Raw genomic sequence first — 72089 nt, 5'->3', positions numbered from 1 at the left:
ATGTAAGTGTGGGGTGAATGTTAAGTGCGAGTAATCCATAGGGAAGGGATACAATGATCTGATCAAATGGATTGGTAAAGGATTTTAAGGAATACCTCCTTAACGAAGTGGAAATGCGGGGGGGGGAGGGGTGTCAGGGCTCCTATGACTGGTACACAGAGAACTAACCCTGCCTTATTTATGACCCCCCTCCAACCTTTATTCAAGGGGTGAGGGAGGTAAGGTCCCAGCAGCAGATTGGTGTGGGATCAGGATGGGTAAAGTGGGGAGGGCTGACAGCAGCCTCCAGAGCCAATGTATTACCATGGAATTACCTGCATTGTACACTTTTAGCTGCCAGGTACTCCCAGACATCTAGGAATATAGTGGCAGCCTGATTAAACCACATCTGGGGTCTCCTGTCATTTTTCTGGCATAGCCGGACAAAGGCTCTTAAGTGAAGTAAGCAGTCGTGGGATAGGATGGAAGGTTCTCTCATGCATCAGTAACTGGTTAAAAGATAGAAAACAAAAGGTAGGAATAATTGGCCAGCTCTCACAATGGAGAGAAGTAAATAGTAGGAATCCTCAAGGATCTGTACTGGGTCTGTGATGCTCAACGTATTCATAAATGACCTAGGAAAGGGTTTAAACAGTGAGGGCACAATTTGCAGATGATACAAAATTTCTCACAATAGATGAGTCCAAGCTGACTATGAAGAGTTCAAAAGGATCTTACTAAACTATGTGATTGGACAACAAATAGCAGATGAAATTCAATGTTGATAAATGTAAACTACATTAGAAAAAAATTAGGGCTGTCAAGAGATTAAAAAAATGAATAGTGTTCTATTATTATTTAACAGTGCGATTAAAAGTGCGATTAATCGTGATTTTTTTAGTTAATCACGTGAGTTAACTGCAATTAATCGACAGGCCTAAAAAAAATCACAACACTCTGAACAATATGATGGGTTTTAAATTAACTATTACTGTAGTACTGAAGAAAGATATTGGCGTCATCATGGATAGTTTTCTGAAAACATCCACTCAGTGTGCAGCAGTGATCAAAAAAGCTAACAATGTTAGCAGCCATTAGGAAAAGGATAGATAATAAAACAAAAAATAACGTAATGCCACTACGTAAATCCATGGTACATCCTCACCTTAAATACTGAGTCCAGTTCTGGTCACCCCATCTCAAAATAGATATATTCGAATTGGAAAAGGCACAGAGAAGGGCAATGAAAATGATAAGGAGCACAGAACAGTTTCCAAAGCAAGAGACTAAAAAGCTTGGAACTATTCATTTTAGAAAAGAGATGACTAAGGGGGGTTATGATAGAGGTCTCTACAGTCATGAATGGTGGAGAGAAACTGAAATAGGGTGACTAATACTTCCTTTTCATGTAATACAGGAACCAGAGGTCACCCAATTAAATCAATAGGCCGTTTGAAACAAATAAAATAAAGTATTTCTTCACACAACACATAGTCATTGTCAGGGAATGTTGAGAAAGCCCTGAAGCTCTGATCTTGGCCATTGTAGGAGAAAGGATACTGGGGTAGATGGATCGTTGATCTGATGCAGTATTGCTGTTCTTATAAGTCTTAGATTTGTTACAGACTAACCTTTTACATTCATGAATCTCCAAACATTCATGTTTTGAAATGAAAAAGTTAGCCTAGACATAGGTAGGTAAATAGATTTTTAGAGACCTATTAATTACACACTGAAGTTTTTCTAGAGGTGCACATATTTAGGGTGTGGTTAAGGAGAACCATTCACCTGGCACAGGGGTGGGCAAACTTTTTGGCCTGAGGGCGACATCGGGGTTCCAAAACTGTATGGAGGTCCAGGTAGGGAAGGCTGTGCCTCCCCAAACAGCCTGGCCCCCGCCGCCTGCCACTTCCAGCCCCCTGACTGCCCCCCTGAGAACTCCCCACCCAACCAACCCGCCCTGCTCCTTGTCCCCTGACTGCCCCCTCCCATGACCCCCGCCCCTAACCTCCCCCCAGGACCCCACCCCCTATTGGAATGCAGCCCTGAGAACATGGGCAGAGGACTCAGGAGGAGCAGGGGCAGCCGCACAGCTGGAGAGAAGTGGCGATTTCCCCTTCAAAGCGCAACTTCTCTCACGCCGGCTGCGCGGCCGCCCGGTGCTCCTCCTGAGTCATTTGCCACTCTCCTGCCTCCTGTACTGCTTGCCTGCTTCCCTGCCTCCACAATGCAGCCCCTCCCCTCCACAGGGTGTGTGCCAGTGCTGAGCTGCCCAAGAGCTCGGCCCTGGGGCCCCCTGTTGTTGGGGGGCCCCATGCCAGGGCATCCTGTGTTCACTGGTAAATCTGCCCCTGAGTCGTGCTGCCCGGCTGGAGCCAACCACGCCACCGCTCTGCTGGCATGGCGAGCTGAGGTTGCAGGGGAGGGGGAACAGCAAGGGAGGGGCCTGGGGCCAGTTTCCCTGGCTGGGAGCTCAAGGGCCGGGCAGGACGGACCCGCAGGCCGGATGTGCCTGCTAAACCAAGGATGGTGAGTTCAATCCTTGAGGGGGCCATTTAGGGATCTGGGGCAAAAGCCTATCTGGGGATTGGTCCTGCTTTGAGCAGGGGATTGGACTAGATGACCTCCTGAGGTCCCTTCCAACCCTGATATTCTATGATTTTATGTGGCCCGCGGGCCATAGTTTGTCCACCTCTGACCTAGCATAAACTTTCATCAATTACCCTAAAATATCTTTCATGGGAATCCAGGTACACCCAAATATATGTGTGTGTGTGTGTGTATATATATATATGGTACATGGACTTTATAACATGCCTTGCCTATGAGAATTTTCTTACCTCTAAATAATGTAACTTGAGCAACCATTAATGGTAACTGAATACCATTTTATTTAATGTGTTTAGGACACAGATGTAAAATTAAGTATGAAAATAGTTCCATGAGCATATCCTATCCTGTTACACTGTCTCATATCAAATAATTACCACCAATAAAACCATTTGAAACATAGAGGAACAAATGAAATCTTGTTTTATACTTGGCTGTAATAACTCCCTCTGTTTTGTGTTCCATAATACAAGTATCTCTCTTGAGCAGACAAGATCTATCAGCATTTTAAATTATATAATTTACTTATCCTGTGGGAAAAATGCTAATTAAAATATGACCATTCTGTGCAAGAAATTTTAAGAAAATGCTCAAATAGTAAAAATAGCTTCCTGATGGGAACCCATTAAACACTGAATTTAAAGGCTGGTTGGCAGTATCCACTGCCAGCTGCAAAAACATGCAGTATTAAGTTGGGAAACATACCAGTAAGAAACAAGAAGCTGGCATAGAGGAAGAATATATTAGTAATGCATCCTATTTGTACTTTAAAGTGCATCTAGCCAAAATTCTTCTTTCAGTGTTTGTTAATGAATGAGGCAACATGATGGTGAGGTAACATTATTGACTTTAGTGGGATTACAGCCACAATGTTGTTGTTCCATTATGTTAAGCATTATTCTTGTTGAGACAAACTCTGTAAATGTTAGCTCTTCTTCTTCAACTGTCTATGGTATCTCAGAGATGACTACTGCCTCTAGAGAGGATGGAAGGCTGTGTTTCTCTCTGAAAATTAAATTGTCAAAACTTTCTGGAAAACATTATAGAGGGAAATTACAAGCACAAGGATAAGATTTTGTGTTTTAAAAGTTATTAAAGGGAAATATTTGCCAAGTCATCATCAGCATGAAAATAGATTATTTCCAGACGCTGGACCAACTCCATCCCTAATGTAACTTAGGAGATTTAAAGTAAGCTATAGGTACCAGGAATGGGTATGGTCCTCCATTCAAGACCACCTGCATAGGATCATAAGAGCATGGTTTTGTATCCCTGTTCATCCTGGCTAATAGCCATTGATGGACCTATCCTCCATGAATTTATCTTGCTCTTTTTTGAACCCTGTTATAATCTTGGCCTTCACAACAATCTCTGGCAAAGAGTTCCACAGGTTGTTTGTGCATTGTTATAGAATCATAGAATATTAGGGTTGGAAGAGACCTCAGTAGGTCATCTAATCCAATCCCCTGCTCAAAGCAGGACCAACACCAACTAAGTCATCCCAGCCAAGGCTTTGTCAAGCCAGGCCTTAAAAACCTCTAAGGATGGAGATTCCACCACCTCCCTAGGTAACCCATTCCAGTGCTTCACCATCATCCTAGTGAAAGATATGAAGATATGTGTGAAGATATACTTCCTTTTGTTCATTTTAAACCTGCCTAATAGGTTTGGAGGATGTGAGGGAGATTCCCAAACCTGAGCCATTCCTTTTAGGTGACAAATCTGAGGAACTGTCCCAGATTGAGGTGTCATTAGAAGAGGTTTCTGGAAGAAATTGATAAACTAAACAGTAATAAGTCACCAGGACCAGATGGTATTCACCCAGGAGTTCTGAAGGAACTCAAATGTGAAATTGCAGGACTGCTAACTGTAGTCTGTAACCTATCATTTAAATCAGCTTCTGTACCAGATGACTGGAGGATAGCTAATGTGACGCCAATTTTTAAAAAGGGCTCCAGAGGTGATCCTGGCAATTACAGGCTGGTAAGCCTGACTTCAGTACCAGGCAAATTGGTTGAAACTAGAGTAAAGAACAAAATTGTCAGACACATGGATGAACATAATTTGTTGGGGAATAGTCAACATATTTTTTGTAAAAGGATGATATCATATCTCACCAATCTACTAGAATTCTTTGAGGGGATCAACACGCATGTGGACAAGGGGGATCCAGTGGATATAGTGTAATTAGATTTTCAGAAAGCCTTTGACAAAGTTCCTCACCAAAGGCTATTAAGTAAAATAAGCAGTCATGGGATGAGAGGGAAGGTCCGCTCATGGATTGGTAACTGGTTAAAAGATAGGAGACAAAGGGTAGGAATAAATGGTCAGTTTTCAGAATGGAGAGAGGTAAATAGTGGTGTCCCCCAGGGGTCTGTTCTCGGACCAGTCCTATTCAACATATTCATAAATGATCTGAAAAAAGGGGTAAAAAGTGAGGTGGCAAAATTTGCAGATGATACAAAACTGCTAAAGATAGTAAAATCCCAGGCAGACTGTGAGGAGCTACAAAAGGATCTCTCAAAACTGAGTGACTGGTCAACAAAATGGCAGATGAAATTAAATGTTGATAAATGCAAAGTAATATACATTGGAAAACATAATCCCAACTATACATATAAAATGATGGGGTCTAAATTAGCTGTTACCACTTAAGAAAGAGATCTTGGAGTCATTGTGGATAGTTCTCTGAAAACATCCACTCAATGTGCAGCGGCAGTCAAAAAAGCAAACAAAATGCTGGGAATCATTAAGAAAGGGCCCTAGATAATAAAAGAGAAAATATCATATTGCCTCTATATAAACCTATGGTACGCCCACATCTTGAATATTGCATGCAGATGTGGTTGCCCCATCTCAAAAAAGATATATTGGAATTGGAAAAAGTTCAGAAAAGGGCGAGGAATGAGGTAATGCAGGTCTAGTTCTCCCCTGCTACCCCACCCAAGATGACTACTGGGAACAACTAAGACTGAATAGGGGGAAAGAACGGGGCTCAGGTTGGAAGGCTGTCTGGCCTATGAAGAAGATTATTAGAACCACGTTTAGGGTGAAAACTCACATGCAACCAGTTTCTTTGGTGTATTAAGCTTAGTTTGTGTGCTCTGTTTTATTTTCTTAGCGATTGTCTACACTGGCACTTTACAGCACTGTAACTTATTCAAGGATGTGAAAAAATACCCTCCTGAGCGCTGCAAGTTTCAGTGCTGTAAAGTGCCAGCGTAGACAGTGCCCCAGGGCTAGGAGCCGCACTCCCAGCGCTGGGAACTATTTCCCTTGTGGAAGTAGGGTTTTTATTGCACTGGGAGAGCTCTCTGCTGTGACGACACAAGCCACATTAAAGCGTTCGTGGCAGAGCTTTAATGTTGCTAGTGAGGACGTGCCCTTAGCAATCAGCCTTGTTCTGTCTGCTACCTCCTTAACTACTTAAAATACACGTGTTATAGTTAATACATTTATTTCTGGTTTATAATACAACCCAGTTTATGTGATTTGTGAGTGTGAGTGTGTGTGTGTGTGTGTGTGAGAGAGAGAGAGAGAGAGAGAAATTGTGCATACCCTCTTCCACATTAAGGGAAGGGTCAAATATAGTATCTTTGGGTCTGTACTCCAAAAGAGGTGGATATCTGAGTGCTGGAGCAAGTCCTTTAAGGTGAGCCTTCCCACAGCTGATCTGCCGCTGGATGTGATCCTGCCTGTATGTATGTTAGAGAAGGTTTTCAGAGCCTGGGTCAGCAAGACAGGTAAAAGGTGGCCCATGCTGGCAGAACAGGTAGACTCAGTGGTATCTCAGCACATCAGGTGACTTCCCAAAGGATACGAACTGCCACAGTTGGGTTTTTAATGTTTAACCATTTTTTAAATTGTTTTATTATGGTTTTGATTATGTTGTTGTATAACTTTTTTGTGTGTTGTAGGTTGGGCCCTTTTTATAAATGAAAGTATTTGGGGCAACTTTTTAAAACTGTGATTTAAAATGCATGTAGAACAGGAGTACTTGTGGCACCTTAGAGACTAACCAATTTATTTAAGCATAAGCTTTTGTAGGCTATGATTCCTGATGTGAGATTTGTGTCCATTAATTCTTTTGCTTAGAGACTCTCCGGTTTGGCCAATGTACATGGCAGAGGGGCATTGCTGGCACATGATGGCATATATCACATTGGTAGATGTGCAGGTGAATGAGCCCCTGATGGTGTGGCTGATGTGATTAGGTTCTATGATGATGTCATTTGAATAGATATGTGGACAGAGTTGGCATCAGGCTTTGTTGCAAGGATAGATTCTTGAGTTAGTGTTTTTGTTCAGTGCTGTGTGGTTGCTGGTGAGTATGTACTTCAGGTTGGGGGGTTGTCTGTAAGCGAGGACAGGTCTGTCTCCCAAGATCTGTGAGAGTGAGGGATCATCTTTCAGGATAGGTTGTAGCTCTTTGATGGTGCGCTGGAGAGGTTTTAGTTGGGGGCTGAAAGTGACAACTAGTGGTGTTCTGTTAGTTTCTTTGTTGGGCCTGTCTTGTAGGAAGTGACTTCTGGGTACTCATCTGGCTCTGTCAATCTGTTTTTCACTTCAGCAGGTGAGTATTGTAGTTTTAAGAATGCTTAATAGAGATCAGGAATCATAACACTCAAAAACCAGTAGGAGAACACCTTAACCTGTCTGGTCATTCAATGACAGACCTACGGGTGGCAATTTTGCAACAGAAAAGCTTCAGAAACAGACTCCAACGAGAAATTGCTGAGCTGGAATTGATATGCAAACTAGATACAATCAACTTAGGCTTGAACAGGGACTGGGAATGGCTGAGCCATTACAAACATTGAATCTATCTCCCCTTGTAAGCATTTCTCACACTTCTTATCAAACTGTCTGTACTGGGCTATCTTGATTATCATTTCAAAACAAATTTTTTTCTCTTACTTAATTGGCCTCTCAAAGTTGGTAAGACAACTCCCACCTTTTCAAGCTCTCTGTATATGTATATATATCTCCTCAATATATGTTCCATTCTATACATCCAAAGAAGTGGGTTATAGCCCACGAAAGCTTATGCTCAAATAAATTTGTTAGTCTCGAAGGTGCCACAAGTACTCCTGTTCTTTTTGCGGATACAGACTAACACGGCTACTACTCTGAAACCTGTTAAAATGCATGTGTAGTTTTGCACACATACAAACTCTGATCCATGTGCCCAGATCCGGACTTGTGTGCATATGTGTGTGCATGTATAAATCTGGGTTATCTGCATGCAGTCTCCAGTGCATGTACACTAAGCTGGGTATATGCAAAAGTGCACGTACAGTTTGTCACATGCTCGTCTGAAAATTCAGCTTTGAGTAATTATTAAACATGGACAGAAAGGAGCTTTTACATTGAGATCTGCTTATTTCTGTTTATTTATGGTAATGCTGGGCATCGCATTAAGGATAGCTTGCATTTGGTTACTAAACTCTGTCTGTTTACATCAGCTTCTCCACACTGGTATGCCAATGTGTCTGACCCCTAGCCCTGATGGACCACTTCTAGGTATCAAAAGGGAGGCAAGGTTTATTCCCTTTAATTCCTTGGCTTTTCTAATGAGACTAGTAACAAGGATTGTAGTTAGTGTTGGGTGTGGTGTTTATTACACTGTGGACTTTGGTTGATTAGGAATTGGCATGAGATGACTAATTCAGTTTACAGAGGCCACATAGTAGCCAATGAAAAATAACACTTTTCAGTCACTCCTAACCTTGTCTAAATTTCAAATTGGTACTCAGAGGGTGAAAGACTCCATTCCCATTGCCTTTCTTTGACTTTTCTAGTCCTCAATAACAGTAAATGATGTTTTGAATTGAAAGTTTAATTTGGAAAGTGGTCCTGTATTTTATGCCATGACAAGTGGTCTGGTGCTCACACCATTCCGTGTTGTGTTTCTGCTGCATTACTTTAGGCCTCAGTGAAGACTGCAAAGGTTCACTAACCTGCATCCACTCCACTGTGGGCTGTAATCTTTTCAGATCTCATGTGTAAAAAGAGTTGGACCTCATCATTATTTTGATTAAAGATTTCTAAGAAAAAGTAGGAGTTGGTGGAACGCACAACTTTTCTATACTAAAGTGCTATTTTAGCTCCTACAGAACCTTTCTCTGCAGGTCTGGCTTTACTTGTCTCCTCACCAACCCTTTCATACAAACATTTCTGATTTATTGATGAATTTACTTTACATGTGTTGATTTCCTTTAAAAATTAAAGAACATTACATGCAATTATTACATTAATGAAAAACTGAGAGTAAGATTTTAACTGCAGAAAATTAGGAAGTCTAAATTTCAGTTTCCCACAGCACCCTTAACCCAACTCATTGCATGTACAGTATCATCTCAAAAGTGTCTTTCATTACAAACTCCAGAATTCTGGGCAAGGTGGTGTGGTACACTGTGAAGCAAATAATACAGTACAGTAGTACATAGGAACCACAAATGTTTTCTGTAATCATAAAGGCACATGTAATATAATCCTTAAGTGAAAAGTCCTATTGTGGACACATGCACAAGGGAATAGAATTAAGGATTCTGTGGAAATCATAATATTTTCTAATTGTGGTGCAATAACACTGCAACCTCATATTAATGTTTATGAACTTAGAAGGAAAATACAAACAAAGTTGCTCTACATAGTTATTTTTTTCTTGGCACAAGTTGCAAAGTTATCTGCCTCCGAAGGACAATGTATTTTTATTGTATAAAAAGGAACATCCTATGGATATGCTCAATGTCTTCGATATATTTTAAAACATTCTGAACTATTTCTGTAAGTACCTGGAACTTCGCCATAAGAATGTGAATCAATGCATCACTTAGAAGTTGTTAATGTTCTCATTCTATCTCCATATTCCCAGTTCTCACCCTGAACTTTATCAGCTCATTTCCTTTAATTTCCTGTTCTTCAGTTTGGACATGTGCTTTTGTGAAAGTTTACTGAACAGTTGAATATGTTGATGTTGGACTCTGCAAATCCACTGGCTGCTGCAGGTTGCTGATGGAACTATTAATTTTGACAGTGAATGGATTGTTTTAAACAAATTTATCTCCAAGAAGTCTCTAGGCAGAAAGATGGGATGGTTTAGTGGCTTATCCTGACAGCTTTGCTGTCACAAGGCAATAAACAGAAATGTACACCTTTTTGGTAATCCACTTATGCTTAGGCCTGATCTATACTACGAGGTTAGGTCAAATTTAGCCACGTTAGGTCGATCTTATAATGAATGCGTCTACACAACCAATCCCATTCCACTGACCTAAAGGGCTCTTAAAATCGACGGCAGTACTCCTCCCCAATGAGGAGAATAGTGCTAAAATCGACCTTCTTGGGTCGAATTTGGGGTAGTGTAGAAGCAGCGCTGTTCAATTCAATGGTATTGGCCTCTGGGAGCTATCCCAGAGTGCTCCAATGTGACCGGTCTGGACAGCACTTTCAACTCCAATGCACTAGCCAGATACACAGGAAAAGCACCAGGAACTTTTGAATTTCATTTCCTGTTTGATCAGTGTGGTGAGCTCAGCAGGACAGGTGACCATGCAGTCCCAGAATTGCAAGCGGGCTCCAGCATGGAGCGCATGGGAGACACTGGATCTGATTACAGTGTGGGGAGAAGAATCTGTGCAAGTAGAACTCTGATCCAGCAGAAGAAATGCTGATATATATTCCAAAATTGCACAGGGCATGGTGGAGAGAGGTTACACCAGGGATGCACAGCAGAGCCATGTGAAAATTAAAGAGCTCAGGCAAGCCTACCAAAAGACAAAGGAGGCAAATGGTCGCTCCAGCTCAGGGCACCAGACATGCCGTTTCTATGATCAGCTGCATGGCATTCTAGGAGGGGACTCTATCAGTACCCCAACACTCTCTGTGGACACCTGCAAGGTGGCAGCCTCATGCAGCATAGAGGAGGATTTTGTGGAGGAGGAGGACAATGTGCAGCAGGCAAGTGGAGAATTCATTCTCCCCAGCAGCCAGGAGCCAATACCCTCCCAGGATGTATTGTTCCCAGGCCCTGGAGGCAGAGAAGGCACCTCTGTTAAGTGCATATTTGTAACAACACTACTGGGGTTAAAAGTAATTGTGTTTAATGTTTGATTTGCCCTGAACAATTGGGATGCATTCCCGGCCAGTACAACTAATGGAAAAGTCTGTTAATGTGTCTGAGGATGGAGCGGGAATCCTTCAGGGACATCTCCATGACCTCTCCTGGAGGTTTCTGGGGAGGGCTGCCTTATTTCATCCTCCAGGGTAGGAAACTTTACCACACCAAGTCAGTACCAAGTGGTCTGGAATCACTGCAGCACAAAGCATGGCAGCAAATGGTCCTGGGTTCAACATTCGGTCTTTATCTTTCTGTGTCAGCCTCAAGAGAGTGATAGCATTTATGGTCACCTGGTTGAAATAGGGGAAGTTTTGTAAGGGAACAGTAATTCCTTCTGTTTGGTGATCCCCAACACATTAGATCCCAGGCATGCTGGGCTGTTTGCACTTGGCTAAAAGGATCATCCCAGAAAATAGCCATGTAGGGGAGGGAGGTGTGGGTGTGCTGCACATCCATCCCAAAACCGCAGCCCCTCCTTTTGAAAGCCAAACACAACCAGCATTGGTTGCTATGGGAAAGAACGGTGCTGCAGTTTGAAACCATTCCCATGTGTTATGAATGTGGAAGAAGTCAACCCTACATACCCTTTGACTTACCATTGCTGCCTGCAAACCAAATTCTGTTGCCCAGCTGTGTGTGATGTGTCGTCATATTGGCAAGTACTCAATATAAAAGGAAAAATGTGACCTTGTACCTAAAACACGTTTTGTCTGCTGTGAATTGCTTGATTCACTGTGAAAAAGTCTCCCTTTAGTTCTCAGAAATGTCTCTTTTTAAAAGTCTACTTTCCCTTTCTCCCTCACCCCCACAGCTGCAAATGCTTCTATGCTCCCCACAACTACTCCGTCCCTGAGGTTATCGCAGATTAGAAGGTGAAAAAAACGCACTCGTGATGACATGTTTTCAGAGTTTATGTAGTCCTCCCACACTGATGGGGCACAGCTGAATGCATGGAGGCATACAGTGGCAGAGGCCAGGAAAGCATTCAGTGAGCATGATTGGAACATGCAGGAGGGGATGCTGAGGCTAATAGGGGAGCAAACGGACATGATGAGCAGGGCCGGTGCTACCATTTAGGCTACCTAGGCAATGGCCTAGGGTGCCAGAATTTTTTGGGGGGTGTTATTTTGCCGGGGGGTGGCACGCGGGTCCGGTGGACCTACCGCAGTCATGCCGGTGGGCGGTGCGCTGGTCTAAAGGCTCCAGCGGACCTACCACAGTCATGCCTGTGGCAGGTCCACCGGAGCCTTTAGACCAGCGGACCGCCCGCCGAAATGACTGCGGCAGCTCCACCGGAGCCTTTCCAGCAGTGGACCGTCCGCCGGCATGACTGCGGTAGGTCCACCGGACCTGCGGGGGGTGGTGAAATGGCCATCCGCCTAGGGCGTCAGAAACCCTGGCGCTGCTCCTGATGATGAGGTACCTGGTGGAGCTGCAGGAAAGATAACTAGAATACAGACCACCGCTGCAGCCATTGTGTAACCACCTGCCCTCATCGCCAAGTTCCATATCCTCCTCACCCAGATGCCCAAGAATGCGGGGAGAGGGGAGGAAGAGGATAGAGGCTCCTGGCACCCAGCCACTCAGCTCCAGGGGATGGCCCAAGCAACAGAAGGCTGTCATTCAAACAGCTTTGGGATTTGTAGTGTGGCTACAATAAGCAATCTGGCCTTGTCCTTCCCTCCTCACCCACCCCACCCCGTTATCAACCCTTTTGTACACCTGGTCTTCCTTTTACTAGTGAGCATTGTCAGTGATCTCAAGTTTTTTTAATAAATAAAGAATGAATGGATTCAGAACAATGGAGACTTTATTTCCTGTGCCAGCTGTGGTCAAAGGGGCTGCAGGGGGGTGGGGGGGGGCAGAATTAGTTTACAGGGAAGTACATTCACCAAAGGGAGCAGCTTTGCATCAAGGACAACTGTCACACTGTAGCCTGGTCAGTCATGAAACTGTTTTTCAAAGCCTCTCTGATGCACAGCATGCCTCAGTATCCTCTTATAATTGCCCTGGTGTCTGTCAGTTCAAAATTGGCCACCAGGTGATCTACCTCAATCTCCCACCCCACCATAAATGTCTCCCGTTACTCTCACAGATATTATGGAACACACAGCAAGCAGCAATAACAATGGGAATATTGATTGTGTTGAGGTCTAACCTAGTCAGCAAACTGCACCAGTGCCCTTTTAAACGTCCACAGGAACGTATTATAATTGTTTCCTTAGAAGGAATCTATGGTATGTATTTTTTGTAGTCCACCTATTTATTTAGATATTTCCTTACCAAATCCACTGATAAATACAATTTGTTTCTGTAGGTTACCCCTCTTCAGACATATCTGTGGCACTAATTCTTATGCTTAACAACCAGTAAGACTTGCACAGTCTTTAAAAAGATACATTAAAATTCTGCACACCAAAGAGTTTAATTACAGCAAAGATGCCTATCAGCATGGTAGCATTTTAACAGAAGCCCAGCTGGCAGCACATTTTAAAAGTAAGAAAGGTGGTGGTGTTTTTCCCTTCCATTTTGTTATATTTTTTGTATTTTGTGGATGTACATGAACGTGAGCCACAGCTGTAATGCATCCATTGAAATGACTTTGTTCAATGTGGCACATATTTCATGGAATATAGTGCAAAGTCCACATTAAATTCCTGCATTGAAGATGTCAGCACATGCATCTGACGAAGTGGGTATCCACCCACGAAAGCTCATGCTCCAAAACGTCTGTTAGTCTATAAGGTGCCACAGGATTCTCTGCTGCTTTAGCACATCACAGCTTTACTAAGTGTTTGCAATATTGTGCTGCCATTTTCAGCTGTTACACATAAGTCGAATATCCAGATCATTTAGCTTTGTTAACTGGTTAGGTGAGAGTGTTAAACCCTAAATAAACTAACAATTTTATATCAGTGAAAATGCCCCAAACCCTACCCTGGATCTGACTGTCAGAAAGAGAATTAACCACCAGCTCAGGGGCCTAATTGTGCAAAGTGCTCTTTGGAAGCTGAGGATGCTCAGCACCTTTTCAGAGTCACTCAGAATCTTGCAGGTTTAGGCCTTTAAGGCCCAGTTTTCCTTTTATTGAAGCCGCTAGCATAATTCCAATTGATTTCATAGTGGGTGGCAGATTCAAGCCCCAATTCTCCAGCAAGCCAATTACACCAGTTTACAAGCCCTAAACAGCTGGGTTCTGTGTACTCACCAATGTTTTATGTGACTGTAGGTGATGGTGGGCTTAAAATGACCTATTATTAGCATTTAATTTTCCACATTGAACAATTTCTTTGGGTCTTCTGCTCTGACAAGGATTTAATTCCCTTTATAGTGACACTTCTAAAGTTAGCAGTGCACTCTGTCAATCATTTACAAAAGTTATGACCATCTGATTTAGTTGTTTCTATTTTTCCTCTGATTATTCAGTAAACATTACATGACAGGACTGTCCGATCTTTTCTAGTGTGCCAAAACCACTCCTGTGCACTACTCTTTCACTGCCTGCTTGTTTCTGCTGAGGGAAGTAACATATGTTTTAAATATAATGCAACAGTTACCTTGAGCAAAATAAAAAATAGCAGAACAGTACCAGAGAAAGGTTCAGATAAAAGCTGAGTTCCTGGAATCATGGATAAGGCTACAATTTTGTCATGGTTATTATTAGTAAAAGTTGTGCATAGATTGGGCAATAAACAAAAAATCACGAAGCAGTGACCTGTCCCTGACTTTTACTAAAAACATCCCTGACAAAATGGAGAGGGAGGAGGGTTGAGCACCCTGCGCCCCCCCCCCCCCGCCTCAGTGGCTTGGAATTGCAGGGACCTTGGTGACTGGGAGGGGTCCCCCTGCTGCCCTGCAGGGCTGGAGCCCCTGCCGCCTGTGGTGGCAGGGGACCTGTGGTGGAGCCCTTGCCAGCAGCGGAGGCTGGGGAGCTGTGGTCCCACCCACCACCTGCGGCTGCTGAGCCGCTCTGGTGTCTGCCAGTAGTGGCAGCTGAGCAGCTGCAGGGGGGATCCCTGCCGACAGCAGTTGGACAGCTCATGGGTTGCCACTGGTGACAGTGGCCAGTCAGTTGCAGGGGGTCCCACAGAGGCTGGGCTGCTTGTGGGGTCTCCAATGTCATGGAGGTTGCTGGAAGTCACGGATTCCGTGACCTCTGTAACACAATCTTAGCCTTAATCATGGAATAGGAAGGGGGGCAAAATTCAAATAAAGTTGGGAACAGAATTAATTAGATTCTACCTCTCTAGGAGGCTGCTTGTAATATCATACAAAGAGACCAAAACCATTTTTTTACAAATTTTGCCACTGGTTGCAGAGACAATCCATTCATTTTATAATATAAATCTCAAGCACATGGTGAAGGTCATTTCAGATGTCTTACCCTTTCATTTTTTTTAATTTTCCTTCCGTTAGCTGAGTGTAGGTGGTAATCACGGATGTGTCAAAAAATCCCTGATGGGACAACATAATCATTTGGTGATAGCATACAAAAGTCAGGTTTCAGCAAATTAATCCCAGGATAGACACCCGGATGTGTGTATACCCAATAATCTAAACTAAAAAATAACACTTTAATCTGCATAACGATGACTCAGTAACAGATGCCAGATAAATCCTCCTTTAACCCCAGGACAATCAGTGTCTATTACACAGAAAACTGAAAAATGCTAAAGACGTTGAATATTTCTAAATCAGTGCTCTAATTTATTTTTATAATCATAATCACACATTACAAAATACTAGATATTCCTTTGAAATACTGATATAGTTCAGGACAGAAACAAAGAAGCAAACAAACTCAGGAACAAGCAACTTTGGATACTGTGAGAGCAAGCTGGTAAGGTTGGTGAGCCTGACGGTGCTTAGCTCCTTGCAGGATTAGTGCCTCAATGAGTCAATCCATAATGTTCTCAGTATTTTATTCAGATGCGGTTTCAGGTAAAAGAGAAGGAAATGGTCTGAACAATATTATACATGTGGATGTTGCAAAGATACCAAATTAAGATGTAGATACTTGGTACTTGACGGTAGGTCACTGGTATTTTTTAAATCTCCTTTTTTACTATGGATGAAATTCTCTCTGTGCAAAGACCCGACACAAGGCCTGTGTGCTGTTTAATTCTTCATTCAACCCTCAGAATAAGGCTGAATTTCTGCAGAGAGAGAACTTTCTCCCTGTGTACGCTGTTCACTTGCATTTTGTTTTCTACAGTATAATGAATAGTCTATGCTGTCTGTGCATCCATATCCCACTTCTAGGAACTCTCTTCTCAAATTCACAAATTTCAAAGTACAAATTGTTTCCCATGGAAAGGAAGTGATGTTTGTAATTATTGCACTGAGCTCACCTGGGATCTGTGGGTTATTTGCTTCATTCCAACCTACTACAATTAATTTGAATTGCTTATTCACAACAAGAATTTTCTTTTAGAAACATACAAGCACCAGTAAAGTCTTCCATTAGAAATATGGTTGCCTTCATCTTAGGGTATGCATTTCCATAACATGGCAAAATGTTTATTGCAAAATGGTAGTTTATAAAGGCTTGCATAATGAGAAATAAAAATGTTCTTTCTACAAAAACTAAACTGCAGCATAATAGGCCACCTTTTGATGGCCTTTCAACTTTTGATGGACAGTTAATACATTAGGGCATCTCGTATTAGTAAATAATTCCCATAGTGATGCCCCTGAAGAGAAAGATAAGGTACACTGACAACCATTGAAAAACTAGAACAAAATGGGATTTCAATCAAGTACCTTAGCAACTCTGAAATCAATGATCTGCTTCAGCATTTATCCTCAGGTTGTGTCACTTTTCAACATTATTACTCATTTATTTTATTGGTTCTCAATTTTAAGCTGAATGTCGTATGATGTATACTGTCTATACGCTCAAGGAATTAATTTCAGATAAATATTTCTAATAAACACTCTCTGCAGAAAGAAAGAGCAAGAGACCCAAATTTTAACTGCAATAGGATATTATGAGAAACACAAAAAGGAAACTGAATACATTAATTAAAATACCAAACAAAATCATAGCAAAAATTTCCCAGGCCAAAACTCCCAGGAGACATGGACTTAAACTCAACCCAGTCCTTATAGAATTCATACTCAGACCTACCAAATGAATGATAAACAACTTAATGTCCCCAAAAGATGACTTTCTACCCATGACAATTAATAACATTTTCCATTTATATAGTACAAAGTGATTTACACACAGACTTACTAAATAAAAATGAGTTCTGTTGACTTCAGTCTATATGTCTTATGACAATTTACATCAGTCAAGGATCTGCCCCTTAAGAGGCATATTTGCTACACTGGTGACTGATTTTCATATCAGTAATCTGAGATTTTTTGTTTTATTTTATTTAAGTTTTTCCCTTTGAGGGATTCTTTTAAAATCTTTTGCATCACAGAATTTAGGAGCTTACTCTTTCTGTGTTCTGTTCTTCTGGCAAAGTGTGTGAGCTCTGCAAAATTAATAACTCCAGAATTTTTCTTTTCCCTTTTCTCCCTTTAATGGAAAACATTGCACTCTTAGTAAAACTGTAAGGCAAGTTTTCATACTTTGTGGATGCACCTGCTAAAATTCTGGACAAGTTTCTTTTTCATAGAGACACCATGAGTTTGCATCAACTGACAAAGCACTGTTCATACTCCATATGATTTATACGTTTATTCATCTGCGGTAAAACCAATTAGCTTCAGTGAAAATTTACTCTTCTGAGGCTCTGAATATAAGGAGATACACTTACTACTTGAACAGGGAATTTCTCCTGTCAGAACAAGATAAGTTTTACTTTAGAGTATCTTTTCTTAACCAAACTATCCCTTTCAGTTTTGTGTTTTGCAAATGTAAAGTTTAAATAAACTCAGATTATTTTAGTTACACTGGTATATTATGACTTATTCAAATATGATTTGCAATTCCCTGGTATGGTATTTCAGCCATCCCTTGCTACTAATTCTGTTTAAACAAACACACCACATTAAACTTGTTAATAGAAGAGGATGGAGGTCTCAGCATACTGTGGTCCAAACATAGAAGAGAGTTCTCTAATGGAGATTGAAACATTTTTGTCTAAACCTTTTTCTTCATTTATTTTCAATTAACAGTATGTGTACTAACTTCAGTGTCATGACTAAGAATTTGAGATACTAAATTCCAGTAATAAGAGAACAGGAGCTGGGTTGTGTGGGATAGAAGTAAATATCCTACAATAAGAGGAAAAAACGGTTACTCATCTTTTGTAACTATTGTTCTTTGAGATGTGTTGCTCATATCTATTCATAGAATCATAGAATATCAGGGTTGGAAGGGACCTCAGGAGGTCATCTAGTCCAATCCCCTGCTCAAAGCATTACCAATCCCCAACTAAATCATCCCAGCCAGGGATTTGTCAAACCTGCCCTTAAAAACCTCTAAGGAAGGAGATTCCACCACCTCCCTAGGTAACTCATTCCAGTGCTTCACCACCCTCCTAGTGAAAAAGTTTTTCCTAATATTCAACTTAAACCTCCCCCACTGCAACTTGAGACCATTACTCCTTGTTCTGTCATCTGGTGCCACTGAGAACAGTCTAGCTCCATCCATCTTTGAACTCCTTCAGTAGTTTGAAAGCAGCTATCAAATCCCTCTGTAGACTAAACAAATCCCGTTCCGTAGTCAGCTATCTATAATCATTGCTCCAGATCCCTAATCATTTTTGTTGCCCTCCGCTGGACTCTTTCCAATTTTTCCACATCCTTCTTGTAGTGTGGGGCCCAAAACTGGACACAGTACTCCAGATGAGGCCTCACCAATGTTGAATAGAGGGAAATGATCATGTCCCTCTATCTGCTGGCAATGCCCCTCCTTATACAGCCCAAAATGCCATTAGCCTTCTCGGCAACAAGGGCACGCTGTTGATTCATGCAGCTTCTCATCCACTGTAATCCCTAGGTCCTTTTTTGCACAGCTGCTGCCTAGTCATTCAGTCTCTAGTCTGCAGCAGTGTGTGGGATTCTTCCATCCTAGTTGCAGGACTCTGCACTTGTCCTTGTTGAACTGCATCAGATTTCTTTTAGCCCAATCCTCTAATTTGTCTAGGTCCCCCTGAATCCTATTCCTACCCTCCATCATATCTACCACTCCTCCCAGTTTAGTGTCATCTGCAAACTTGCTGAAGGTGCAGTACACACCATCCTCCAGATCATTAATGAAGATATTGAACAAAACTGGCCCCAGGACTGACCCTTGGGGCACTCAGCTTGATACCAGCTGCCAACTAGACATGGAGCCATTGATCACTACCGGTTGAGCCCAACGATCTAGCCAGCTTTCTATCCACCTTATAGTCCATTTATCCAGCTCATACTTCTTTAACTTGCCATCAAGAATAGTGTGGGAAACCGTATCAAAAGCTTTGCTAAACTCAAAGAATATCACATCCACTGCTTTCCCCTCATCCACAGAGCCAGTTATCTCCTCATAGAAGGCAGTTAGGTTAGTCAGGTATGACTTGCCCTTGGTGAATCCATGCTGACTGTTCCTGATCACTTTCCTCTCCTCTAAGTGCTTCAAAATTGAATCCTTGAGGATCTGCTCCATGATTTTTTCAGGGACTGAGGTGAGACTGACTGACCTGTAGTTCCCTGGATCCTCTTTCTTCCTTTTTTTTAAAGATGGGCACTACATGACTTTTTCCAGTCATTTGGGACCTCCCCTGATCGCCATGAATTTTCAAAGATAATGGCCAATGACTCTGCAATCACATCCACCAATTCCTTTAGCACCCTCAGATGCAGTGCATCCCGTGCCACAGACTTGTGATAATCCACTTTTCTAAATAGTTCCGAACCACTTCTTTCTCCACAGAGGGCTGGTCACCTCCTCCCCATACTGTGCTGCCCAATGCAGTAGTCTGGGAGCTGACCTTGTTCATGAAGACAGAGGCAAAAAAGCATTGAGTACATTAGCTTTTTCCACATCTTCTGTCACTGGGTTGCCTCCCTCATTCAGTAAGTTGCCTGAAGAAAGCCTCATTCACCTCATCCCTCTGGTCTGGAGGTCTATAACGACTCCCACCACGACATCACCCTGGGTTGCTCACACTTCTAAACTTAATCTAGAGACTCTCAGGTTTTTCTGTAGTTTCATATCGGAGCTCTGAGCAGTCATACTGCTCTCTTACTTACAATGCAACTCCCCCACCTTTTCTGTCTTGCCTGTCCTTCCTGAACAGTTTATATCCATCCATGGCAGTGCTCCAGTCATGTGAGTTATCCCACCAAGTCTCTGTTATTCCAATCACATCATAGTTCCTTGACTGTGCCAGGACTTCCAGTTCTCCCTGCTTGCAACCCAGTCTTCTTGCATTTGTGTATAGGCACTTAAAATAACTTGCTGATCATCCAGCTTTCTCAGTATGAGACAGGAGTCCTCCCCTTTTGCGCTCTCCTGCTCGTGCTTCCTCCCAGTATCCCATTTCCCCACTTACCTCGGGGCTTTGGTCTCCTTTCCCTGGTAAACCTAGTTTAAAGCCCTCCTCACTAGGTTAGCCAGCCTGCTTGCGAAGATGCTCTTCCCTCTCTTCGTTGGGTGGATCCTATTCCAGTCAGGTGTGTGTGCGCGCCACATGCACAGCTGTCAGAAACATTTCTCTAGCAGCTACCCATCGGGCTGGCTGTGGAGCCCCCTGGAGTGGCGCCTGTATGGAGCTCTATATATGACCCGGCCGGCCCAACCACCCTTCAGTTCCTTCTTGCTGGCTGTCCGACAGAGGGGAAGGTGGTGGTGAATGAAATAGATATAAACAACATATCTCGAAGAACGACAGTTACAAAAGGCGAGTAACCTTTTTTTCTTCTTCTTCAAGTGCTTGCTCATATCAATTCCAGTTAGGTGACTCCCAAGCCTTACCTAGGAGGTGGGGTCGGAGTCAAGGCACTGCTGCCTGAAGTACTGCTCTACCAAAGGCATCATCATTCCTAGATTGGTGGACAATGGCACAGTGCGACGTGCAAGTATGCACAGAAGACCATGTCGCAGCCCTGCAGATTTCCTGGAGAAGTACTTGGGCTAGAAAGGCTGCCGACGAGGCCTGTGCCCTTGTGGAGTGAGCTGTGATGGCAGGTGGAGGAACCTTTGCCAAGTCATAAGAGGTGCGGATACAAGTTGTGGTCCAGAAGGAGATCTGCTGGAAAGAGACTGGCAATCTCTTCTTCCTCTCTGCTATCGCAACAAACAACTAAGATGTCTTTCAAAATGGCTTAGTGCACTTGATATTGCAAGCAAGCACCCTCCTAACATCCAGTGAGTGCAGCTTTTTTTCTTGAGGGCTGTTGTTTGGCTTTGGATAAAAGACTGACAGGAAGATGTCTTGGCTAATATGGAAACAGGACACCACCTTGGGAAGGAAAGCTGGATGAAGCCTAAGTTGTACCTTGTCTTTATGAAAAATTGTGTTAGGGAGCTCAGAGGTGAGGGTCTGCAGCTCAGACACGCGTCATGCCTAGGTGATAGCCACCAGAAAAGCTACTTTCCAAGAGAGGTAAAGGGGTGAACAAGAAGCTAAAGGCTCAAAAGGAGGGACCACAAGCCGGGAGAGGACTGGGTTAAGGTCTCAGGCCGAGATGGGGCATTTTATGGGGGATGTATCTTCTCCAGACCTTTCAGGAAACTCCTATGATGGGGTTAGCGAACACCAAATGTCCAGAATCACCTGGGAGAAAAGCCAAGATGGCTGAGAGGTGGACTTTGAGAGAACCAAATGCCAGACTCTGGACCTTTAGGTACATAAGGTAGTCCATGATACAAGGAATGGGAGCACCTGCCTTTGGGCACACCAGCTGGAGAATCTCTTCCATTTCACCCTGTATGTGGCCCTAGTAGATGGTTTGCAGCTTTCCAGAAGTACCTGCATCACTGGCCATGAGTTGGAGAGACTGAAGGTCTGGGTGAAGGAGGCTGCTGTGGTCCTGTGTACTGAGGTCGGGAATGAGAGGTAGCCATATCAGTGACTGGACCGATAAGTCCCTGGCGTTGGGGTACCAGTACTGGCGAGGCGAGGCTGGGGCCACCAAAATGATGTCCTTGTCCCTGCAGATTTTGAGGAGCACTTTGTGGATCAGTGGAAATGGTGGGAAAGCGTATAGCAGCTGCCTGGATCATGGGATCATGAATGCATCCACGACCAAGCTTGGGCTGTGGCTCCTGAAGGAGCAAAAGGTCGGGCACTTCCTGTTGACCCATGTGGTGAACAGGTCAATTTGGGGAAACCCCCAACTGCAGAAGACAGAGTGGATGATGTCCAGGTGAATCGACCACTCATGTGTGAGGAAACATATGCTCAGAATGTCTGCCAGAACATTTTGAATGCTCAGCAGGTATGAAGCTCGGAGGAGAATGGAGTGGGCTAGGCAAAATTCCCACAGTAGGAGGGCTTCCTGACAGAGAGAAGATGAGCGGGCTCCACCTTGCTTGTTTATAGAAAACATAGCTGTGGTGTTGTCTGTCAACACCGCTACTTACTGGCTCTGTAAGCACATCAGAAAAGCTTGGCAGGTGAGGCAGATTGCCTTGAGTTCTTTGATGTTAATATGTAGAGCCAGTTCCTCTACTTGCCATAAGCACTGAGTTGCTGAGGAATGGTCAGCACTGTGTCCAGACTGTCGTGGCCTGAGTGATACACAGATGTGAGCCACACCTGCAAGAGTCTGAGTCACAGCCTGACATGTTGAGCCACGTATGTGCAGGATGCCATATGGCCTAGCAGCCTGAGACACTGCCTCACTGTGGTTGTAGGGAAGCTGCAAAGGTTGCTAATTATCTGTGAGAGGGCCAGGTGACACGTCTCTGGCAGGAACACTCTCACTTGAGTCACATCCAGAATGGCTCCAATGAACTCTATCCTTTGAGTTGGGGTGAGCACTGATTTGCTGAGGTTGAGTATGAGACGTAATTGGTCAAACATTTCTCTGACTATATTCACCTGTGATTCCACCTGCTGATGGTAGCGGCCCTGGAGGAGCCATTTGTCCAGGTAAGGGTAGACATGTACATGGCGGCGGTGGAGAAAAGCTGCTACAACCGCCATGCACTTGATGAAGACATGTGGTGCTGTGCAAAGCCCAAATGGGAGGGCCATGAACTGGTAATGCACCTTGTTCACTATGAAGTGGAGGAACTGTCTGTGAGCTGGGGTAATAGATATGTGAAAATAAGCGTCCTTCATATCAAGGGCGGCGTATCAGTCTCCTGGGTCCAGGGAAGGGATGATTGTGCTTAGGGAGACCATGCGGAACTTCAAGCTGACTATGAACTTATTGAGCTGATGCAGTTCCAGAATGAGCCTGAGGCCCCCTTTTGCTTTGGGGACGAGGAAGTATCAAGAGTAGAAATGCTTGTTCTGCTCAGCAAACAGACCCTGGCTGTCAAAGGGAAGGTCCTGTAGGGTCTGCTGGACCTCTGGGGGAAGGCCAGAGGACTGGAGCCAAGCATTGCACCTCATTGAAATCCCAAACACCAGAGTGTGTGCCGCAGAGTCCACGGCATCAAGGGAGCCTTGGAGGGAAGTCAGGGTGACCACTTTACCCTATTCTGCAATGGCCACCAACTCCGCTCATGACTCGAAGGGAAGGAGCTCCTTACATTTGAGGATGAAGGACCAGGAGTTGTAATTGTATCTACTCAGAACGGCAAAGCACTGAAGTGTCCTGCCTTAGGGTCCCCGGCCCTGATCTGAGTGCCTCAGATGCTCCTGATACCCAGTCTGAGCAAAAGGAGGGCAACCTTGAGCGAAATGGCCAAGGAGGAGTGGTGCAAGACTGCACCGGAGAAACATCTTCCTCCGATGGGCAGGATGTGTGCTGTGAAGTGTAGCGGTGCCGCGATGTTGATCGGTGCCGCAATGCAGAGTGGTGCTGCAGTGGGGAGTGATGATGGGGTGTGAAGCGGTGCCACGGCGTAGAGTGGCGCTGCAGCGCAGAGCGGTGCCAAAGTGGGAAGTGGTGCCACAAGGTAGAGTGGTGCCGCAATCGAGAACAGTGCCGAGGCGAGGAGTGGCGCCGTGACATGGACCAGTGCCATGGTGGGGAGCGGTACCTTGAGCAAGAGAGGTGTTGCACTGGGGAGCTGCGATGAGAAGCGGTACCATAACATGGAGCAGTGTCAGTCAGCCTGGAAGGTGAACAGCGTGTGGGCTGAGGTTGGTGCTGAGAGTGGTGCCACGAGGTCACAGAGCAGGACCACAACTTATCCGCTGATAACCACCTTGAATGGGACTGGCTCTGAGAGTCGGGGCTCTGGGACCAGTGCCACGAGTCAGACTGGTGACGTCAGTCAAACCGGCATGGGGCATAGGTGGGGTGCCGGCACTTGGAGTGGCATTGGGACTCAGAGCAGAATCTGAATGGTGCGGAGATTTAGGTCGGACAGACCCAACATGGCAGGCTTGCCTATAGATGGTGCCATGCTCCGAGGGAGTGGAGACTTATCCCTCATAGTGGGAGACTTAGGTGCCATCATCTTGATGAGGTCCCTAGTGGCTTCAAAGGTGTCCAGGGTGGAAGGCATCATAACTTCTCCTGCATGCAGCCACGGTGAGTCCAGGAGAGTAGAGATCCCAGGAGAGACAGGGGCCTGTGTTGGCTGAGCACGGCCCAAGGGTCTGCCAGCCATAGGCCTGTCCCCTGCTCCATCCTCTTCTGGGGGTGCAGTAGCTAACTTGCTGTGGAGATTTCCCTTTTGCTTGTTTCCTGTGGGCAGCCAGGGAATGAGAGCGGTGCTGGGGAGAACATTTCTGTGGCCCAGGGGACTGGTGGCCCCTAGGTTGGCATGCTGAGTCCTTTCTCAGCACTGCAGATGGTACTGCAGCAGGAGCGTTCCACACCGAGGAGCTAGGGGCCAGGTCCTCCTGTGGACGGAGGGCTGACTGCATAAGGAGTTGCTTTAGGCAAATGTCCCTCTCCTTCCTGGTGCGAGGCTTGAAAGCCTTATAGACCTTACACATGTCCTATTGATGGGCTTCTCCCAGACACCAGAGGCAGGAGTCGCGGGAGTCACCCATGGGCATATGCTTAGTGCAGGAACTACAGAGTTTGAAGCCCTAAGATGGCATGCCCCAAGACCCAGCAGGGCACGTGTTGGAGGGAGAGGCCCCCCCTCAACCTGCTAAGTAATGAGACTGCAATTAACAATTAACTAAGAACTGTGAACTATTAACTAACAAAAGGAACTATTTACAGAGAGTAACAGAAGAGCTAGGGATTAGTGGGACACTTGAGTGCAAGAGGCCACTGTTGCAACAACTGGCACAGGCAGTAAGAAGGAACTGAAGGGGGGTTGGGCTGACAGGGTCATATATAGAGCACCATACCAGTTCCACTCCAGGGGGCTCCATCACCAGCCCGACGGGTAGCTGCTAGGGAAAAGTTTCCGACAGCCGTGCACGTGGCGCATGCATACACCTAGCTGGAACTAACATGAGCAAGCACTCGAAGAACTTTTCTTGTGGTAAATTGGATTGGAATCAGTTGCACACAAACGTCCAGTTATCAATTATTTTGCTGTCTCCATATCAAATGAAAGTCTGGCTCATACATTTTCCAAGCTGAATTTCTTGCACCCCTGCTTCTGAGGTTTTCATCTTTTCTATTGCTGTGCGAACATACAATTGTGAGAGTCTTTGTCCAGAATCAACAGACATGAATCCAAACCCAGCAGAAAGAGATCAGGACTCTGAGCAGTACTTAATTAGTCATTTGAGGTATCTAATAAGGTATGTCTGACCTTTGAATTTAAGTATGAAGAAAACATCAAAGATGATGTCTTGCTTCTCTAGCCTGGAGAGTGTGCATTCTAACGTGGGGATAATATTATTTACTGACCTCACAAGATTTTGCAATTTCTGCACACCCCTGGGTTGGGAAAGGTACAAAGCCCCTCCCAGGACATAGGGGTGTGTGCTGGCTATACCATGCCATGGCAATGCACAGAGGAAACAGGTTTGCTCTGTCATGGGCACAAGGACTGACCATAGCAGAAGCTTGCTCAGAGACAGTGCACAGGCTGAGAGGTTTCTTTTGTACCCCAGTCTAGCCCTGGATATTTTCAGAGCATTATACGTACATGCAGATCTCTCCAGGGGCTGAAGATGTAGTGTCCCTCAGACCCCTGGTTAATTTGGATATTTGTCCCTTCCAAAATTCAGCCTCACCTGGACCTCAGCAGCTGAGCTCTGTTTCTTCTGCTGCAGGAGTCTGGTACTAACTTGACAATTAATGTAAAGTCTCTCAAATCATCGGACTGTTCTTGTGCAGAGTGTGTGATTGCTGTTGTGAGGAGTAATCTATATTGGGAGGGGAAAACTATTCCAAAGGCTCAGCCCAAAATGCTAACCAGACTCTGTCTGCAAGTGAAAGAAATCCACAAATGTATCATATTAGTTGTTTGTTTAAAAAAAAAAAAAAGATTTTTCAGTCCATACCTATTGGGTTTCTCCTGTTTATTTCCTAATAGACATTTAAGATAAAAATCAAATGGTAAGAACTAGGGAACTTCCCTATAAATCATATAACTGGCCATTGTCTTTCAAAATTAGCTAAATAACAGTCTTTGGCCACGCTTACATTTTTAAAAAGAAAATGTTCTCCTTCCACCAGAGCTGAAGTAACATGCATCTTTTCATAGATGCTTTAATTGTCACAAGGGTCACAGGGTCTTACCACGCTAATTACCCTACTATTATGCTTAAATCCTTCAGAAATGGATGGGACCACCAAGGGAGTGCTGGAGCATCGTTCCACCCCATTACAGCTCACATCAAGCACTGCATGCTTAAACCTGGCTGCTGCGGCTTTGTCATTATACCCTCTGTGTGCCTAGAGCAGCTGTCTCCATGCTAACATGGGAGTATGCAGGAACCCATGGATGAGTGGCTTATTTGTTGTACTCCTTGTTTACTTTGGGTGTCTCTGCTTGTCAGGTTTCAGAGTGGTAGCCCGTGTTAGTCTGTATCAGCAAAAACAATGAGGAGTCCTTGTGGCACCATAGAGGCTAACACATTTATTTGGGCATAAGCTTTTGTGGGCTAAAAGCCACTTTATCAGATTAGTTGCATCTGATGCAGTGGGTTTGAGCCCACAAAAGCTTATGCCCAAATAAATGTATTAGTCTCTAAGGTGCCAAAAAGACTCCTTGTTGTTTCTGCTTGTCAGGTAGCCTCTTGGGGGATAGTGGGGAGTCCTGGTAGAGAAGTCTGATCATCTTCCTCAGGTGAGAGGAAACTTTTGGAAAGCAGACTGAGGGCTATGATTGGTAGAGGAGGACTGGGGAGGCTGAGAGGCCCTTTAAAGCTGGCTCTTTTCCCAGTGCAGTCTGCTGACACAACTCAGAATATGGAAGGCTGATGCAGGAGAGAGGCCTAGAGATGCTGTATATTACCCTCTGGATTTTTAGAGTTTTAGGCATTTTAAAGGTTATGTCCTGCACTGTAGCTCCCTTGGGATCTGGCTGCCTAGAGGATTGTTTTCCTTCTCACGAGAGGCTGAAGACTGTGTGAATAGTTGAGAATTTTGTAAATGGTCTGGAAGTAAATGGATGCTCCCGTTTTCATGTAAACCTTGGAGTTTTTAACTGCTTTCACTCAGTTGTTTAGCCGCTAAGATTCCTGAGCCAGTCTGCCACAGGGACAACCTGATTGGTTCATATTCATAAAAGCTGGGCTACATGCTAAAATCTATGCATTGGCAGTTTACCAAACACTACAAATAGTCTGTTTTTATTCTTCATTTTAAAAAAAATTTGATAGTTGAGAGGCATATAAGCACGGGGATTGGTCCTGCTTTGAGCAGGGGGTTGGACTAGATGACCTCCTGAGGTCCCTTCCAATCTTGATATTCTATGATTCTATGTAAGTGGGGTGAAATATTTAAAGAAAGGTACTGGAGATGACCCTTGAATTAGCAAGAATGTGACCCTAATTCCTTTGGGATGTAGAAATAATTACTTTTTGCCTTGATGCTCAATATAAACTGGCTTGAGTACTAATATTAATTATTTTCAACACATGAAAATTAGAGCTGGTTGGAAAATTTTTCTTGACTGGAAATGGCTTTTTCATTTAAGTTATTTTGATGAAATTTCATCTGAAAAAAATCAAAATGAAGTGTTTTAATAGTGTTGAAATTGTACATTAGACAGTAACAGGACATTTTAATTTTTAACTTTAAAATGAATTTTCTAAATGTATGTCCTTTTATAATATTTTTAAAGTAAACTAAGGTCAAAATCAGAACAAAATGTTTCCATCAACCCAAAACAACATTTTTTTTAAAATTTCATTTGTGGGAAATCTTAACATTTCTTGTTTCCATGCCATTTCAGAAAGAAAAAAATTCAAAATCGCAGAATTCCTCACAAAACAGAAAATCCAGTTCCTGTCATTTCTAAATAAAATATGTACTCCAATAGTTCCTGATAACACAAATAAATTTGTGAAGTCCTCATTCGCTAATAAGGGCCTTAATAAACCAAAAACTGACTAAAACTCAGCTTTTTTGACATTGTTTGAAGCACCTCGCCTGCATTTTATCTAAATTAGAAGAGAATCAGCACTGTCTTTAACTTAGTAGTATATGAAAGAAAAGATACCTAGCGGTCCTTCCCCATCCAATGCTTCCTGTTTTTCCCTCTGAAGATGTAGTTCCGGCACCACTATCACATCTAGCCATCCTTTTTCTTACATATTTGATGTTCCCATAGTTTTTCCTTTTTAATTATTGGTTACGCAGTGTTTCTCAACTGATGAGTTTCAACTCTCAGGGAAGTCAAGAAAGGCAATCTGTGAGTTGAGAGGTGGTGAACATTTTATTACAATGTAAAGCAAAGAAAATCTCATTCCTCAGCTCTCTGTACTTTCTTTCCCCAGTGCAGAGCCTTGTCCATATGAATTAAATTATTTCTGATTGTTTTATGTGTGAAAACTAGTTCTCGTTGTTGACCTTCAACAAATGTTTGTGAAAATTATAAATATAAAAATAAACTGGAGAAAGTGCTAAGAAAGAGTATGTGAACATTATCTGCATAGGTTTCAGAGTGGTAGCCATGTTAGTCTGTATCAGCAAAAAGAACGAGATGTACTTGTCGCACCTTAGAGACTAACACATGTATTTATTTATTTATTTACTTAATATTTATTATCTGCATAAAATATTAATGGAATTCTGTTAACCTTCATCATCTCTAGGAATCTTCTCAACTAATGCAGAAAGAACAGTAGAGGAATATATTTCTGATTAACTGCCATTTCAGTTATGGAGGAACATTGTGACTGTGTATGAAAGTTTCAGGGACTTCTTGGCAGAATCTACCTGCAGTGATCCTGAACATGCTAGGGATAGCTTAGCATGCAAATGGTTTCAATGGAACATTAAAGTATGATGGAAACACAGATGAAACAAACTGTGGAAGACCAGCAATGACATGGTTAATCCTGCCCAACACAAAATGCAGAGAAAGATACTCCTGAATCAATGTTTGCCTTTTCTTCCTTAAGGTGTCCACATAATTCTCTGTAAATGTGCCACATAATAATTACTCTTCTGAAAATTGACCTGTCTCTGGCAACTGACCAAGACCTCTAGCAGACTGAACTAATGAGTGGTGTCCCATCCTGCATGCTGCAAGTTGAAGGGTAACTTGGTCACATTCTATAATTAACGGGGGAACAAATATTTAATAATGAGCACTTCAAAATAACAGGCAAGGCTATAAAAAGATCCAATGGCTGGAAGATGAAGCTAGACAAATTCAGACTGGAAAGAAGGCATACATTGTTGACAGTGAGAGTAATTAACCTTTAGAATAATTTATCAAGTGTCATGGTGGATTCACCATCACTGACAATTTTTAAATCAAGATTGGATGTTTTTTAAAAGATATGCACTACTTCAAAAGGAATTATTTTAGGGAAGTTCTGTGGCCTGTAATCTACAGGAGGTCAGCTTAGATAACCAGAATGGTTCCTTCTCGCCTTGGAATTTATGAACTGCAACTGAAATTCAAACCCAGAAACTTTGGGGCCCCCATACTGAATGGCTGCAAAGGGGCCTCCCTCTGTCATGTGAATGGGGAGCCATGTATTAGCTGTAGGTTTCTCTTTGCATAGCTTAAATGGGAAGAATAGGACATAAAGGGAATAGGCCACAATAAGAGTGAACAAATATGTAATTTATTAGAAATAAATATTTCTTTCTTGTGTCTTTAAGAGTTTTACATCCAAAGGAGAAAAAGGTTGCACATGCCTTTTCCAGCAGTTGTGGCAAGCAGCAACGCTGTTTAAATGGGGGTCCAAAAGTACACAGCTCCTGGGCAGCTTCAATTAACTAGCTGGTCTATTAATTTATGTTATAAATTAGGAAAAAGATCAAACAAAAATTAGGTAAACTTGTGAAGTGGTTTCAATGAAGAACTCATAGAAATCAGTTCCTCACAGTCAAAAGAGAGGAGACCTTGCTCTCTGATTGTTGTTAAAACAGTCATGTGGCATACTAAAATGTTTGTGCCAGTGGAACGGGTGGTGCATTCTGGGTGAATTACAGGATAGTCAGATCAAAATTTCAGCTTAATGTTTTCATGAACACTTTCTGTACTCCATTTAGATCTGGAAGGTTACAGGCTGACATAGTTTGGGATTTTTTATGTTGTGATTCTTTCCTCCTAGGATCTGTGCCCTAATTGTTCTGGGAAACTCGTGACCTCTGTATTTTTAATTACAAGATATAATTTTTTCCATGGTAACCTATTTTGATGTCACAAATACAGTATCTGTCAAATCACACACATTCCCAATGAAAAGTTGAGGACTTCTACTGGGATATTGTCCAAATAAACAGAAACACCCGGCAGTTCCAGAAGCTATAGTATAATGACACACAGCAAAGAAGTATTAAAATACAAGTGTTACCTGCACAGTTTAGGGCTTCCATCCCCTACCCTCCCTGGTCCTGGGGTTCAATGTCCCTCTACAGATTGGCGGGATCTTTTCCGAGTGAAAGAGCCTTTATACAGTAATATCCTTCACTTGTATTTATTAACAATCAACAGAATATATTCACTAAGCATACAATGCTCACCTCTCCCAATAGGGCAGACGAGCTTCTCCCAGTGGCCAGTCAGAATTAGATTGTTCCAGGCTTTGGCTTCTACATGGAATAGTCATGCAGGGTATCGAGTTCTGGCAGCTTTGAACTTAGTCTGGGTCCCAGAGTTAGGTTCCAAAGAATTTCTTTTAGACCCCCGTTTATGTAGTTAAATTTAGGTCCTGCTTATCTGTACCTTAACCAATCATTTTTACTGAAGTATTATTGAACAATTCTTTAACCAATCCTTGCGTGTTCACCCCTGCATACAAGAACCAATTCAAATGTGAAATCAGTTATGCAACAGACAGAAACAATTGAAGGTAAAACAAAACAGAATTATATATTTCTCAACTGAAACTGTTGATAAGTCGTTCTGCCGGACAAAGTGTTATCTTGAAAAGCTTTTCTATAAACATCTTAATGTCTGTCTCTCTGTTGATCTGGTCACGGCCATTTTTATGTTATGTTCTTGTAGCTCACAGATGGCAGCTCTCCCAAATCAAACAAAAAGGAGCCTCCCCAGGAGGTGACCTAGTTGGAGCTATACTGACCAAGAAGATGCTTCTTGCAAGAAGCCTGGGAAACAGGAAGGAAGAATTTGAAGTCCTGGCACAGTCAAGGAACTATGATATGATTGGGGTAACTCTCATGACTGGAGCCCTGTCATGGATGGGTATAAACTGTTCAGAAAGGACAGGCAGGGGACAAAAGATGGAGGAGTTGCACTGCATGTAAGAGAAAAGTATGATTGCTCAGAGCTCCAGTATGAAACAGAAGAACAGTCTGTTGAGAGTCTTTGGGTTAAGTTTAGTAGAGGTAAGAGTAATGTCATGGTGGGCATCTGCTATAGACCACCAGAGCGGGAGTATGAGGTAGGCGAGGCTTTCTTCAGACAACTAACAGAAGTTTCCAAATCACAGGCCCAGGTTCTCATGGGGGACTTCAATCACCTTGACATCTGCTGGGAGAACAATACAGCAGTGCAGAGACAATCCAGGAAGGTTTTGGAAAGTGTTGGGGACAATTTCCTGGTGCAAGGAGGAATCAACTAGGGGCCATGCTCCTCTTGATCTGCTGCTCACAAACAGGGAAGAATTGGTAGGGGAAGTAGAAGCGGGTGGCAGTGTGGGCAGTGGTGACCATGAGATGTTTGAGTTCAGGATCCTGACAAAAGGAAGAAAGGATAGCAGCAGAATATGGACCCTGGACTTCAGAAAAGCAGACTTTGACTCCCTTAGGGAACTGAAGGGCAGGATCCCCTTGGAGGCTAATATGAGGAAGAAAGGAGTCTAGGAAAGCTGGCTGTATTTTAAAGAAGCCTTATTGAGGGTGCAGGAACAAACCATCCCAATGTGCAGAAAGAATAGCAAATATGGCAGGAAACCAGCTTGGCTTAACACAGAAATCTTCGGTGAGCTTAAACACAAAAAGGAAGCTTACAAGAAGTGGAAACTTGGACAGATGACTAGGGAGGAGTATCAAAATATTGCTCGAGCATGCAGGGGTGTAATCAGGAAGGGCAAAACACAACTGGAGTTGCAGCTAGCAAGGGATGTGAAGGGTAACAAGAAGGGTTTCTACAGGTATGTTAGCAACAAGAAAAAGGTCAGGGAAAGTGTGGGACCCTTAAAGAATGGGTAAGGCAACCTAGTAACAGATGATATGGAAAATGCTGAAGTACTCAATGCTCTTTTTGCCTTGGTCTTCACAGACAAGGTCAGCTCCCAGACTGGTGCGCTGGGCAGCACAGTATGGGGAGAAGGTGAGCATCCCTCGGTAATGAAAGAATAGGTTAAGGACTATTTAGAAAAGTTGGACATGCACAAGTCCATGGGGCCAGATCTAATGCATCTGAGAGTGCTGAGTTGGCTGATGTGACTGCAAAGCCATTGGCCATTATCTTTGAAAACTTGTGGCAATCGAGGGATGATTGGAAAAAGGCAAATACAGTGCCCATCTTTAAAAAAGGGAAGAAGGAGAACCCGGGGAACTACAGACTAGTCAGCCTCACCTCAGTCCCTGGAAAAATCCTGGATTTTGAAGCACTTGGAGGAGAGGAAGGTGATCAGGAACAGTTAACATGGATTCAACAAGGGCAAGTCATGCCTGACCAACCTGATTGCCTTTTATGAGGAGACAACTGGCTCTGTGGATAAAGGGAAAGGGGTGGATGTAATATATTTTGACTCTAGCAATGCTTTTGATCTGATCTCCCACAGTATTCTAGCCAGAAAGTTAAAAAAGTATGGATTGGATGAATGGAGAATAAGGTGGATAGAAAGCTGGCTAGATTGTCAGGCTCAACGGGTTGTGATCAACGGCTCAATGTCTATTTGGCAGCCAGTATCAAGTGGTGTGCTCCAGGGGTTGGTCCCGGGGCCAGTTTTGTTCAACATTTTTGTTAATGACTTGGACAATGGGATGGATTGCGTCCTCAGCAAGTTTGCAGATGATACTAGCTGCGGGGGACAGGTAGATAGGCTGGAGGGTAGGGATAGGGTCCAGAGTGACCTAGACAAATTGGAGGATTGGGATAAAAGAAATCTGTTGAAATTCAACAAGGACAAGTGCAGGGTCCTGCACTTAGGATGGAAGAATCCCATGCACTGCTACTGGCTGGGGACCAACTGGCTAAGCGGCATTTCTGCAGAAAAGGACCTGGGGATAACAGTATATGTGAAGCTGGATATGAGTCAGCAGTGTGCCCTTGTTGCCAAGAAGGCTAACAGCATTTTGGGCTGCATTAGTAGAATTATCAGCAGATCGAGGGAAGTGATTATTCTCCTCTATTCAGCACTGGTGAGGTCACATGTGGAGTATTGTGTCCAGTTTTGGGCCCCCGCTACAGAAAGGATGTGGACAAATTGGAGAGAGTCCAGCAGAGGGCAACAAAAATGATTAGGGGGCTGGGACACATGACTTATGAGGAGAGGCTGAGAGAACTGGGATTTGAGTGAGAGGGGATTTGATAGCAGCCTTCAACTGCCTGAAGGGAGGTACCAAAGAGGATGGAGCTTGACTGTTCTCAGTGGTGGCAGATGATAAAACAAGGAGCAATGGTCTCAAGTTGGAGTGGGGAAAGTTTAGGTTAGATATTAGGAAAAACTATTTCAATAAGAGGGTGATGAAGCACTGGAATGGGGTTACCTAGGGAGGTGGTGGAATCTCCATCCTTAGAGATTTCTAATGCCCAGTTTGACAAAGCCCTGGGGGATGGACTAGATGACCTCCTGAGGTCTCTTCCAACCTCAATCTTCTGTGATTCTAGGCTCTTTGCATATTTCACAAACATTCTGCAGATATTTGCATTTTATCTGTGTAGCATTACATACATAATGAGATTTTTGCAGGCCTATAAGATTTTAAACTTGCTATTAAGTAGATGCCAGAAACAGGATTAAACATCAGACTATCTTCAGTTCCTAATCCTAAACCCCATAATATTTGCATAATTTTATGTGGATGGATTGCTGCTTTAGTTTGGAATAGTCTCAAAAGAATTTACTTTCCAAGAGATCTGCTTCATTGAACAGTGTAGAAAACCTCACTGAACCTAATTCTTGCTTTTGTCTGGAGCAAAGGAACACCATTCAGTGTTGTGCTTTGTCACTAAACAGCCTCTTCCTAGAAAGTACCATTGCCTTCTCTGTTCCAGTCTCAGATTCTTCTCTCTGCAAAGTTAAAATAATGATATTCAAAGTTAAAAAGAAAACAGATACCAGGCATGGTAATACTCTGTCATATGGACTTTTTCACTTTGTTCAGAACTCTTATCATCTGTCCAGCATGGAATCCAGTTGCTCATAGTTACCAAAGGTAATTGATATCCCAATTCAATGGGATAAACTTGCATTATTCCTCTGACAATTGGTGATACCCCCCTCCTTCTAAAACTATATTTATTAGCAAGAACACTTAATAGTGGGATGCTCTCATTAGTTTAGATATGCCTCAAGGCCACTTGTAAAAAGTGATCTTCCCTGAGTGCCTTGTCTCTGGATTGACTGGCTGGCTTTTTTGCACTGAGATAATGTACAAAAAGATGGGTCATCTATCACTTCTGAAATAGCACAGGAAGCTAAACTGGTGAGCCTTTTTGGTAGGACTCCACACATCTGCTTGTGGAAAACAGACTTTCAGTGAAAGTCTATGTTACATGAGATGTTTGACTATTCAAACTTAACAAAGAAAAAAAGTGTAGCAAAAAATTATGAAAAGAAGCTAAAAGATACTGACTCAGAATGAAGATATCTCACTAACAATGACCGCTGAGATTTTATGCTTTTGAAAGGAGAAATAAAATAGTAGACTGATACATTGAACTTTGAGATTCTTGCTAAAATATTATAAAACATTTGTTTACCTTGGTCACATAGACCTTCCTAAAGGAGGGTTTATTTGTTCCCTACCAGAATAGCACCTAAAAATCAACACTGCATTTTCCATAAAATAAAACAATTTAGATTAGAATATCATGGGAATATATTTCCCATCTTTAATACTGCAGTTTATGACAAGTAGACTGGCAGAGAAGGAATGGCGATCTCGGTAACATGCTGAGCCTCCTTCGGAGGTATGCTGGATCCTAATTCCTAACTAGATATTTATGAATATGACCGATCAAAATATTGGAGAATTACCATCTGTGATGTACAGAGATTTCAAATAAGCTTTAGACCAAGGTTTAGGCTGTTTTCAACATGGTCTACAAAGATCTTACAGAAGCAACAACAAAAGGTCCTTAACACAGAAGTGTTAAGCACATGTGTTGTATGCATGTTTATGAATAATCTTTGGTTTGAAGTTAGGTCCTGTTAGAGCTCTAAGGCTGGTTTATTGCCAGTATTTCATATGGCTCATTCTTATGACCAAGACCTCAGGCTTTTCCTCCTTAAAACAAGGAGGGGAAAAGTCAAGTGGAATACATAAAGAAAATGAAATTAACAAAGTTGCCAGTATAGACCTTTTTTGTTAAACGATAGAAACATAAATTGAGTTTATGCATTTCAATCTTGTACAGCTGTAATCAAGTCTAAAGAAAGGGCTGTAATATAAAAATTCACAATGAAGTCTTTTTTTCCTTATTGATTTTAAAGTACCATGGCTAATTCAGAGGAGGGATACATGTATGCAAGAGCTTTCAGAATGCTGATCTGTACTTTTATGAATGTAGAAAATGCTATTCATCTGTATTTAATGAGAAGTGTTCGCTTTTTGAAGTCTATGAGCCCAACTTGCTGTCATGAAAAATTCTAGCCAGGAGCTATGAAACTGTTGCACTGGTTATTTCCTTTCACTGCTTTCTATTTTGTATAGGAAAACGGTTTCTCAGAATAATTAGAAATGGTCTGAAGCTAAAATCATGGGTTCAGGCTCTGGATCAGGATCCAAACTTAACACTCTGTATTAGCTGATGCAAAATATCAGATCAGAATCCTCCCAATCTGAACCCAGACCTTACCAACTGTCAAGGTATTTGAATTAAGATTGGTGTTCACAGCTCAAACCTCCCTCTGAAAAGGGCTGACTTCAGAATTCAGATCTAGGATTTGTGGCTGGGCCCATCTCTAACCTTTCAGTTACTTTACTTAGTTATATTATTCTATAAATGTTGAATAGACAAAAAAAAGTTGATAATTTTAAATTACTTTTTCCTTATGGCTTAAAATAAGCTGGTAGAAATGGGAAACGATCGTTTTCTGGTTCTTTCTTTTATTGGGTAAGACAGATTGGTTTGCTGCTGCAACGCTGCTCACGAGCATCAGGTTATTGCCATTTTACAAAACAAAAAAGCAACATTGAAGCATTTGATTTATTCAAACATCTTAAATGTTTACATGGATTTTGCAAACAGATACTGCATTTAAAGAAGTAAAAAAAAAAAATTCTGATCATACTAGCAAAGATAGTGTCTCTAAACCTACAAACCAGAGTATACTATTGGTGGTTATAGATTTGTAAAACTGTTGTGTGAAGAACTCCTGAAAAAAAGGTGCATACTAACTCAGTCTCAAGGTAAAATACCACTCTTGTCCTGTCACAGAGGGGTCCTCTGTGCCTTAACACTGCTACCACTCATTTGGTCCTAAAGGTGGGCAATGCCACATTTTTGTCTCTGTCACTGGTGAGAAGCTGAGCTCAAGACCTCTGTTTTCCCATGTTACTGGTAGTTCTTTTGATTGTCACAGTAGGATGTCCCCTCTGTAAAGATTTTCACACCATTTTGGTTTTCCTCTTTGGTGATTATTATGCCACTATCCAAGACATTGGTAAAAAAACTCCATCTCTTAAAAAAAAAATTATATCATGTCATTGAGGGAAATTCAGTAAAGCATTTCCTGTTCCAGACTGGAGTCTCCTGAAAAACATTCCATCCTTGACATTTTATAAAACTAAAGGGCTAGAGGAAGAAATACTGCAAATAATCAGGAGTAATGGCATCATGTCTGTAAAATCTCTTCTGTACAAAAGGAGCCGATGCAGAGCATTGCTAGGTGGAATGCAAATACAGATCTTTTCCTGTCACTGGTTGCCAAATCATCAAAAGAATTTTTGCTTGTTTTCTTCCCCTTGGAACCTTAAATGGGGGAAATGGAAAAACTCTAGAGTTTCAGGGCGTGATTTTTCCCTTCCTGGCACCTTGTGTCACCATTTACACCTATCCAAAGTAGGTATAAAATGCTGCCAAACTGGAATGGTTATGTTTTATATCCACTTTGCACAGGTGTAGATGATAACACAAGGTGCCAGGCAGGAAAGTCAAGCCTGAGGTATGATCTGAAAGTTCAGATCAAATGAAAGATCCTTTAGGAGCAGTTCCGTGTGAACATAGCATAATGAGCCAAAGATATTTCCCATGTACAACCCAATTTCCCTTAATTAAGGTGATTCTATGAAATGTGGTGATGGATTACATCATCACAGAGTGTAAGAGTATACAAAGCTGACTATAAAGAACATCCAGTTCTAGAAATGCAGAACACACTGTACACAATATATAGAATCTCTTTGCAATAAAAAATGGCTTATAACATATTCAGGAGCAACATTTAAACAGAAGTTTTACTTAAAATGATAACATCTAGAGATAAAAAGACCTATTGGGACACACAATCCATCTTCCTGCCTCTTGTGTTTCTATTGCCTAATATTCAACATCCGAAAATACAATTCTACTGTCAATTCTATTCTATTTAGGATCTCATACCATGGCTATTGCTGTGGTAGCTGAGCACCAATCTAACAGAGTTTGCTGTCAGAAAGGCTGTTTCTGACATTCAATTTAAATTTTCCATTTCTTAGTTTAATCCAGTTCCTCCTCCTCCAGTCACAATCCCTTTACTTATGCTAAATAATTCCTCTTTTACATGAATATTTAAATTGTTTAGATATTTGTATATGTTACTGTATCCCCCAGTAGTTGTCACATAACTGAGCTATAAATATTTAATGCTCAATCTTTCTTTGTAAATTGGTGCTCAAGACCCTGGTCATTTTTGTTGCTCTCTGCTCTCTCCCCAGTTTGTCTGTCTTTCTGATAATCAGGTGCTCATCATCTCTGAATGCAATATTCCAGGTGCAGTTGCCACAGAATTGTTTACAGAGAAATGATTGCCTCTCTGCCAGTGCATATGCCACCCAAATTTACACTGATCTTCTTTGCTGATAAAGGTCAGGCAGTAAGTTAACTGCAGAGTCTGGACTGAAACCAGAAATTGACTCTACAGGGAAGCAATGTTTCCAGTGGTTGGTTCAGGAAACACAGTATCGTTAGAGATATGGGACTGGAAGGGCCTTCTGGGTCATTGAATCCAGTCCCCTGCTATCTCAGGCAACTGCATCATATCAGCCTGTTCATAAATTTATTAAGCTCCATTTTTTCACTCCTTTGATGGTTAGAAACATTTTTCTAATTTCCAGCCCAAATTTATTCATGGCTAGTTTATCTTCATTTGTTCTTGTGCCCACATTGTCCTTCACTTAAATAGCACATCTCCCTCTCTCGTGTTTACGGTGTCATGTGTTTACAGAGAGCAGTCATATCCCGTCAGCCTTTGTTTTGTTAGGCTAAATAAGCCAAGCTCTTTTAGTCTCCTCTCATAAGATAGCTTCTCCATTTCCCTGATCATCCTAGTTGCCGTTCTCTGCACCTGTTCCATTTTGAATTCTTCTTTCTTGAATAATCATGACCAGAGTTGTACATAGTATTCCAGATGAGGTTTTACCAATCCCTTGTACAATGTCATTGATGCTTCCCTGTCTCTACTGGAAATACCTTGCTGAATGCATCCTATGATCACATTTGCTTTTTTTTTTTTTTACAGCTGCATCACATTGGTGATGATAGTCATCCTGCAGTAGACTAATTGTAGTGAGGCAGAGGGGTGGATGGGCACAGCTAACCCTGCCCTGCCACCTCTGCAGGATGTGCAGGGAAGGGCAGGCAGTATATGAGCAGGACCCTGCAGCTCAGTTGAGGCTGGACCAGGGAAGGAGGCAGACATCCCTCACAGGGAGCTGAGCCCTCAGCCCTAGGAGATTGAAGACCTCAGGGAGAGACTGGAGGAACGGTCATCCAGCTGAGACTGAGCCAGGTCCCAGCAGCAAAGGAGCAGCACCAGCAGGAGCTGGTAGGAGGTAGCCCAAGGAAACAAGAGTTTGGTCTTGTTGTGCTGCCAGGACACGAGGCAGCAACTGCATGTTTCCCCGTTGACCCCGTGGTGGAATCACCAGTCACTTCTAGGGCCCTGAGTTGGGACCTGGTGGAGCAGGGTGGGCCTGGGGTCCACCTACCGTTAGCCCCATAAGCGGGGCTGGTTGCATGCTAACCTTTAGACTGTTTGTTTGTTCATCCCTCAGCTTAAAAGGCCAGAGCCATAGACACTTGTTGGTTGCTCCAGCCAGGAGGCTGGAGCCTGAGGCTGTTTGTTTGCTGAGGTCCACCCTAGAAGGCCTGAGATATAGACCACTTGTTAATGTGCTGAACCCTCGCCTAGAAGGTTGCACTGTTAATTGCACAGTTGTGCAACCACAAGTGAGGCTGCCAATCACTTCACCTGGAGGGTGTATCTATCCCCCGATATTGACACAGGGATATTGCCCTAGCCCGGTGGTGGAGAAAGCTTCCACTAATACACCCAGGTATTTCTCCTCCTCTTGTTGTTTCCAACTGATGAGCCCCCAGTTTATAGCAGAAATTCTTGTTATTAGTCCCCATGTGCATGACCTTGTGCTTTGTACTAGTAAATTTCATCCCGTTTATATTATTCCAGTGCTCTAGGTCATTTAGTTCTTCTGTATGATACTCCAATTCTCTTCTGTATTGACAGTGCCTCCCAATTTTGTGTCATCAGCAAATGTTATTAGCATACTCCTCCTTTTTCTGCCAAGGTCATTAATAAAAATATTAAATACGATTGTTCCCAAGACAGATGCTTGAGGAACTCCACTAGTAATCTCCTTCCTGACTAATAGTTCTCTTTTCAGAACATGTCATCTCCTTTTTAGCCAGCTTTTTATCCACCTTACAATTCTGGTGCTAAGTCCCATCTTCTCCCTTTTAACTAATAATTTCCCACATGGTACCATATCATATGCTGTACTGAAGATCTACTGCATTTCCCTTGTCTAAGAAATCATTTATCTTATCAAAGAAAGATATCTCATTAGTCTGGCACAATCTACCTTTGATAAACCTATGTTGCATTTTATACCCTTCTCTTTTTACCTCCCCGTCTTTAATTATTTTGTCCTTCGGAACTTGTTCTAAAATTTTGCATACTATTAAAATTCAACTAATGGGGTTGTAGTTGCCTGGATCATTTTTTCCCTTTCTTAAATACAGGTATGATATTTGCAATTCTCTAATCATATGGCATCACCTCTGATTTGATATATTTATTATAAATCCTTGCTACGGGACTTGCAATTTCATGTGTCAGTTCTTTCACTATTCTGGGATGGAAATTATCCAGTCCCTTGAACTGAACACATTGGTTTCCAAATCAGATGTGGTAATTCCCTTGAGCCATCCTGCCTTTGCCCTCATGTACTACATTATAATTCTTCTTGAAGTCTGAGGCAAAATATTCATTTAGTTTTGAGGCCATACCAAGATTATCTTAACCTCTACCCCCTTTGCACTGCATAGCAGCCCCACTTCTCTTCTTGTTCTCATTTTATTTATATTTCTGCAGAAATATACTTTTACTATTTGTTTGAATTTCCTTTGCAAGATCTAACTCAGTTTGACTTTTGGCTGAGCCCTATACTTTTGACCTCCAAGTCAAGACATAGCTTTCTTTGATCAATCCCTTCTTCCATTCCTTGTAGGGGCTCTGCTTACTTCTAATATGCTTTTTTGAGGTGATTATTCACCCAGTGAAGTCTAGAGCTCTTCCCTACAAGTTTTTTTTCCTCTCATGCTTGGAATGCAAATTCTGGATGACTTTTGCTGTGGGCGTGATATAAATGTGGATTTTAAGAGATGAGTCTAGCCATTTCCCTGGTTATTTAAAATCGTTAACCTGCTCATTTTAAAGCTAACAATCTCATTGCCAGTATATTAAATGACTCAAGAGTTAGACAGGATTTCACCATATTTAATATGGTACAGGAGCCAATAAACATATTTTTGTTTTGGGAGCCAAGTAGTCATAGAAAACTGGGATTCGGTGTATTAATGTCAGACTATATATTAGATATAATTTGGCAAAAAGGTTATTCTCTATAAAACAGTTTAAGAGCATTTCATCTGTGTGTGCGTCTGTGCAGGACAAACTGTCCAGAGCCTGAATAAGTGATATAGATACCAATAAAGCAAGTAGAGAGTCCTGTGGTTCTTCTGCTATACATATGGTAATTAAGCCACATCTTGAGTTTCGATGGCAAATTGTTCCTTTCTATATATGCCCAGAGAGATACCATGGCTCATAAGTCAATTAACTGCATGTTCCCTATAGTAAATTAAAATTTTGTGTAACAAAAGGGGGAGTCACTAAATGAAAGGCCTTCACCAAAACTGCTTTTAAATAGCTTACTTAATATTTTGATATTCACTGTATGTAAATATTTTAAAACTGGTTTAGAAAAGTAGTGATCTAAAATAATAATGTCTGGGCATTTTTCAGAGAGCCAGCCCACTGGGGTTTTGTTTTTAATTAGCAGTTTGGAATGAACCAACATACGGTGTTTTATTTTTTATTTTTTAATTTCCTTGAGTACCTAAGAGTTAAATATTTATCTTTGACAGAGGCTTTCTTTCTGCTAAACTTCTCAGGAAGAACTGTCTTCTCTAGAGCATTAGGGCTTCTCTCTGCTCTGTGATAGAGCATATGCATGTATTGTCATATACCATGAGAAATCCAGTTTGGAGCACACTTCTATACTGATAGATATTGATCTTCAAAGATATGAAGAAAATCATTGTTTATCACTGAACCATCACTTCCAACGCCTATTGCTGTTTGGTCAGGTCTTTCCCTTCCAGCAATGAGCATTTTTTCATGTGCTAGTATAAAAGTGCTGTGGAAGTCCATGGTGAAGTTCAGAGTTTCGACTGTATATACCTAGACTTTTGATTGACTAGACTAACTAAATCTGTCTTTAGATCCATAATCAATCAGTGTAGCTAGGTCAAAGTGTCTGGTCAAGCTGAAAGGGGAAAATGGTTTAATGGTTTTATTAAGAAGTGCTCTTAAAAGTTATGCTGCATCCTTATCCAGTTGTTTGAAGCACTTTCACTAGGAGATTGATGGAAAGTTTCCATGTGATTGAAATACTTCCTAAAATAATATCAGATTCCACTCTGTTGTGCCAAATGTGCTTTTGATCAATGCCAGCCCTGTCTCGTTGCATAGCATGAGGTGACAGAGTAAAACCAATTAGCTTTTCCAACGTATAATGTGGAGTTACACCTACTTGCAAACTTTATAAGAACTGCTGCTACATTCCATAGTGAATGACTCTTCAAGTTCTTTTCTTTGACTTCATATAATTTCAGTGTATTATTTAAACAGTGGTTTAGGGTTACTTTTTAAAATTCTTTGCATAAATCACATCACTATATTAAAGTGCCTCGCCAAAAATACAGATGGACTCAGGAATAGAATCCAGGAACTGTTGACACTGTCTACACATTTTGACAACTTTAGGATTAGCTAATTAATATCAGAGCACAAGTTGATATGTGAGAAGTCTATGCTGTATTCTTTCTTATACTTTTTGTCCAAACGGCCTCAAAACCACCCCCTTGAAAACCTGCCATGAACCAAACTGGATTATCTTTTGAAAACTGGTGCAAAAGAGCAAGAATTTAAAAAAAGATTAATTACTTTTCCGGACATATCTCAAAGCAACAAATTATAGTGCCTCTTCTCTGACTTCTGTGCCTGAGCAGATGTGTCTCATTAGTTGGATGCAAGAGAGGAGAGAGGTCTGGGTGTGGGTCACTCACAGGATAACTATGAGCCACCAGTGTGATATGGCTATGAAAAAGCCTAATGTGATCCCAAGATGTAGCAAGTGAGGCATTTCCAATAGACACAGAGTCATACTAGTGCCACTGCTTATACTGCTTACAATTCTGGTCACCCATGTTTGAGAAGTATGGATTTAAATGGGAACAGTTGCAGATAAATTCTTCTAGGATGATCCAGGGGAACGGAGTCCTATCTAATGAGAGGAAAAGCTTGGCTTATTTATCCTACTGAAAAGATAGCTGAGAGGGGATATGATTGTCTATAAATCCATTTGGGCATAAATACCAGAGAGGGTGAAGAGCTATGTAAGCTAATGGACAATGTTGACACAAGCACAAATGGCAATAAACTGGCCATGAACAAATTCAGGCTGGAAATTAGAAGAGGGTTTCTAACCAACAGAGGGGTGAGGTTCTGGAACAACCTCCCAATAGGAGTTGTGGGAGCAAACAAGTCAATTGGTTTTAATAGAGAGATGGACAAATTCATAAATATGATTTTTATGATGGGGTAGCTTGTGATGGTAGGTGGCTGGGCTCAGGAGCTCTGGGGCTCACTCATAGTTTATATCTTATGTTCCTAAAAGCTCATGCTTCAGGGTACCAGCTGGCCACCATCAGCAGTCAGGAATTGATCTCCCTCCCCACAGTGTATTCTGGGATGATTGTTTTGTTGTTTTTTTTAATCTCCATTTTCTGAAGCCTCGGAGATGGCTGCTCCTGGAGATGGGACATTGGAAATAGAGGGCCAGGCGTGCTTTACTGGCTGCTTCTTGTTCACATGCTCAGGATCAACTGATTGTCATATGTAGGGTTGGGAAGGAATTTTCCCCCAGTGAGATTGCCAGGGACCCAATAGGGTTTTTGCCTTCTTCTACAGCATGTGGGTGGTGGTCACTTGCCAGGGTTATCTGGGGGTCTCTCACATAATCATTTCACTGCCATTGCGGGGGTCTCAAGCCAAGGGTGCTGGAAGGTCCCTGGAAGGAGGGGGGGCCATCAGCACCTGAACCATGGCCCCACCCCTGCTCTCTCTCTCACCCGAGTCTCCGCCTCCACTTCACCTCTTCCCTGAGGCTTCAGTCTCCACTCACTCACCCTTAAGGCAGGTAAAAAATGATGTGCCCATGGCCCCCTGGTGCCCCCTGTTCTGTCACCCCTGCTCAGGCACTGGTGCACCTCAGTACCTCCTATTCTCTGCCTCTGGCACGTGTTAAGTCTCCTGCTGACTGTAATAGTTTGGTCTAGTTTCAGTTGTTGGGTTAGTATACAGCTGCTGGGACACTGCTCCCCAGCTGGGAGCTCCAGAGCGGGGCAAGCTCCAGATCCTGCTCTCCAGTGGGAGCTCGAGGGCCGGATTAAAACGACTGGCAGGCTGGATCCGGCCTGTAGTTTGCCCACCCCTGAGCTAAGGAAACGAGCTGCACTATTCCTCTGAAGATTGGAGTTGGCCCCACCCAATGTCAGCAATTCTGGGTCCTGGTTCGGTGGGAAGATCACTTGCCTCTCCTCAGACTCAGTCTCTTCGCTGTGCCTCTTCCCTTGCAAGTACTTTCCCAAACCAGAGTGGAGGTTACTCATAGTTCCTTCCCTGCAGGCCCACCTCAGTCAGCTCTAAACACAGCAATCGTCTTTGCCCTGGCTCCAGTGAAGCCACCAACAGCCTCTGAAGCTCCCTGCTCTATCAAAGTCCCAACAGCAGCTTCTGGCTTCCTAGCAGCAGCTCCTGGTATGGACAGAGCTCCATACCAGCAATCTGGCTCCTCTCCCAAAATTGACCCCACCACCACCTGCTCTCCCTGCACTGCCTGGAAGAGGACGTCTCTCGCTCTTTCCCCAAGACATTATGGGAGTTGTGGTCTCTAAGGCTAGATTGCAGCACACGGGATCTTCCCAAATGGAACACTCCCAAGGAAGTCAGAGCCCCTCTAGTAAAGGGGGACTACAAATATACGATGCTAACTGCTTGATAGTATTTCAATATTATGTAAGGGGGCTGTTGTTCCCTACTGATAGGTGGTGGCTTTTTGGTTGCCCAAAGAGGAGCCAAGATCCTGAGACTGACAGTCCCCAGGACCAATGGGGAAAGGACAGCTCTCCAAGTCATCCAGCTTGATGGGACAGGCAGATCAATGAAGGAGTGAAGAGCTCAGGGCCCGTCCTCTTTGTGAACTGGGGCTACCAGGGTGAGTGCTCAGGGCTGGAGCCCCAGAGGCCTGGAGACAGGGTTGAGGGCTGGAGCTGGAGCAATCTGGAGCTTGAGGCAGTGCAGACAAGCCATGCTGATGGGGAGCCGTGGGCCAGAGCCAGGATGGCGGGTGCCCGCCATACCACAGGTACTGCTGGAGCCGAGCACGGCGAGTGGCTGGGAAGAGCGACAGGGGCCAGTGGCAGTGAGGGCTGGACTTGGAGAGGGGAGGTGACCCTGACTGGCTGGGAGGGACAATGCTGGGGGAAGGGTCTTGCCACCTGGAGCGTGTAGCTGCCACCAGAGCATGTCTGACCCAGGGTATCACTAGGGTTGCCAGCCCTCCAGGATTGTCCTGGAGTCTCCAGAAATTAAAGATTAATCTTTAATTAGATTATGCGGTGTGAGAAAACCTCCAGGAATACGTCCAACCAAAATTGCCAACCCTAGGTATTACCACAGCACTGCCAGGGTCTGGGAAGGGGCCTGGGAAGTATGAGGGAGATACTGCAAATTTTCCTTGCATCCCAGAGCATCCCCGTGCCCATTGTGTGGGTCCCTGAATCCTTTCCCTTTCTTAGTTTTTCCCTATTTTTTTTTATGATTGCTGTTTAATAGCCTGTATGTGGTTTAACTCAGCACAGTGACCACTGAGCTGGAAGTGGCCAGTGAGGAGAGAGCATCCTGGAGTGGGGACTCCGTAGTCTCTGTCCTGACTGACCCACAACGAGACTGGGATTTAATACTCGGCCCAGCCCTATCTGGGTTATAAGGACTGTGCTGCACGGAGGAAAGAGGAGTTCTCAAGGTCAGGCAGGCATCCAGGTAAAGGGAGTTGTGGGGAAGGACTCAAATCCTTTTGCCATCCAATTCCACCACGGCAGTACAGAAACCAGGATAATTCCGCATAATAGTGGGACCATTTTTCTGCTTACAGTTATCTTGTGCATGTGTGTGGCAGCATGTACTACTCCTTTAAGGAACAATCTGGCTCTTACAGCCAAGTCAGTCTTAGGGCTGGGCTATCTAAACAGGAAAAGGAAGCAGAGCAAGAGACAGAGGAGATCAGAAGCCAAGCTGACTGCTACAGGTTTCAGACCCTGGGTTGCTAGCGTCCCCTGGGCCTTTGGGACTTTGTTTTTTTACTATGAGTTTGGTTGCTCCAACTCAAGGCTCTGAGATAACCTTGTTCATAAACCTTTAAATGGCTCCTCCCCTGATCTACTGCCTACAGGAAAGGGAGAAGACCAACTTGCCTGCCACCTAGAGCAATAACAGGACTAAGAACTCTGCTGGCTGGAGTTGATTTGGGGTCCGCCTTAAAGGGGACATGGATTTTTTTAGTTACTTTGGTTTTGGCCTCCCCCTTCCTAGATCCTGTACAATATGTTCATGTCTTTTGGAAGGTAGTTTTGACAGAAAATCGAAAGAATAAACCCATTCTTTAAACATAGTGCCACTCTTTAGAAATGAGCAGAACAAAGATGAAAATATGCTTTGGCCTTGTCCAATTTAACTTAAATCTTTGGAGCTGACACTATAATATGTCTGAATGCTTCAGGCACAAGAATGATATGCACTATATTTGATATGTATGCACAAGGCAGCTGTTTATCTTTGTTCATGTCATCAGCTGACTTGCAACATGACACCCAGCCTCTGACAATTCTGTACAATGGGATTGTGTTTCTGTATGTCCACAATAGGCAAAGAACCCTATAGAGATGCAAAACAAGGCAAACGTATTCCAGACTGAGCAATATGATTAACAGTCATATTCTTAGCAAATAGTATTCGTTTACTGTAATGAAGTTTCTCCAAGTGTTGTACATGATGCATGAAATGGAGGACTGTCAGTCTCTGCCCACTGGATGATGCAATTCTATGCATATATATACACACACACACATACTATGCATATGGTCATATTTTACTTGCATTGTGAACATCACAACCTGTTCGTGTGATGTAAAGATTTACAGTGCTGTGCTCTGCTAAAGATCCCATATATCCCTCATGATCTCATAGTCACCCTGATGTGCAGGGGACAATCTAGGGGTGGTTTTCTAGCTTGATGCCTAAAGTCTGGGTGCTGGACAAACACAACATCTTATTTTCAGAGTAGGCTTAGAAGCAGGACTGGGAGATGAGTGTATGCAAAAACCACATCTTTGTCTTAAACAGACCCTTACATCTTGTTTTAGGGCAGGGCTCACTTTTGCTCTTGTGAGAAAGGAAGATCTGCTTTACTGATCTACCATCTAAGAGTAATGGAACCAATAGAGTCCCCCTTTCTCATAATTCAAGAGCAGAAAGCATACATGAAACAGGCGATAAGCTTAAATCTGATAACATTAACTATTTTTTACTCAATGTACAATTAACCATTAGAAATCATTAGGCCAAGAGCATCACATAAAGAATCAACCATTTATACCGATAATGAAAACATTCTGAGTTATTTTACAGAGGATAATATATGAGAGGTATACACTCGCAAGCTTCAGGACAATAGTCTACCTCTAACTTACTGGGGTTCACAATAAACTTCTCTTAAGGGCAGGTTATTCCATAATTGCCTATTATTGTATAGCTTGCATCTTCCTTTGAAGTATCTGGCACTGGCTACTGCCAAGAGACTGGACTCATTGGATCCCTAGTCAGTTGGTTGATCTGGGGTGACAGACACATGGATCAATGTGGTTAGATCCTCACCTGCAGGAAAGAGGCATATTTTCCTACAAGCTGAAGAAGGCATTTCCTGATACAGACACAGAACAGCAATTTTCATATCTCGGATCCATCTGAGGAAGAATGTTATTCAGCCAATGAACTGTTCTCTTAAGTTCCTGGTAGTTCTCTATTGTAACAATCCCTTGTCCGTGATGATGTGCTATCTTCCCTTTGTTGTCCTCAGCATACAGCATCTCCTTAGCATACAGATGGGAGCAGCAATAGAACTGAGCAGGAATACAGCTGGAGCATTGACTGCACCAGTCACAATCTGAGTTCAGCTAATCATGTGGCTGAGTCAGAAGGAAATGAAGTTTCATCACTATCACCAGAACATCCACACGTCCCAGACAGTGGAACCATTTTAGGGATGTAGATAGCCTTGTGATTTTAAGTTGTTTTCAGTTGGGCATAGTAGATGTTCTTGCTGTGAGGACTTTTCCATCTACTTCACAGATAAGATTGCTCAGATTCATACCACAGTGGTAGCCTCTGTGGTGACTAGTCTGTGAGGGTGAAGTGGGAAACAAAACTAGCATGTTTTCTCCTGGGGCTTTGGCCAGTCTCACTCACTAAATTTCTAGAGGTACTCATGGAGCAAAAGGCCCGTGCCTGAGAGTTAGACTCATGCCCTTCTCAGTGTGCAGACATTTGGTTTATTTATGCTTTCCCTATAGGATGGGAAGGTGCTGGCATCTCTCAAATGAGTGAAAATTAGGCCTTTGCTTGAGGAACTATCTCTAGAGACTTATAATAATTATCACCCTGTCTCATAAGATTTATGAGTAGGCCATGGTGAAAGTACATTGGGAGTCCATAGAATCCCTGGATTTCCTTGGTCTCTTTTAGGCTGTTTTTTAGGCCTGTGGCTGGTTGTTTACTGCACTAGTCTTACTGGTGATTAATCTTCTCCTAGGAGATTCATATAAATGCCACTAATGCAGAAGTATCTTGAAGTATAGTGGAAAAGTGAGATCTAATGTTAGTCTCTGAAGGCAGAGTTTGTTTAAAGGTTTTTTAAAAAATAAGTTGTTTTACATATATTTCCAGGGCACAATCTCTTTCCAGGTGTTTAATATATCAAACATTTAAATTTAATTTATATTGACTCAATTTAAAATATTACTGTATGTGAAATATTTAATTATTTTTTAAATTTTTCCCTTTTTCACTTTTATGTTTACATTTTGTTAATACACCTCTACCTCAATATAACGCTGTCCTTGGCAGCCCTGCCCGCCCCCCCCCCCCCCCGGAGCACTGCTTTACCGTGTTATATCTGAATTCGTGTTATATCGGGTGGGGTTATATCGAGGTAGTGGTGTATAAAGCTCTGAATTTTATTCTTTAATCAGGAACTACAGTAATGGTTATTAGTATTCTGTTTTAGACTCCAGTTCATGTCTCAGTATTATCTTGGATTTTGTTGGCAATACATCAAAGGGTTCTGCAATGGGGTGTACACTCCATCCTGGCTCTGAAAGGATTAATGTAAGCATAAGAGGTCAGTTAAACCATCTGGCTGCACCTGGAGGGTGGGCCATACCTAATCAAAGATTAGTCCCAGCTGGGAGAGTAGTGGAGTGAGAGGGCAGGAGGTTAGTATAAAGAAAAGAAGTTTGGAGCAGATGGGGGCTGCAGCGAGAAACTCTGTGGTCACTCTCTTGGTAGTAGGAAGTAAAGAGACCTGCAAAGGAACAGGCAAAAGGAAACTCCAGGTAAAGGCTTTGTAGGAAGAAGTCCAGGAAGGTGGCAGCAAGGAGTCTTGTGGTGTGAATCTTGATTGCTTGTACTAAGATCCCTGGACTGGAATCCAATGTAGAAGGAAGGCTAGAATTCCCTACCAGCCCCTGGTAGGGCAGTGTGAAACCGCTGAGAAAGGGTGGGCTACTGGAAGTGCTCAGAAAAGGGTGTACAGAACAGAGAGCGGCAGACTGGATGGAGGTAATGGACATTTGTAGTTGTTGGATTTTCTGTTACCCTGGAAGGGATGGGACTCAGTGCGACCTGGCTGAAGGACTGAGTCACAAGAAGAGGTGGACCACCAGTGGACTGAAGTGATTCTCCAGGACATGCTAGAGGAGGAGAGCCGGCTATGCTATGCCCAGCCACAAGGGGGCACTCTAGTGGTGAGTCCGTTCTTCTGCTATTTCCTTTTAGATTAGAGAGGGTTTTTTTTACCTGAAAATCCCCTTTAATAGTTTGATTATGAAATGACCAACAATCCAAGCTGGAGCAGATAGAATTGTCTAGGAAATTACATGTCCCTTGCACGTCTGGGACTATATGCAGTGAGGATTGGTTGGCTTGTAGTAAACCCATATTGGGCAAACTCTTATGTTTGTAAGTTACCTTAAGGTTACTCATGTTTGTGTTCATAGGATTGCACTCCTTGTCCAGTTAATACAGCCACTTAAGTGTAATGTATGTCCAATTTAGTATAATGAAGTATAATATACAGTAAAAACACAAGTTATTGGGATTATGTGCAAATCATTAAATATCAAAATGTACACAATTAGTGAACAGTGCAGAAAAGACTAATCAAAATGAATGAATTATATACAAGTGAGGTCTTTGTCAATGTATTCATCCTGATCATAACAAACCTACACCATATGTGTCCATATTGCTGACAATTTTTCAGTCAGTGCTATGTTCATTAAGCATTAAATCCATGATGAGACAGGAAAACTGAAAAGTGTTCTTTATCCACAGTTCAAACTTGTCTGAACTGTCAACAAGGATAGTGACTGCGGGGAACCCAGCATAGTCTGTTTTCAGAACTGTATTTAATATATTCTATGGCTGTCATGTTTGACATTGTAACTGAAAAGCTGCCAATAATTTCCCCCAAACACTTTAATATTCCTTGAAGAGACACTTTTTAATAGCAGTCACCAGTCTTTAACTCATGAAAAATGTTTAGGGTATCATCAGCAGTCTTAATTACTAAAGTCACAGATCAATACTCTTCTTTCAGTGAGGACTTGATGGCCTGTTTTTTGTCAAGTTTCCATTAACTACCGGTAATAACACCCCTGCCTCCCCGCCTACCCGGTACTGAGCCTCCCACTGAGTCACATGCATAGACCCACCCCATATTTTAAACTTTTTTCTATGATCCTAAGAAGACCCGCATAGTCTCATCTAGTACTTTTCTTATGTTTATTTCTTTCATTTGTCCTATTTCACTAACTCCATCAATAATAATGATGATACTTATTACACATAATAGTCTACGTGTTCAAGGCACTTTGTAGACACTAAATGATTATTTAGTAACAGAGGTGTGCTGGGCTTCTTCCTGTTTTTCACTGGTGAACAAATATACTAAGGATTACGGTTGAACAGCTGTTGTAACAGAACCACTATTCCCGCAGTCTTTCTTCATGCTAGAAAATACTCCCTTGCATTGTTTGATATTTCACAACTGGGGACCTGCAGCTTTTGAATATGCCATTGCCCCTTTGGCCATTTAGTAACCACAATTAGGTGCAGGTTAGCTTCCATGTGAAGCAGAAATGAGTGACGCAGAATCAGGATATTTTCTTAGTGTTTTTTTTTTAAGAAAAGCACACCCGTCCTGTTTGAACAGCAGCAGGAACAAACTAAACTGGCAGCCCTCTTTTGTAGGAGGAACTCCAGATAAGGCACTCCTTCCCCAAGAAGCAGCACCTTTTTGCCCCTTTTTTACTCCAGGGACCAACACAGATTCCTTTTGCTCGCTCACTCCAATGGCTGAACTCACACCCTTGTTCCTACCCCTGGCCCCTGCATTTGGAAGTTGAAAAACCCTGTTAGCTTCATACTTTTTTTGCTGCCACATAGCATCCAGAGATGAGAGTGGATCAATTAACCTCTCAATAGTTCTTAATGACTTTCTGGGTGGTTACATACATGGCACCTACTCTTTCTAAAGAGAATTTCTCGGTGAGCGACCACCTCAGTGGCCCCTAGTGGACAAGCTGTTAAAATAGTACTATATTTCAGGGCTGGCTCCAGGGGTTTTGCTGTCCCAAGCAGCCAAAAAAAAAAAAAAAAGCTGCAATGGCGATGGCGATCTGCAGCAATTCAGCAGGAGGTCCTTCGCTCCGAGCGGGAGTGAGGGACCCTCTACTGAATACCTGAACGTGCCTCCCCGCTCTGGAGTGGCTGTCCCAAGCACCTGCTTGCTAAGCTGGTGCCTGGAGCTGGCCCTGCTGTATTTATAGGTTACAGACCTCTCTTGGATAAACCAGTGGTCAGAATTATGTGTTCCATTTTAATGATCAAGAGGAGGCCACTGAACAAGTAAATTCACTATAATTGTCACTGAGTGATAGTGTGCATTGAAGAAGGAAATCCTGCTAGATGAATATCAGCATTTCTAATTTTCTGCTAGTATCAGCATCCTTTAGCTTAGTGTCTTAAAAATAAGTGCATTTACTATCCTCAAAAACAGTTCCAGCTCCCTTTATGTTCCCCTCTTGACTCAAACCTTCTAGGTGTCTTTGCTGCACATAACCTGATATTGTCCTCAAACTTTGATCTTTCTTTCTCCTGCCAAACAATATCTCTAAATCTGCCCTTCATCGCCTTCACCCTATTGCTCATGAATGCCCTGCCCAGATTCCACCTACTATTTCTTCAGCTAGATTTTGATCTGACTGTTGCAACTCCCTCCTCTGTGCTTCCCTGGACTCCATCAAGTGTACAATGCGGTCTGCCATATTAGACATACCAAGAAGCCTGATAGTCAGACAACTGCACTAGCTCCGCATTGATAGCAGGATCCAGTTCAAAGCCCTTTATGGCATGTCTCAAGCCTATCTTATGGGCCATGCCTCTTTCTGTTCCCCTCCTTGCGCCTCTACTTACCTAGACTCAGACCATTCTCAGTTCCTGCATGTAATCATGACACTTACTGGGACATTTTTCTCTGCAATTTCTGCCTCACCAGCTCTCTCTTGCAAGTCTCATCTAAAAACATATATTTCCTCCTTTGCCTCTACTTCTTAAGTTTGCTCTCCCCATGGTATTGTTTAACTCTACAATTATGTTTTATTCTGGCTTCTGTAACTCCTTCTGAAGGCCAGCTAAATTGACAGCATGCATGTTATGAGCATGTGCCACTAAGGGAACCTGCACATGCACCAGACCTGTCACGATACTCTTCTGCCTTCCACCCTACTCCCCGAAAAACAATCTGGGAATTCCCCCTGAAACCTCAGTGTAACCCTCCCATGCTCAGGCAGAGGAAACTGATGAAGTCACAGACTGGTGGCGCCATTGTCCAGCAGAGGCCACTTGTTTCAACTTAAGGAATAATAGTTCAATAGTAAATTATGATTCATGTGACCCTCTCAGTCACTAGACAGGCTCCTGCCCCATGTGCAAGTATAGTGAAAATTTCCCTTTGTTTTTTATTTTCCCCTGAGTCACTTTGAAGCTTGTTTTCCTTTCAGAATATTCTTGGGCATATTTTCTAAAGTCACTGGAAGTATTTAAAAGTTCAGAACTGCTTCATCAATGGCATATTTGGAAAGTGGCCATGAAGACTAGTTTTTCTATTCACAGCTAAGTATTTCTCTATTTTTCTTTCCTTGGGAATTTCTGTGCTGAATACTATTAAAATGCAGATTCTGTCAGGTTCTTTAGAGAAATAAATGGCATTTTTAAATTTTGCCTACCATATCATAAACAGTCTCTTCCATCTTGTACTCAAAACTCAAGGAGTTTGGTCTGAACTGTATCAGTGCCCATCCCCAGAGAGCACTCTCAACAAATTCTCATGGCAAATAGAAAATAACATTCCTAATAGGACAATTTTTCTACTTTAATAAACATAGATAAAAATAAAATCATGCTTGAACATTCCATTTTGCATAAAGTCTTCAAAATTTGACCACTAATGTTCCCATTCTGACCCCCACCCCCGTAGTCCTTGAGAGTCCCTAGGTTTTCACTGTCAAAGGTATCATTCACATTTAAGTCTCAAAGCATGATTCAGTGTGAATTCTTCACTATTAAAGATCAACATATTAAGAGTCTAAGTGTTCTATTTTAAAATCTGCAGGCTTTACCCAGTTTTGTTCCCTCCCTTGCCCCAGAAGAGAGCAGCACTGGGGTTATAGGTGGAACATTTAAAATGATGCAAAATTAAAATAATGAAAATTAGACTTTTTATCCTGTCAGAAAGGGAGCATGATGAGACAAAGGCAAAGTCTGCCTTTAATGCAAAGGGTTCACAGATCTCAGAGGAAGAGGAGCCAGTGCAGTTCTGTTGTACAGAGGGGAAGCAGGTTTCAGGGGGTCTTCACTCCCTGCTCGTGCCATGGAGCTCTGCTTGAGGACAACTGAGGTAGGGGTGGTCTGGGCCAGAGATGAGGATCCATTAACCACATACCCCTATAATGATCCTGAGGATCCTGAGGAGCTAATTGCTCCAAGATATCACTGAAGCCAAAAGACTGATAGGATTTAAAATAGGATCAGACACTATGGATAGTGAGAACATCCAATGACAGTAATGTGGTAGTGGCCAACATCCAGGATACTGGACTAGATGGACCATTCTGATCCACCATGGCTTTGCAGGTGACTATGGCAGATTCCTATATTCCTATAAAGATAGTCTTCAATAGGTCACAGATGTTTGTATGTTCCTTCTTTTGATGATTATCAATACAACACTGACCACTTCTCTGCTATGAGCTCCTTTTCCTGATTATTTATGAAAGTTAAATACAGTGGGCCTGACAGCGTATTAGAGATTTCAAGGACAAGTGGTTTCTGAGTTCTAACAGAATTTAAAAATTTCTTCAGAGAAAGAAACGTTCATTAATGATAACCACACTACTATTCATCAGTGATCTTCATACCTATTTCTAAAGACTACACCTTGGGAACTGTTGTGTGTTCTTGTGCAGCCTGCAGTCAGGCCAATCCTTGTAGCTTGTGTTAGAGCTTGTACTTGCATGAACAGAGAGCAACAATGCCTGAAGTCCGAAGGTGCAAACAATTCAATGTTTATTGGGGTGAACTTCCAGCAAGCTTAAATCCAAGTTCTTTTTTCCTTGTTTTTGAATCCCAACTTACTTCCTGTTTGTCCCTAATTTATTTAGCAATATTCTCAGCTATACCTGAACCAGTCGTTTTACTGAAATTTACCTAACCAATCCTAACAGAATTCTCTAACCAATTATATCCCACTACCCTAGTTAACTTACACGTAGCAAAATGAATTATACAGCAGAAGAAACAATTAGAGAACCAGACAGATTAACAATAGGAAGTGGGGGCCGTAAAGATAAAATGTACAGAAATGAGGGTTTCACAACCATAACTATTGAGAAGTGATTTCTTGCCGGACAGGATGCTATCAAACTAAGTTTCCTTTTACATCTTCTAGGCTCTTCCCTTTATCTGGAGGTGACAGGTCGTATCATCTTCCTAACAGCCCCGGATTGCCTTATTTATTTCAATATGACTAGTTTGGAATGTGAGGATGTGACCATATGCTTCCCAGTTTATGGTTGTCTCTGCTGCTTAGCCAAAGGCCTTGGTCTAAGAACCAGGCCTCAGACTATCCTAGTGAGAGAAGACCCTTACACAGGCCGACTGTGATTTTGATTCTTTCTTTTATACCTCTCTGACTAGCTAAATGATGAACATATACCTAAATTCTTAAAGTATAGGCCTTTATAGACAGACCTGAATATCTATATCCTAACAGCTTGTATATCAGAATTAATTAGATGTTGATTTTTGCTCTCTCTTCAGGTGACGAATAAAAGGTTCACCACATGTTGTAATACTTTCTGACTGAAAAAACAAAAAAGGTCAAATAATGGCTTCCCTCTGGTTAGAAAAATAGCAAAGTTACCTCTGCCAAAATAGGCTTACAAAAGCCCAACACAAATCTGTGTGACAGTTTAGTTTATCTTTTTCTAGTGTTGCACACCAGAGTTAATTTTAATCATAAAGCTCAGAAGGTGAGAAATAGAGAAGTACTTAGACTAACGTTTTGATTAATCTGGGGGACCAGCTCAACACTGCTTAGCGATTTCAGGCTAAATCCTACCCCAGAAAAAAGAATCCCCTCAGAGGATTGGGAATCAGCAGTGTTGGGTAAAGTGCTGCCTATGACTAGCACCTGGCTAGCGCATTGTAGTCCAACAAAATGCATGTGGAGGGGACTTTATTACAGCTTCTGTCTGCTGGAGCAGCATGCATTCCCTTAATGTCACTTAAGGTTAGTGATTGCTGCTGATGGTGGCATATGCATTAGTTGGCTAGGAGCAGCAAGGGCACCTCTTTCTTCAGGCCATGCCCAGGTCAGCATGTGAACTGGTTCACCTCCTACTACATTCTCTTGAGCAATAAAGAGAGTTCCTATGCAGGTCCGTGAATAGAAACTGGGAGAGGCTCCCCATGCTGTCTTTCTCATCTGTCCATGTACACCATAGTGGAGGGCATGATCTGGCTCACAATTTGGCTTTTAAATTAAGATCTTCAGTCTGCTAAAATCTTTCCCTATATCACTTCTGACTTGGAATAAATTGTGTTTAGGACTTGGTAATCTGGGAATTTTGTCCCACTTCTGAGAATTTCCTAATTTGAAATTGTTTCTTTCTGCTTACTGAATAGGTAAGGTTTACGATGTTGGCCATTGGTAGATGTATTAAATGGCACCAAAATGTTAAAAGTGGCTTCCCAGAACTGATTAGGTGTCAAAAAAAGCATTTTTGGTATAATCTGTTGTATTCTATTCAGGTTCTTGCACCACACCCAATACCTTGCCCTCTGAGGTATGACGGTGACATTTCCCTTGCATACATAAATTATAACACACATGCTTCAGGATCAGACACTGCTTACAAGTTTAAATTCCGTTTTCAACCCCTGCAAACCAAGAGTTGGCCTTGTATAGCTGATTAAATCAGCAGATTTTTATGTAATCATTGTACTGATATATAACTGAACATCACTGCTGCACAGGAGATACTCTCAGTGGGGCTTGTTAGCTATGTAAGTCTCTCAGAGGCATTTGTGATGTGACAAACAATCCTATGAACTCAGTTTTTATACATTGCATAACAGCACCATCTAATAGGGATGAAAGTAGTTCAGGAAAACTAAGCTCTCAGGGGACTATTCCTCAAAATGCAAACCCAACACTTGTACACTGTTCCACTTTTCTGAATCTTTGGAAGATGGTGATTACCCACCTCTGGGTGAGGGCTTCCAGCTCCCCATTCTGGGATAGCAGAACCCAGAAATGCTGCTTCAAACCTCTTTAAACTTTTCAGCACTCTAGAGCTGGTATATCCAAGAGAATTTAAAAATTCCTGGTCTTATGTAACACCTCATCCTTGTCTCTCCTTGGTGCTAAAATAAATTCAAGATGAGCTCCAGGAGGGGGGGCATTTAAGGAATTGGGGTAACAATCTGTCTGGGGATTGGTGCTGCTTTGAGCAGTGGGTTGGACTAGATGACCTCCTGAGATCCCTTCCAACCCTGATATTTTATGTCTCTTGGATTATGTTAACTCAGACATCATTAATTGTTTAAAATAAAACAAAAGCCCGCCTGTATATTTTTGGAATCAGGGTTCCACCCGGCTGCCTCTGCTCTGAAAGCCCCTGTGATCCCTCTCCCCAGAGAGACCTGAATACCCAGTCTCGTTCCTCTCACACATCCATATGACTAGATATCCCCATTCCCATCTATTCTGCTAGCCCGAAAACAGAAATACCCTAAGCTTGATACCTTTACGTTCACTCACTCAGCTGTCCCCAGGTAGGTCAGAACCAAGTGTGTTATGCACAGTACAGTCACTTTCTTTTTGATGGAATCAGATACAGTAACATCTGTATTTGAATGCTTCATTCATATTAATAAAGAGTTTTAGATTAATTAAAACAATTTAATGTCTATTTAAATAAAATAAAAGTAAGTCAAGTGTTTATATCTGTATATGAATATTACATACTTCTGCTTCATACCCATTATCAAAATGAGCTTTTGACATGTTCCCAAAGATATGGTAAAGAAATTGCTAAAAACACAGAAAGAAGCAGAAATAAATCTTATTCTCTTTAGAGTAATATCACTGGAACACTGACTACTCCTGTGCTTCTCAGTAGGCTCTTTTTTACTTGCAGAATTTATTACAGGAAGAAAATGTCCTGTAAACAGCCAGTTTTAGTTTCTTTTTTCTTATTCCAAGATGTTGACAGATACTGTGAATTTCTGAAGCTGATATTATTCTGGCAAACAAATGACAGTGTTTTTACAGAGCAAAGTTAATATGTTCACATAACGTAAGTGCTCTTTTTAGCACAAGGATATTTGGGTGTGAGTGCAGGAGTTTCATTAGAAGCTGAACTCTATTTTTAATTCATTCCAGTTGTCTGTATTGATTCCATAAACTCTACATAAGTATAATATAAACTGTATATAAGTTAGAACAAAGTACTTTTACAAAAAAAATCTATTTTAAAATATTCAAGACACTAGACTACCTCCTACCCCATAGAAATGACAAAATAAATTCAACTCTTGTATGCCTCTGTCATAGTTTCAAGGTAATTACACCTGTTTTCCCCCCTCTGTAGTCCACTCCAGGAGTTCCAAGTAAGGTCTCAGCTCTCCAGCTGTCACCTGTGTCTTGGCAGACACTTGTCCCTCTCACTTCTTACTGGGGTAAAATGGAGGGCGGGGCGGGGGAGTTAAGGCTGCACAGATCCTTGCCTTACTCTGTTATATCCCCAGAAAGCCAATCTGCCTACAGGCCAGCACCTGCGCTTTGCTTTTTGTCCGCAGGCTATGAACACGGTATTGCCAGCAGTTACAAGTCACCACACAGCTCCTTCTAAGCAAGCACACTTATTCTTAAGGCAAAAGCATTACAGAGAAACATAATAAAAACAATAAACAGATTTTAAAAACACACTAAACATACCAGGAACCACCCATCAGTCTTATGGGGCCCAAGTAGACCAAAGTCTTTCCATCCCTTCTTCAGGGTTGGGCCTCCCTTGGACAGAAGGTCCTCTCCATTTTGTTGGAGTAGAATGAAGGACCCAAATCAGTTTAAATGCAGTCCGTCTATGACGAAAGACCTTTCTTTGTCTGTTGATCTCTTGGGGAAAAAAAACAACTTTGAATCAGTATATGCAAGCCTTCCCAGGTGCTGTTACCTCTCTGGAGGTATTTATAACCTAAGTGATTCATCTAATCCCGCTCCCCATTGCCCCCCCAGTTCTGGTTCCTGGACGAGTTGTGATAACTTCCCGCTGGAGTTACATGCACTCTCTAGCCCAACCTAATACATAAACTTAATACAATATGGTCCCCAAAGATATTGCATGGGATTGTTGTATCTGTCACAGACTTCAGTGAGGTTGTACCTACTGGCACTAGCAGGGCAGGCTCCAGGCCACAGCGTGCCAAGTGTGTGCTTGGGGCGGCATGCCGCAGGGGGCGCTCTGCTGGTTGCCGGGAGGGTGGCAGGCGGCTTCAGTGGACCTCCCGCAGGTGTTCCTGCGGAGGGTCCGCTGGTCCTGTGGCTCTGGTGGAGCATCCACAGGCATGCCTGCGGGAGGTCCACTGGAGCCGCGGGACCAGAGAGCAGCAGAGCGCCCCCCGCAGCATGCCGCTGTGCTTGGGGCGGCGAAATGGCTAGAGCCGGCCCTGGGCACTAGGACTGTATTCAGTAGTCTTTCAGTTAACACAAACCAGTGTGAGATCTGGAAGGTCCCCCTGAAATCCAGTGCATGATCATCAGCTGTCCTCTATGAAACCATTGTTCCTTAGCCAAATAAGAAATGTAACTCTGATGGGGTGGTTGACCTTTCCAAAATGTGGTTTGATAAATCTCATCCTTTATCATGAATCATGACTAAGGTCCTTTGTCTCCAATTTGGCTACGCAATGTGCTGTCTCACCAGACCAGCTATTTGTCTTGGCTGGTTTGTGATGAATTCAAAGATTTAAATAATTCCAGGGGCCATGAATCAGAAAATAAACTATTCATCCAACTCCCTTTTTATAATTTCCTGTTTTCTAGTGCCCAGAGCTACAGAGCATTCAGTCAAGACAGGAACAGTCTCACCAAATGGGGATTCCATAGAACAGAAAACAGCCATCATGCTAGTAGCACCCCTTCTTAAATAGCTTCTATCCAAGTCAAAAACCATACCAGAAGTGATGCCTACCTGCACAGCAGTTACAGTGTGCTAAAATACTCTGAGAAATCAGACTGAACTTATGCCTAGTTTAATGGCTACAGTAAATAATTAGCTACATACATCACATGCACTGTCACTGTTGTATATCTCTTGCCCCATAGACTCTGAAAATGCATTCTTTGCCCTGTAGGATTGTTTACATTGCCAGCTGGATGTCTGCAAGGCAATAGCTCTTACTGCTGTAGTGCCCTCTGGCATTCGATCCCCACTTCCTTGGCCCCACAAGAGCCTGTCTCTGTCTGAGTCTTCTGTGACCTGGCCCTCTGCCGTAACAAAGCTCTAACTGTGAATCCCACTAGATATCTCAACTATAATAATTCCTCTGCCCCTCTTGGACTATGCTGAAGTCTACAGCTTTTGCCCCTACTCCTTGGCCCTGCAAGGTTCCTCCTCAGCTGCTTCTTCCTCAGCGGGATTTCCCCAATGCCTGGAGTGATCAGATGTCCCATTTTTAAAGGGACAGTCTCGTGTTTTGGGACTTTTTCCTATATAGGTGCCTATTACCTTCTACCCCCTGTCCTGTTTTTTCGCAGTTGCTATCTGGTAACCCTACCAATGCTTCCTTTCCTCAGAGGCTCCAGCAGTTTACCTCATGCATCTCCTTGTAGGCCCTATCTCCAGGCTGCCCCTCAGGAGCCTAATCTGCTCCCTGCATGTCTTTTCCAGCCTGACTTACCCAGGTCATTCCCAGAGAGGGTACTCTCCCCATTTCTCACTCCTGGGTTTCTCTCCCTGACTGAATTCACGGCTCTATTTAAGCAGTCCTCACTCTGATTCCCACACAACTGGGATCAGTCATCACTCAGCTGGGATTACTAATTATCACTAAGGCTATGTGTACATTGTAATTAAATACCCGCGACTGGCCCATGTCACCTGATTTGGGCTCACAGGGTTTTGGCTATTGGGCTGTTTCATTGTGGCTTAGAGGTTTGGCCTCAGGGTGGAGACCTGCATTCCCATAGCCCAGTCTCCAGCCCAAGTCTGAACATCTAAGCCTCAGTTCCACAGCCCTGTAGCCCGAGCCCTGGAAGCCTGAGTCAGCTGACACGGGCCAGCCGAGGGGTGTTTAATTGTAGTGTAGGATATAGCCTTACCGGAGATCTAGTAACTTAGAGTAAGGGATAGCAGCTAGGTCACAGTCAAGGATGAGCCCTGCTTGCTTTAAAGGACTAGCCAGCCTGTGATAATATGTCAGAATTACCTTTTTCTTTGTCCTGTAAAACAGAGGTCTTTTGGAGGTGGAATAGAGTTCATCAATGTGAGAATGCCCTCTCCTTCATGTCCCTGGTTCTTGGAAGGGATTTGTTCCAAAGCAGACAGCCAGGTTAAGAATTTGTTACTTTCAAGACACCTTGTGCCATGATACAGAAATATTTTTTTTAGTAACATAGAATCTGTTCAGGGTGCACACCCTAATGTAGTGTAATGTTTTCTTTGAGGTAGTAGCATTCTGAGGAATAACTGTCTCAAAAATAACAGGAGTACTTGTGGCACCTTAGAGACTAACACATTTATTTCAGCACAAGCTTTTGTGGGCTACAGCTCAATTCTTCGGATGCAAGCTTATGCTGAAATAAATGTGTTAGTCTCTAAGGTGCCACAAGTATTCCTGTTCTTTTTGCGGATACAGACTAACACGGCTGCTACTCTGAAAGTCTCAAAAATATAACACTAAGGCCCATTCCCTCAAAGGTATTTAGTTGCCTAACCTCCACTGAAATCAACAGGAAATATACTGAGGATCTGGGCCTTAGATACTGCAATAGGCACTATAGAAAAACCTAAGATAGCTGGATAATAAATCTAAAAACTGGTATTGCAGGGCTTTGACTCTCATAGAAATACAGAGAGGTTGCAGAACATATTTATGTTTATTTCACCAGGTCTAATAATAAATAACATTCTGTGTTGCTCTCCCTTTCTGGTTTGTGTGGTTTTATTTCACTTGCTAACTCAATTCCCCTATTGGTACAACTGGATTTCTTTACAAGGGGTCTAACTTAATTTGAACTGAGTATATAGAATTGCACACCACAGTGGGATAAGACTATTATAAATGTGCTAGTAAACTTGAGATCTGCACATTACATTAAACAGCCCCAGGGGATTTCTGCCACACTTTGGCTTCACATAAAAGAAATTCTGACTTAGTTTACACCAACATAAGTAGGGTTTCCCCATATTTATATGAATGTAAGTAGTTCCCAATTATGGAATCTGACTGTGAGTCACTACCCAATATAAAATATTATCCATGTTTCTAACTTCTAATAATTTATCAAATGCATTAGTTTCCTGATCCAATAAACATTTGAACAATGCTAAGTACAGATTACTTTGTGTTCACTTGTATCCATGTGTTCGAGGAGAATTCCAGCAGTTAATTGCCCACTTCAGGAAAATAAGCCCTGTCCAGTAAACTCTGTATGTAATATAGCTTCAATGCGTAACCCAAATATGAGTCATGTGATGTGACAGTGAAATAATAGTATACGTTGTGGTGGCCACAGGAACTAAAATATAGTAAATGGAAATCTATACCTATGAGTACTAATCATTTTCTATTATGTTGAAAAAAATTGGCAGTGGGTATACCATGTCATGATATTTATTCTAGTATCATTTTGTTATGGCAAGTGTAACCAGATGCTATTAAACACGATCTTTGGGGTTCTTTTTCTTAGCATGCAAGCAAGTGTTCAGTCTTGAAAAGACACACCTCTCCAATGAGGGAGGCATAGACAACCACTTCTTCTCTTTCACTTGGGTGCTCGACCCGGCCCTGCCCCCACTCCATCCCTTCCATGAGGCCCTGCCCCTGCCCTGTCTCTTCCCACTCCTTCCTCACCCCCATTCCAACTCTTTCCTCAAATCCTTGCCCTGGCCCCACTTCTTCACTGCCTCCTCTCCTGGGCATGCCATGTTCCCGCTCCTCCCCCACTTCCCGGAGTGTGCTAATGCTGCCAAACAGCTGTTTGGTGGTGACTAGGCAGGAAGCACTGGGAAGTAGGTAGAGAAGCAGGGAAGTGGCATGCTTTGTGGAGGGGAAGGGGGAGGTGGGGGGGAGTTTAGGGGAGCATGGCTGCCGGTGGGTTCAGCGCACCCGCTAATTTTTCCCTGTGGGTGCTCCACCCCCGGAGCACCCATGGAGTTGGCACCTATGGAGGGAGGAAAATCCCAGAGCTTGGGCTCCAGCCCAAGCCCAAACATCTGCACCACATTTTTACAACCCTGCAGCCTGGGCACTGTGTTCCTGAATCAGCTGACATGGGCCAGCTGCAGATGTTTAACTGAAGTGTAGATAAAAGCAGAGTCTGAGTTTCTGAGCAGTCTCAGTGCAGAACTTAATTCCCTGTGTCCTGGAGCCCAGGAATCTGTGTGCATAGGCGCTGACTCCATGGGTGCCCTGGGGCTGGAGCACCAGTCAGCAGCTCCCTACCCCAGCTCACCTCCGCCTCCTCCCCTGAGCGTGCCTTCCTCACTTCTCCCAGGGCTTGCCATCATGAAACAGCTGTTTTGCAGCATAACAAGCAGTGGGAGGGAGTAGGGAGGAGCGGAAATGTGGCGCACTCCAGAGGAGATGGGGAAGAGGAGGGGCCAAGGCAGGGATTTGGGGAAGGGGTCCAATAGGGGCAGGAAGGGGATAGAGTTGGGGCGGGGACTTTGGGGAAAGGGTTGGAATGGGGGTGGGGCAGGGGTGGAGTCAGGGCGGGGCTGAGGCTGGGGCGGGACACAAGCACCCACCAACACCAGGAGAAGTTGCCACCTATGTCTGTGTGGAGACAGTGAGGCAGAGAAGCTGGTCAGCACCATCCTTCACATTTGAAGAGCAGCGGCAGCAAGTGGGCCTGGTAAGAAGAGGAGTTTCTGCTGGATGGCAAGGGGAAGGCCTGAGGGGCTCCATGTCCCAGGTGGTGGGGTAAGCTTTGCACATATCTGCAACCTGGGAGGGCTCTGCTGCATGGTGAAGGTGGGCCTTTTGCCAGGTTAAGGACTCTGCTGCTGCCTCATGCAGGAGCCTTTCTGACTGGTGGTAAGGGTGGCTTTTGGTTCACTGGAGAGCTCTGGTGAGGTTCTGCTGTTTGGCAGGGGACTTTGGCGAGTTGGGTGTTGACCCATGGAGGGGCCTTTTGGCCAGTGGTGGCCAGAGTTCTTCTTCGAATGCTTGCTCATATCGATTCCAATTAGGTATGTGCACACTGTGTGCACAGTTTCCGGAAGCTTTTTCCACTAGCAGCACCCATTGGGTCAGCTGTGGAGCCACCTGGAGTCACGCCTTCATGGCACCACATATAAGGCCCTGACAACCTACGGCCTTTCCGGTTCCTTCTTACTGCCGGTGATGATCGTTTCAGCTCTCATCTTCACAAGCGATCCTCTAGCTCAGTATCTCTGTAAATAGTTAAAAGACAGTTTTAAAAAGCTGTTTGTAGTTAGGTATCTGAACTTGTTTCTCCCTCCCCCTGTTTCCCCATCCTTCTCCCAGGCCCAGGGCATGCCTTGGATCCAGGGGTTTAAACTGTGTGGGGTTGCCAAAAGCCTATGCCCAAGGGCGACCCACATATGGCTTGTCTAAAGTGTCTTGGGGAGTCCCATCAAATGGACAGGCATAAGATCTATAGGAGTTTTTGCCCCCATGTGAAGAAAGAGAGAGATCACAGATTAAAGCTGTTGCTAATGGAAGCAGCCCTGCACCCTCACTCCAAGTGACCCCATGGACACAGCACTGGGCTCTTCGGCATCAGTGCGCAGCTCACAGGCTTCGATCCAGGAAGTGCCGAGGAATGGTTTGGAACTTTTGTTTATTCTGGAAAAGGTGGAGTTTTTTATTTAGCCCTCTGGCAAAACCACCGAGTCACCAGGGGAGACCTAGGCAGTGGATGCATGCCAGAATGACGAGATAGCAAGTGTGAAAAATTGGGACGGGGGTGGGGAGTAATAGATGCTTATATAAGACAAAGCCCCAAATATTGGGACTGTCCCTATGAAGTTGGGGCATCTGGTCACCTAGTGAAGAGCTAAGTTACTTCATATGGGTACTTGTGCCCCAAAATAGCATTTTAAAATATCATGCTTTATGGAGAACACAAGAAAGGAAGGAGAGAAACTGGAAACCAGGGAAGAAAGGAAGGCAGGAAGAGGGTGGTGGAGCCTGTATGAAGTAAGAAGATATTCAACAATTAAGCCCTAAACCAAATAATGTATTGAATAGCGTGTGCACGGCCCGGGCTACGCAGTTCCTTCTCTACCAGCTAGAGATGCAGTTCAGCAGTGCTCTTTGAGATTAGCTAGTTAGTTTGTTTCTCAGTTTAGTTAGATAGTTTTTAGTCATTAGAGTTACTATTTAGAAAAGATACATTAACAATTACATTAATTTCTTTAAAAAAAAAACAAAAAACCAACAACTCTGTGGTTACGGACATGCCTGGCTCCCCAGCCTTCAGGAGGTGCGCCTCTTGTAATGATGCCATCTCCATCTCAGATGGTCATTTGCAGTGTGTACACTGTTTGGGGGAGTCTCATGTAACCCAAAAATGCATCCACTGTGCCAAACTGGGAGCACAGACCCACAAGGACAGGCAGCTCACACTTAAAATGCTCCTCCTGGAAAACTCTCTCAGACCTGCATCTGACCCTGGCCAACAAACCTCTATGACACCCTCCAGAGGCAAAACCAAAGCAAAAAACCAGCCAGCTTCTTCCCGCTTCCGGGGCCGCTCCTTGGAAAAGAAGTTAAAACCGGTTCTCCTGTACTGGTAACTGCTGCTCCATGGCTCAGTACCTTTAACTTGACAGGCACCTCAGGCACCGACCGTGAGTCGGCTGCCCCACTACCTGGTATCAAGCCTCAGGACTTACAGTTGCCTGTCTCTTTCAGCTGTCCTTTGGCCACCTCTGTCACTACGGTGCTGAGAGCTGCTATGGTGCCGAGAACACAAGCGGTGACTGTGGCACCATCCTTTGATCATGTGGTGCCACTTTTGCAGCCGACGCTCTCAGCACCAAGCCTCCTGAGGTCTCCAGCCTCCCTTACAGTACCTACCTCAGGGCACCTACTCCTCTCAGGCAGGTTGCATCCCTAATCATTTTTGCTCTTTTCTGTACCTTTTCCAATTCCAATACATCTTTTCTGAAATGGGGTGACCAAATCTGCACACAATATTCAAGACATGGGTGTACCATGGACTTACACAGAGGCAATATGATATTTTCTGTCTTATTATCTATCCCTTTCTTAATGATTCCCAACATTCTGTTAGCTTTTTAGACTGCTGCTGCACACTGAGTGAATGTTTTCAGAGAATTATCCACATTGATTTCAAGATCTCTTCTTTGATTGGAAACAGCTAATTTAGACCCCATCATTTTAGAGATACAGTTGGGATTTGTTTTCACAGAATCATAAAATCATGGAAGATTAGGGTTGGAAGAGACCTCAGGAGGTCATCTAGTCCAACCCCTTGCTCAAAGCAAGACCAACACCAACTAAATCATTTCCCAGACACGGCCTTTGTGAAGATGGACCTTAAAAACCTCTAAGGATGGGATTCCACCACCTCCCTAGGTAACCCATTCCAGTGCTTCACCACCCTCCTAGTGAAATAGTGTTTCCTAATATCCAACCTAGACCTCCCACACTGCCAACTGAGACCATTGCTTCTTGTTCTGTCATTTGACCACCATAGAACAGCCGAGCTCCATCCTCTTTGGAACCCCCTTCAGAGTGAAGGCTGCTATCAAATCTCCCCTCACTCTTCTCTTCTGCAGACTAAATAACCCCAGGTCCCTCAGCCTCTCCTCGTAAGTCATGTGCCCCAGCCCCCTAATCATTTTTGTTGCCCTTCACTGGACTCTCTCCAATTTGCCCACATCGTTTCTGTAGTGGGAGGACCAAAACTGGACGCAATACTCCAGGTGTGGCCTCACCAGTGTCAAATAGAGGGGAATAATCACTTCCCTTGATCTGCTGGCAATGCTCCTACTAATACAGCTCAATGTGCTATTGGCCTTCTTGGCAACAAGGGCACACTGCTGACTTATATCCAGCTTCTCATCCACTATAATCCCCAGGTCCTTTTCTCTAGAACTGCCACTTAGCCAGTTGGTCCCCAGTCTGTAGCGGTGCATGGGATTCTTCCGTCCTAAATGCAGAACTCTGCACTTGTCCTTCTTGAACCTCATCAGATTTCTTTTGGCCCAATCCTCCAATTTGTCTAGGACACACTGGATCCTATCCCTACCCTCCAGTGTATCTACCTCTCCCCCCATCTTAGTGTCATCTGTGAACTTGCTGAGGGTGCAGTCTATCCCATCGTCCAGATTATTAATAAAGATGTTGAACAAAACCAGCCCCAGGACCAACCCCTGGGGCACTCCACTTGATACCGGCTGCCGAATAGACATTGAGCCGTTAATCACGACCTGTTGAGCCCGACAATCTAGCCAACTTTCTATCCACCTTCTAGTCCATTCATCCAATCCATACTTTTTTAACTTGCTGGCAAGAATATGGTGGGAGACCATATCAAAAGCTTTGCTAAAGTCAAGATATATCACATCCACTGCTTTCCCCATACCCACAGAGCCAGTTATTTCATCACAGAAAGCAATCAGGTTGGTCAGGGATGACTTGCCCTTGGTGAATCCATGTTGACTATTCCTGATCACTTTCCTCTCCTCCAAGTGCTTCAAAATGGTTTCCTTGAGGACCTGCTCCGTGATTTTTCCAGGAACTGAGGTGAGGCTGACCGATCTGTAGTTCCCCAGGTTCTCCTTCTTCCCTTTTTTAAAGATGGGCACTATATTTGCCTTTTTCCAATCATCCCAGACCTCCCTCCATTGCCACGAATTTTCAAAGATAATGGCCAATGGCTCTGCAGTCATATCAGCCAATTCCCTCAAGCCCTTGGATGCATTCGTTTGGGACCCATGGACTTGTGCAGGTCCAGCTTTTCTAAATAATCCATAACCTGTTCTTTCATTACTGAGGGCTGCTCACCTCCTCCCCATACCGCGGTGCCCAGTGCAGCAGTCTGGGTGGGAGCTGACCTTGTCTGTGAAGACCAAGGCAAAAAAAGCGTTGAGTACTTCAGCATTTTCCACATCATCTGTTATTAGGTTGCCTCCCCCATTCTTTAAGAGTCCCACACTTTCACTGACCTTTTTCTTGCTGCTAACATACCCGTAGAAACCCTTCTTGTTTCCCTTCACATCCCTTGCTAGCTGCAACTCCAGTTGTGTTTTGCCCCTCCTGATTACACCTCTGTGTGCTCGAGCAATATTTTTATACTGCTCCCTAGTCATCTTGTAAGCATCCTTTTTGTGTTTAAGCTCACGAAAGATTTCACTGTAAAGACAAGCTGGTCACCTGCCATATTTGCTATTCCTTCTGCACATTGGGATGCTTTATTCCTCCGCCATCAATAAGGCTTCTTTAAAATACAGCCAGCTTTCCTGGCTTCTTTAAAATACATTTTCCAATGTGCATTACTTTGCATTTATCAACATTGAATTTCATCTTCCATTTTGTTGCTCAGTCATCCAGTTTTGGGAGATCCCTTTGTAACTCTTCACAGTCTGCTTTGGACTTAGCTATCTTGGATAGTTTTGTATCATCTGCAAATTTTGCCATCTTTCCGTTTACCCCTTTTTCCAGATCGTTTATGAATATGTTCAATAGGACTGGTCCCAGTACAGACCTCTGGGAGACACCACTATTTACCTCTTTCCATTCTGCTTACTTTACTTAAGAGCCTTTGGTTAGGGACTGTCATGTAGTGTGGGGAGTCAGGGCCCTGCACCCCCCACTTCCTGTGATCCGTGACTCTCAGCCAGCCAGTAAAACAGGAGGTTTATCAGATGACAGGAACACAGTCCAAAACAGGGCCCGTAGGTACAGGCAACAGGTTCCCCTCAATCAGCTCCATCTTGTGGGGCAGGGAGCCCAGACGCTGGTGCCCTCCCTCCATTTCCCCAGCCATCTCCAAACTGAGCTCCCCCAAGCCTCTCCTTTGTCTCTTTCCTGGGCAAGGAGACCACCTGATCTGTTTGTTCTCCAACACCTTCAGATGGCACCTTCAGATGGGGAGGGGCCCAGGCCACCAGTTGCCAGGAGACGGGGTGTCAGCCATTCTCTGTGCAGACCCCTGCACACCCCTTCCCTCTAGGGCTCTGCAACAATCACACACCCTTATTCCACCACCTAAATACTTAAGAAATACATAGGGGAACTGAGGCACCCACACAGTACTCAGAGAAAACATTAAGAGCATTCCCACTTCGCCACACTAGATCAATACTCCCCATTCCCTACTCCATCACAGGGACCTTGTCAAAGACTTTCTGAAAATTTAAGCACACTATATCCACTAGATCGCCCTTGTCTACATGCTTGTTGACCCTCACAAAGAATTCAAATATATTGATGAGTCATGATTTCCATTTACAAAAACCATGTTGACTCTTCCCTGACAAATTATATTCATCTATGTGTTCTGTCTGATAATTCTGTTCTTTACAATAGTGTAACCAGTTTGTCTGGTACTGAAGTCAGGCTTACCAGCCTGTAATTACCGGGATTGCCTCTGGAGCCTTTTTTAAAAATTGGCGTCACATTAGCTATCCTCTAGTCATCTGATACAAAAGCTGATTCAAATGATAGATTACAGACTACAATTAGTAGTTCTGCAATTTTACATTTCAGTGCCTTCAGAACTCTTGGGTGAATACTGACTGGTCCTGGTGACTTGTTACTGTTTAGTTATCAATTTGTTCCAAATCCTCTCCTCATGACACCTCAATCTGGGACAGTGCCTTTGATTTGTCATCTAAAAGGAATGGCTCAGGTCTGGGAATCTCCCTCACATCCTCAGCCCTGAAGACCGATGCAAAGAATTCATTTTGTTTTTCCACAATGGCTTGTGTGCTCCTTTAGCATCTTGATCGTCCAGTAGCCCCACTGATTGTTTAGCAGGCTTCCTGTTTCTGATGTACTTACAAAAAATTGTTGTTACTTTTTGAGTCTTTGACTAGCTGTTCTTCAAATTGTTTTTTGGCCTTCCTAATTATATTTTTATACTTCACTTGCCAGAGTGCATGGGCTTATCTGAACAATTATTTGAGCTTATTGTCAGTGTGGAAATAGATTTAAGGGAAAGGACACTTCAAGCATGCATAAGAGTTTCAGAGTCATTCGTGAGAGGACAGTTGATTATTTTTCTAGGCTGTGGAAGAAAAATATGATTTATTGTGAGAGCGGTTTATCAATTATGGATACTACAGTAACATCAATGAAAAACTGAAGTTCCTGATAAATCCCCTTTCATAGAGAAGTATCTGCTCAGACATTTTTTTTTCTGTTTTAACTGTCTAATGAAGACTTTAAAAAAGGCTATAACATGGTCTCTTTTCCAGAGAGTAACTACTTCTTTGTTGGAAGTTGGTACCTTGACTGAAGAGGTGACATAGTGGGCCAGAATCTGCTCTCAGATACACCTGTGAAACTCATTGACTTAAATGGGGTTGTTCAGGCACAAATAAGAGTAAAATCTGTCATGGTGGTTGTTCATTAGGCAAAGCTCTTTGACTTGGGGTTTTTACTTACCAAAAGAGCATGGGTGTTAGTCCAGATTGAGTGAAGGTGCGAACCTTAATTAAGTGTGAGTGGAATGTGTCCAAGTGAGTCATCTGCCTTTATATCCAGAGGTCAGTTCTTTGGACACCTCTGTTTGCCATCTTCAGCAACAAATTAAATTACCAGATGTAACTATGATGGGTAATGTTTCTTACACATAAAAAAATCTTGTACATTAGTTTGAAATATTACAAAGCATTGAGAGAGGTACTGAAATGAAACTCACCAATTTAATAATATAGAACACAAAATTTTAAGAGCATATGCTGACTGTGTTCAGAAAGATAGAAAATAAATCCCACACAGTAAGAAACAAAACAAAAAAACCCCACTTGTGCATATTCATCTTAGAATAACCAGAGTCTCAGTGACTGAAAATTGGCTTAAAATTTCAATTTTTTTTTTCCAGTTTACACTGTCTAGGTTGTTACCACTTCCATACAGGATCTTGTAGTTTACAAATGTGGGGGAAGGAGGGGAATGGACAAGCCATTCTCAACAGATGAGGTAAAAGATATCACAAAATTGTCTGCTTTGCATTAGGATTAGCTTTCTTGTGATGCTATATCCTGAATCTGTCCCTTGTTACAGAAATGAGAAGAGCAGTGCCTATGTGGATGGAATTCACAATGGCTATGTATTTCATCATGTTTATTCGCTCTGTGTCTAATGAAGTACATTAGATCTGTGATCTTCTGGAGCACCAACATGATTTCTGAGATTGGTGCCATCATTTTTAACCTCCTCCCATCATTAAGTCCTTAAAGAAGTGGAAACAAAGGAGCCAAGAATGCAAAATTCTACCCTTCAGATTTCTTAAAAAGTGGCTGTTGAAGCTTTCACAATATGTTCCGTATTCTTAGCAGTTGTTTTAAGTTTTGTTAGTTTTATTCTAGAAATGCACCTTCACTATGGAGAAAATTCAGTTGAGGTTTCCGCTTCAGAAGAAACAATATTATCACAAAAGA

The sequence above is a fragment of the Chelonoidis abingdonii genome, chromosome 4 (assembly GCF_003597395.2).
Source record: "Chelonoidis abingdonii isolate Lonesome George chromosome 4, CheloAbing_2.0, whole genome shotgun sequence".
NCBI lineage: Eukaryota > Metazoa > Chordata > Testudines > Testudinidae > Chelonoidis > Chelonoidis abingdonii.
The sequence above is the reverse complement of the archived record's forward strand: the minus strand, read 5'-3'. Positions refer to the sequence as shown.